A 60,948-nucleotide genomic window follows, 5' to 3' on the forward strand; every position below is an offset into this window, starting at 1 on the left:
AACTGTCCTCTTATATGATTCATGCCAAGGGTATTTCCCAGGAGGCTCAGAATTAGCCTACAGGCCTACTGATAGCCAGCATCCTCAGAAGCATCAAATATACATAAGCAATTATCTTGATATGTCTCCCTTAAGTCTCAATAAAGAAAACCTAACACTAGTTACATCTCTTCTGTTTTATCTCTGTAGTAGTGGTTGGTTTATGGATAAACTAGAGCACATCTTGCTGGCAGACCTGCCCAGAAAGTCTGGTCAACCCCAGCTATTTCTTAGATGTCTTTATTGATTTCTGCATTGCTTCTGGCTTGTTTTTAGCACATCGCTTTAGTGTCTTAACTTGACAGCCCTCTGACCTATTCACTATTGAATTGTTCAGAAATGTACTCACTTGCCCTGCCTACACAATACAGCTGAATTTCTATAGTGTTCTGATCAGCCAACATGTCACAGGGGGTGATCATAGACATGTGGTGAAAGTTGCCATGGTCTTGATTTTGTAATGCTTAGCAAAATGGGTCTCTGAATAATGACTGTAGTATTTATTTTACCTTTAATAAATTTAGTGCAACTATATTAAGTGACTTATTTAGTTCATTTACTAGGTATTGAGCATTTGCACTATCAGGCTGCTGCTGCTGCTGCTAAGTCGCTTCAGTCGTGTCCGACTCTGTGCGACCCCATAGACGGCAGCCCACCAGGCTCCCCCATCCCTGGGATTCTCCAGGCAAGAGTACTGGAGTGGGGTGCCATTGCCTTCTCCAGGCTAGTATAATACAAAAATAAAATGGTATGATACAAAAAATACTGGGGCTTCCCTGGTGTACATATTCTCTTAAAGACTATGTAATCTAATAGGGAAAAATTTTCCCTTAATAAACACCTTAGATAATCATCAATGATAACATAAGGTCAAGTGCTGGAATGAATGTTGCAAACAATGCAATTGGAATGAAAAGAAAGCATATGGCTATGAACAGGAATTGATGGTTATGGCTTTATGGACATGTAAAGATACTTGATTTACCATAGGGAGCAGTGTGGCATAGTGGCTAAGAGTATGGCAGGTGGTGTCAGAGGACCTAGATTCAAATTTGGATTTCTCCATTCACTAACTAAACAGCCTTGGACAAATTACTGGATGTCTATGGCACCAATTTAATTATTTGTCAATTGAGAACAGTAATAGTATTTATCTTACAGAGCTGTGATCAGGATTAACATGAATAATATGTACACACACAAATTTACTTTAGTGGTGGGACACAGTTAACTACCATTAACTACCACAGTGTAACTACCATTGGCTCATAGTATGAAGTATGGATGGTAGCTGCATGAAATGATGGTCTGGGCAAGAATTTTATGAAAGGAAACAGCACCAGCAATGGCCAGGGGCTGGGGATGAGCATGGCATGTGCCCGGGAAGAAAGGAAGACCAGCCTTAGAGGAATCCACAATAGTCTAGTACCGTCTATCAGATTTTGGACAAAAAACAAAACTAATGCAATAGCAATCTACTAAGAATTTTACCCTGTCTCCAAAGAGAATTCAATACCAGTCTCCCTTTGAAGTGTTGATTTTCATCTGCACGGCACACTGCTCCATTACCATTCCTGCCAGTCTCCCAAGAGATGCTCTCACTTTCTTAATGCAGGTTGTTATCTCCTTGTCAAATGATGCCTCAATGCAAGGAACATTCCCAAGTTACCACGAATACAGATACAATTTTTAGCTTTGGACTTCTGATAGGCTAGCAATTCAAAGGCAGGACAAAGAATAATATATGCCTCTGCCTTTCACCTGGTCTATGATACAAAGAATAATTTTTTTTTTTTCATGAGATGTCCTTGTCTCCTTTGTGGATTTTATCAGCAGCTACAGTGAGATGTTCAATAGAAAAGTTAGACTCTAGCTGAGCCCCTCCATAGATACAAGGATGACAGACCTCAGGCTTGCTGCATAAAATGGCAGGGCATGGGAAGCTGAGCTGCAAGCTAATCTCTTTACACTAGAAAACTGACTCCTTATTTCTTTGTGCAGACAATGGGAAAATTCTCCCATCATTTCCACGCAGTCTGTAACATGGAAATATAGTTAAATGGCCTACGAGACAGTGTTCTCAGAGAGACACTGTGACCGCCTTACCTTTTTATCTGAGAAACTCTTAACACCTTCAGAGGGTCACATGGCTAGCAAATCTTTCCAGCCAGGCTTTGCTTTAATCCCTCCTAATCCTCACAGCATCCCTGTTCTGTCAATGTTCTTCTTCCCTTTTGGTCCAAAGCACATAGAGCGTGTAGAACCCTCTGAACAGTTTGTGTCTCCAGTCTTCCATGCTCACTGCCCTTTGCCATTAAGATACCTAATCATCCCACACTCAAGATATTGTGACTAGGGAAAAAGAGGGAATGCTATAGCTGTGCTATTTTGATACACACAGGCTTAACAGAGAAAGAGGGAAGAGGGGTTAGTGGCTTCTGCTCATACAACCTTGGCTTTGTAGAGAAGCAACAGATGATCTGGTACAGGCAGAGGGCATTCTGTTACTTCTGGTTTAATATTCAAATAGAACCCTGACACATTTGGCCACATTAGACTTTGTCCATTTGATGGAAAAACATTGAGAGCAGAAGGTAAATAAATCATCTCAGGCTCTAGGATTCTGGAGTTATACTGACAAACTTTCATGAGATTGGGTGAAATGTTGACTTTCCTTTGGGACATGCTGGCCTCCCACATAGGGATGGGAACTCCTCAGATGGCTGAGCAGAGTGAAATCCAAAGAGCATCCCCATTCCCCTTCAGCTTCTTATGGGCAAATGTCCACCTGCAATGCTTTCAGACTCAGAAGGCCTCAAGCAGCCATGGTGGGACACAGTGGGCCTCCTTTCATCTCAGGGACCGACAGCCCTCAGCCCACCTAGGCTGTGATGATGCCACAGCAGTGCCCACAGACCAGGATGGGCTCTCCCTCCACAAGCAGGGAGGCAATGGACCACCCCATCCTGGTGCCACACTTGGGCACTGAAATCCTATTTTTTAATGTAATTCCATTTTTAATAAAGCCAGATAGCCTTTTGATGATTTTTCCTTTTTCCTTTAAAATAACTTGTTTATTGGCTTTCTCATGTCCCCTTCCTGAGAGAATAGGAAGGACATCTGAACATCTGGGACATCTAAATACTGCCTCGGCATTTGTGTTTATCCAAACCTAGTCTCTGCCAAGCCCCCAAACTTCAAAACTCTGCAGCCAAAGAAGACTGGAAAATGTATAAATCATGATTTTGCTCTTGGGTACTTAGCCACAGTGATGAGGTGCTTAGCATCCTATCCCACCTGCATCCTAATGGGCCATAGCTATTCTGGTTTTTCTGAGGCTTCGCTGGAAGTAGAGAGGATACGCAGCAGGCTCCATCTTTAGTATTCAGCACCGAGAAGTACTGCACTGTAAGCCATCTCTTATGCTTTGCTGTCAGCACAGACTTGCAGGGGGAGCCTGTTATATTGGATTGCTTTAGAATAGCATCCAAAGTGATGTTGAAGGAAGAGGCCACAGACTGGTTAATGCCTATAGTGCTCTTGACGGTTGTCTCAGAGTTCCTCATTGTTAGGAGTCCTGAGGTGATTGTAACTCTGATGGCCATCGGTAACACATGGAGAAGGTAGAACTCACACGCACCTTAACAAAGTCGACAGCCATGCTCTTTGTTTTCAGTCACTTTTCCCCTGTGCCTCGAGGTGGCCTACCAGTAGTCAGACATCAATTTTCTGATGTTGTGTAAGCTCTAAAAGTATGATGGGGAAGAGCTGACATCTGACAGCACAGATCCTGTGGGATTTATAAAACTGACAGATGTCACATGTAAAAAGCATGCTTTGCATGTGATACCCAATGGTGTTACAAAAAAGTCACTTTTAATGCAAGATGAGAGCCAAATTTTAGCATCCTTTAAGAAAAGAAGTTGACAGTCTAAGGCATATCTCTTACAACTTCCTTAAGAATTTCTGCTACATTCATGTCACAAATGACATTGAAACACTACTTAGATACACATTTCAGAGAGAAGTTCATAGAAAGCAGACTTTGGCTATGATCTAGAGCTAATCGTCTTAAAATTGACCTTGGAGTATCATGTGCTGTTTTAAATAGGAACTGGGGAACAGTTAGTTTGGAAAGAAAAATAGTTTCTTAATAAGCATTAGTGTGTGTGTGTGTGCGTGCTCAATTGGCCATGTCCAACTCTTTTCAACCCTCCGGACTGTGGCCAGCCAAGCTCCTCTGTCCGTGGGGTTTTCCAGGCAAGATTACTGGAGTGGGTTGCCATTTCCTCCTCTAGGGGATCTTCCTGGCCCGTGTCTCCTGTGTCTCCTGCATTGCAGGCAGATTCTTTACCACTGAGACATTGGAGAAGCCCCTTAATAAGCAATATGACAGTCTTATTGTTCTCATCAGCCCCAAGTTTCTTCTTCTTGACTCTCATGGGATAGCAGTGTTGTCTGATGGATTCACTCCTGGGTACAAACAAGCTTCCATGAGTCTAGAGAACCATCTCTCGTTTAGGCTTTCTGCTCAGCTCATGTGGGAAAGCCCAGAGCATAATTAACACTAATTAAAGAAGGTCTCTTGCTGTTCTGGAAGCCCTCACTCTCTGAAAAAAGAGGCAGATCCCATAGAAAGTCTTTCCTTCTTCTACTGTTAACTGTGTCATGTAGTAACTTGACACTGGGGACTAACTGTATAAAAGCAGTAAGTATATACTCACAATTCTCATTCAAATCTACTATCATTCCTTAAAATATATATTGAATGCTTATTATATGCTATGCATTAATTTTCAATACCACAGCTAGAGGAATAAATGAAAAAGACAAAAATCTTAGCCCTCATGGATTTTTATTCCAGCAAGAGAGACTGATGATGGGCAAGAGAAATAGGTAAAATATGTACCTTGCTAAGTAATGGTAAGTATTAAGGAGGCAAAAAAGACAGATGTGATGGAGTAGGAAAGGATTATGGAAATTTCAGGCAGGATATCCAGGAAGAATTGCTAAGAAGATGATTTCTGAGTAAATGGTTAAAGGGGGTGAGGTAACAAGCCATACAAAGATCAGGAGATGAGTACTCCAGACACACAAAAGAACAAGTTTTAAATCCCCGAGATATGGCGTGTTCAGGGAAAAGCAAAAATGCCAGTGTGCCCAGAGCAGATCATGTGATGGAAGAGTAGGAGGAACAGTCAGGGGTCAGAGCATACAGGCCCCTGGAGGCTGTTGTAAGGACTTCTGCTTTTATACTGAGAGAGATGGGAAGTCAGGAGAGGCTTGTAAGCAAAGTAGTTAGATCATCTTGCATTGTAATTTTCACAGGCTGATGCACTGGGAGCAATGTTAGAAGCAAGGATGGGAAGAAAAAGGTAGGAAAAGAGGTTACTGCAATAATCCAGTCAAGAGGTGATGGGTTTTGTCTCAGACTGTTGATGGTGTGTACCTGCAAGACATGGCTGGATTCTGGACATATGCATATAGGCTGCTTTAGTCAAACTTAATATGAGATCAGGCCAACAACTATCAGAAAGTCTTTCAGACACACATAGGGTACAGAGAACATATCATGTCCTCTGCAAACACATGTAGTAAAAAGATCAAATTCATATACATTCTCCATACTTATATTCTCTACCCAGGTTGCATATTCATTCTGTTACTTCATTACTAGAAACATTTGAATAAAACAAATATAATGACTTCAACTTTGAACTCCTTTAGGAAAGCATATTTTATATACAAATAATTATACATTTGCAAACTTCAAAGTTTCAATCTTCAAACATGAAAAATACATTTTCAAACTTCAGTGTAATTCCTAAGTGAAAATCCACCATTGACATTAATACTCACAGTCTCTATAAAATTTCTCATGTGTCTGTCATAATTTGTGGAAAACACTATAAAACTCTGGTCCTCCTATTCCATACCTGTCTCATAAGGTTAGTTTTTAGTCCCAGACAAAATACCCCCAGCTCTTCATTTGGAAGTTATGTTTTGCAGAAATGAGCTCCCTGGTGTAAGGTTGTATTCCCTCGCAGGGGTAGCACAAAACCAATGGCTGGTCCATGTTTGGTATGAAGTCACAGCCCCTCTGCCTTGATTCACAACTCTGGAGGACCCTGCCAGCTCTGGAGCTCCCTGTGGCCTTGACCATGACCTCTGCTGTAGCTGCATTATGGTTCAACTTCTTCCTCTGCCCATCCTGCCTTTCTCACTCCCTCACAGTTATTGTTCCTGAGAGCACTTACCGTATAAACTTACTGCATGCAAATTTCAGTCTCAGAGCCTGTTTTCCTGGAACCGACTTAAGATATCATGACCTTATTTATACAGCTATTATTTAATGAAATTGAATACTGCAGCCAAAGATACAGCCAAAGTATCAACCACCTAAGTAAAATAATGAATACTCAAAGGGAATGAATGTTAACTACTACTATTTTAAGCTTTAATTGTGATCTACTCCCCAAATTTCTTACTGTTTCAATTCATTATTTACCTTCTGGAAAAGACTTTTAAAATGAAAGACTAACTTTCAAGAGAAAATTATTTGCCTTTATACAAAATGTATTTCCTATTCTGTAAGCTATAGAAAACATACATGAAGAATTAAAAAGACAGGTGTCCTTAGAAGTCAGAAGCATATGACAATTACCTGAGCATGCATATATCTTGGAAGGAGATTAAGACAGCTGCATCTGAAATTGTTGTTGAAGTTCATCAGATACTCTGCCACTAATGAAATGAGCATTATGTGTGTGTATGTGTGTGTGCGTGTGTGTGTAAAGGTGCACCTATTGTAGGTAAATATGCTTAGACTGGGAGTTCTTTCATAATGTACTTTTTACACAAAAAATCATTGCCTGCCACTGGAGACATCTGTACGCAACTGTCAGTTCATCTCCCTGGAAACAGAAGAAAGGTTTATGATATAATGTATTCTGGTAACAGCAGTAACTCTGATAATATATGACACAGATGTAGCAATTTTAACTATGCAGCACAAAACACTTTATCTATGCATTAATAAATTCCACTAAAATTGAAATACAGAGTTGGGATTATTTTTTTCTCATTTGTTTGACTAACGGCATCTCGAGATCAGGGACTCTCTATCTGTTATTTTGGTTTTGACTTGGGAGTGATTTTTGTTCTTCCTAATGTTTTTATAAAAACCAGATAAACAAATTGTTCTCTGGGGGACTGAGAATTATTGCATGATCACAATAAATCTCTGTAATGAGACACATAAATATTCCGAGAATAATGATGTAGGAATAGTTCATTGTAAGACTTCACTTGTCACACGTGGGTGGAGCTATATCATTCGACTTTATAATGTTAGAACTAGAAATAATTTTAAAAATCTCCTATTTCATGTTTTTTTCAGAAGAAAAAAAAAAACCAGGCACAGTAAGATAAAGTTATTTATTTCAAGGTTACAGCACTATTTTGTTTTTGTGGAATTAAAGTCAGAAATCCAGGTCTCGTTCCTTTCAGGATGGTGAACTGAATACAAATCTAACTTTGCCCCTCCCAACAAATCACAAAGTAAAGGGAAACATATAAGAATTATAATTTTATAATTATGCTAGGATTCTAGAGAGAGTATCACCAACAGGACAGAAATGCTGAGAAATTTCTACAGATATAAATGAGCTTCTCTGCCTCTTCAATCTGTGTTCATGTTGAGTATATTTGCCTCTCTCCTGATCCCATTCAGTGAACCCACCAGAGTATGTATCTGCTACCTGGTAAATAAATTCACACAAGGGTGAGAAATAGATCACTCTGCTCGTTTACTCTAACAGTGAACCCAGGTGTACTGGGAGAATTCAATGTACCTGCCTGGAGTTACTCTGCCTGGGTATATAATTGGGACACATAATTATACCAGTTCATAATTGAACATACTATTTACATTCTTGGAGACTGAGTTCACTTATGAATTAATAATAACAGCACCTATGTTTGCAGCTATTATTTTTTGTTGTCTTTAATTATCATTTTTTCTCCAAGTCTCAAATATAAACAAATCTATTTTTAAAATACCAAATGGACTCAGACATGCTGAAAACAAAAGCACTACACATTCTAATGCGTGTACAAGAAGACTGACAAAGGTGTGAGCTATTCCTCCAAATGAAGCTGGTAAGAAATTCTGAAATTAGAGGGAACAACTATAAAGAACAGAGCTTAAAAAATAGAGTGTTAAGAATAAACTAATTAGAAAGTCAGCTTACGGAAAGCTTGGGCAGTCAGGCCACTCCCCATCCTCACAAGTTAAAAGAGCTGACAGTGGACTTGGTCTTTAGAATAAAGCCAAGGAAGCATTATCTAAATTAGAAGGTAATTTAACTGCTCTAGGGGAGGACTTAGACATCCAAATCTTTTAACTCTAGTCACCTAGCTCTCTAGGTGACTCTGAAGTCAAAGGCCATTTTTCTAAGTCAATGCTTCTCAAAGTGTGGTCTCTGGAACAGCAGCAGCAGCAGCATTTGAGAACTTATTAGAAATGCAAATTGTTTGACCTGAAACAATGATGTTAAACCTGCTAAATCAGAAATTGTGTATGGAGCCCAATAATTTGTGTTTTAATAAACATTTTAGATAATTCTGATGCATTTTAGTTTGAGAACCACTGCTCTTAGTGAAGTGGCTGATTTAATTTAGAGGACCCTTATTGGCTTGGAAATTTGATGAGGCAGTCAATTATAATAGCATCATTTATTTCTTATGAATAAGAAAGCTGACTTTGACTACAACATTTGGTGCTATCAAAAAGTAAATTATTATTTCACCTGAATAGACTTAAATTTTCATCCATTTTCCTCCTTCCCTCACCTTTTTTCCCACCCATGTAAGTTCTAGAGCTACATCATACTGTTCCCTAATTTTAGCAAGTGAAAGTCATCAAGTCATGTTGAACTCTTTGCGATCCCATGGACTATAGCCTTCCAGGCTCCTCTGTCCATAGAATTCTCCAGGCCAGAATACTGGAGCGGGTAGTCATTCCCTTCTCTATGGGATCTTCCCAACCCAGGGATCAAACCCGGGTCTCCTGAACTGCAGGTGGATTCTTTACTGTCTGAGCCACTATAGAAACCCAAGAATATTTAGGCGTGTACCCTATCTTTCTCCAGGGGATCTTCCTGGTCCAGAAATCAAACAGGGATCTCCTGCCATGTAGACGGATTTTTTACCAGCTGAGCTACCAGGGAAGTGCCGAAAAAGACCCTTAACAACATATATACATAAATATATATGCATATATACACACATATATATTTAAAGACATAGGAATCAAATGATATAAACATATATGAATAACCAGTGTTAGAAATAATTTCTTTAATAAGAAATATGATTTAATAAAATAAAAACACATTTTTGACCACATTAGGTTTCCCAGGTGGCTCAGTGGTAAAGAATCTGCCTGCCAATGCAGGAGACACAGGCTCAGTTCCTGGGTCGGTAAAATTCCCTGGAGTAGGGCATAGAAACCCACACTAGTATTCTTGCCTGGAGATTGGTGGGCTAAAGTCCGTGGGGTTGCAAAGAGTCTGACATGACTAAACATGCACATTTGTCCACATGAACATGCTCAGCATCATTTCACAAAGAGTGACTGGTTTATTTTTAAAAAATGATCAAGGCAAAAAGGATAAATTTTCCTTTATTGGGAAGACAAATTGTAGAAAAAGAAATCCAAATGACTTCTATGGAATGATGCCCAATCCTAAAGGTAGTCAGGTAAATGCCAACTGAAACTATATTCCACTTATCAGACTGACAAAAATTGATACCTGCAATAATACCCAGATTTGAAAAGACATAGAGAAATTAACAGAATCAAATATTGTTGAGAGCGATGTAAATTTTACATAAAAAATAAAACTGGAAAATGCACATATCTATTTCAAATCCTAAAATATGATGCTATTAAAGTGCTATACTCAATATGCCAGCAAATTTGGAAAACTCAACAGTGGCAACAGGACTGGAAAAGGTCAATTTTCTTTCCAATCCCAAAGAAAGGCAATGCCAAAGAATGTTCAAACTACTGCACAACTGAACTCATTTTACATGCTAGCAATGTCATGCTCAAAATCCTCCATGCTAGGCTTCAAAAGTGCATGAACCAAGAACTACAGATGTACAAGCTGGATTTAGAAAATGCAGGGGAACCAGACATCAAATTGCCAACATCCGTTAGATCATCAAAAAACCAAGAGAATTTCAGAAAAACATCTAATTCTGCTTTATTGACTATGTCAAAACCTTTGACTATGTGTATCACCATAAACTGTGGAAAATTCTTAAAGAGATAGGAATACCAGACCACCTGACCTGCCTCTTGAGAAATCTGTATGCAGGTCAGGAAGCAACAGTTAGAACTGGACATGGAACAACAGACTGGTTCCAAATCAGGAAAGGAGGACGTCAAGGCTGTATACTGTCTTCCTGCTGATTTAACTTATATGCAGAGTACATCATAAGAAAAGCTGGGTTGGATGAAGCAGAGGCTGGAATCAAGATTGCCAGGAGAAATATCGATAACCTCAGATATGCAGATGGCACCAGCCTTAGGGCAGAAAGCGAAGAACTAAAGAGCCTCTTGATAAAAGTGAAAGAGGAGAGCGAAAAAGTTGGCTTAAAGCTCAACATTCAGAAAACTAAGATCATGGCATATGGTCCCATCACTTCATGGAAAATAGACAGGGAAACAGTGGAAACAGTGGCAGACTTTATTTTGGGGGGTTTCAAAATCACTGCAGATGGTGATTGCAGCCATGAAATTAAAAGACTCTTGTTCCTTGGAAGAAAAGTCATGACCAACCTAGACAGCATGTTCAAAAGCAGAGACATTACTTTGCTGAAAAAGGTCCATCTTGTCAAGGCTATGGTTTTTCCAGTGGTCATGTATGGATGTGAGAGTTGGACTATAAAGAAAACTGAGCACTGAAGAATTGATGCTTTTGACTGTGGTGTTGGAGAAGACTCTTAAGAGTCCCTTGGACTGCAAGGAGATCCAACCAGTCCATCCTAAAGGAAATCAGTCCTGAATATTCATTGGAAGGACTGATGTTGAAGCTGAAACTCCAATAGTTTGGCCACCTGATGCAAAGAACTGACTCATTGGAAAAGACCTTAATGCTGAGAAAGATTGAAGGTGGAAGGAGAAGGGGACAACAGAGGATGAGATGGTTGGATGGCATCACTGACTCAATGGACATGAGTTTGCGTAAACTCTGGGAGTTGGTGATGGACAGGGAGGCCTGACATGCTGCAGTCCATAGGGTTGCAAAGAGTCGGACAGGTCTGAGTGACTGAACTGAACTGAAAGAGCCTTTTGATGAAGGTGAAAGAGAAGAGGGAAAAAGCTATGGCTTATTCATGTTTATATTTGACATAAAACAACACAATTCTGTAAAGCAATTACCTTTCAATTAAAAAATAAATTAATTTTAAAAAGAAAACCTCAACATTCAAAAAACTAAGATCATAGCATCTGTTCCCATCACTTCATGACAAATAGATGGGGACACAATGAAAACTGACAGACTTTATTTCCTTGGGCTCCAAAATCACTGCAGATGGTGACTACAGCCATGAAATTAAAAGATGCTTGTCCTTTGGAAGAAAAGCTGTGATAAACCTAGACAGCATATTAAAAAGCAGAGACATTAATTTACCAACAAAAGTCTGTATAGTTCGTATAGTCAAATGCTTGGTTTTTCCAGTAGTCATGTATGAATGTGAGAATTGGACTATAAAGAAGGTTGAGCACCGAAGAATTGATGCCTTTGAACTGTGGTATTGGAGAAGACTCTTGAGTTCTTGAACTCTTGGAGTTCAAGACCCTTGAACTCCAAGGAGATAAAACCAGTCAATCCTAAAGGAAATCAACCCTGAATATTCATTGGAATGACTGATGCTGAAGCTGAAGCTCCAATATTTTGGCCACCTGTTGTGAAGAGTAGACTCGTTAGAAAAGACCCTGATGCTGGGAAAGATTGAAGGTAGGAGGAGACAGGGATGGCAGAGGACTAGATGGTTGGATGGCATCACAACTCAACGGACATGAGTTTGAGCAAGCTCCAGGAGATGGTGAAGGACAGGGAGCCTGGCGTGCTCCAGTCCATGCAGTCACAATCGTCAGACACGACTGAGTGACTGAACAGCAGTAACGACATACGTACCAAAATAGAGTAAAATAAAATATATGCATTTAAATCAAGAAATGCTATTTTTGGTTATCTTTCCTAGATTAAAAGTACAAATATGGAATACCAAGTAAAGTTATTTTTACTATATCATTGCATGTAATACAATAAAATCTAGTAAACCTCTAATAGAGCAATGGTAGATGTATTTTTTATCTCCACCATGCATTACTATATGACTATTCAAAACACATACTTTAGATTGTATGTATTTTGAACCAATGATCAGAAGAATCATTAATGGTTGAATGATATCTTTTTCATTAAAATTAAAGGCGAAAAAATGCTCGTATGTATTTGTATTTATGTTCGATCCCTGGGTTGGAAAGATTCCCTGGAGAAGGACATGGCAACCCTCTCCAGTATTCTTCCCTGGAGAATCCCATGGACAGAGGAGCCGGGTGGGCTACAGTCCATGCGGTCACAAAGATTCATACATGACTGAAGCTTAGCAGTTGATTTAAGGGATTAACTCCCTTGGAATTATCATCTATTCTCCCCCATGCACACATGCATGCACACACACATACACAAACGCACATAGACTTTCAAGATGAAATATAATAAAGTTACCTTTAAAAACTGAAAATGCATAGCTGAACTTAAAACTGAAAAGAGTTCCTTAAAAACTTGGGAACTGAACGTAAGATAAATACACAGAGTGGTGATCAAAGGGTGCAGATAAATGGTTTGCAGCTATTACAAGTGCATAGAAACCCTAATGTTGAGGGTTGTGGAAAAGGACCTTTAACAGCCCAAATCACTCCCAGTGCTAGAGCAGGTCTAGCAGCAAAATACTGAGAAACACAAAAGGCTAGTAAGAGGGACTTGATGTGGGAAATGAGAAAGTCCACCAACTGATTCTGAGCATAAACTAACTGCTTATGATTCACACAGGGCTGTGGATGAAAAGTAGAACCAACCATAAGAAACTGGAATTGCACACTAAAGTAATTAACTAAGAACAAAATCCAAGAAGTTAACAAGAAAATAAATCAGAAATCATGGAATCCATGGGATCAGATAGAGGGAAATGGAAAACCACCATCTAGGATTGACTTCATATCCAGACAACTTGCAAAGCAAAACAAAATAACAACAAAAATTCACTGAAGATAAGCACCCAATGTACAATAATGAAGAAAGTAATGTGCAGTGGAGATACAGAAATCCCAATTCCTATGCAACTAATGTCACTGTGCAAAACATATAAGGAAAAAACTGATGGAATTATAGGGAGCAATTTAGTAATCTGACATTCAAGCAGAATATTTTAAATCATCTGTTGGAAACTGATAGCTCAAATACTAGTAAAGCTACTATAGCTACAGAAGATTTTAACAACACAAATTAACATGCTGTATTTACTAGATATGTTTTTAATTCCACACAACTAATTTTCAAGTGCATATGAAAATGTTCCAAAGCTAACCACTCAGTAGTCCATAAAGTCTCAGCAAATCCCCCCAAAGAGCTCCTGTACAGCCATATTGTATTGCTCCATAACTGTTAAATCAGAAATGGCCAATATCAGAACTATTTTAAAATATGAGTGAAACTAAAAGTCACATTGCTAAAAAGTACCTGGGTTGAATATATGATAATGAAAGTTATTAAAAATTTTATATTTAGAACAAAATAATAACAAATATCAAAATAGACCACCAAAGACATAGAAACCTAGTATATATAATAGAAATGGAACTAAATATCATGGGAAAATGTTAGATATTCAGTGAATGGCATAAGTAATTGGGATATTCATATGGAAACATTGGACCCTTATCTAAAACTGTATTTTGAAATGAGATCCAGATATCTTAGGGACCTTAATTTAAAACAAACAAAAAAAAAAACCTACAAAGAATAAAAACCTTTGAAACCACCAGAAGAAATTATACAAGACTATCTTTGTGACCTTGACATAGAAAAGAACTTAAACAGGGCTCAAATAGCATAATCAATGAAGGAAATAGTTGATAAATTTGACAATAACAACATTTTAAAATTCAGCATTAGACCCCATAAACAAGGCTAAAAGGCCTGTAAGAACATTTGGAAATACATATATTTATATTTATATATATATATATATATATATATATATGAGGAAGGAAATGGCAACCCACTCCAGTATTCTTGCCTGTGAAATCCCCAAAGCAGAGGAGCCTGGCAGGTCCATGGGGTCGCAAGAGTTGGACACAACTTAGCAAATAAACCACTATATATATCAGATCAGATCAGTCGCTCAGTCGTGCCCGACTCTTTGTGACCCCATGAATCGCAGCACGCCAGGCCTCCCTGTCCATCACCAACTCCCAGAGTTCACTCAGACTCACGTCCATCGAGTCAGTGATGCCATCCAGCCATCTCATCCTCTGCCGTCCCCTTCTCCTCCTGCCCCCAATCCCTCCCAACATGAGAGTCTTTTCCAATGAGTCAACGCTTTGCATGAGGTGGCCAAAGTACTGGAGTTTCAGCTTTAGCATCATTCCTTCCAAAGAAATCCCAGGGCTGATCTCCTTCAGAATGGACTGGTTGGATCTCCTTGCAGTCCAAGGGACTCTCAAGAGTCTTTCACTCAGAATATCAATGAACTACAAATCAATAAGAAAAGGTCAAATCAATGGGGAAAGTATATGAAGCTATAATTCACAGAAGAGTTTTCCAGCAGCCAATAAACTTCTAAGATGCTACACTTCATTAGTAATGAGGGAAAGGCAAATAAAACAATGAAGAAATACCTCTGGTTGCCACAATTTAAAAGTCTGAATATGTCAAATGCTAAGGAAGTAGTAGCCAACAGGAGCTCTCATACTCCAGGGGCAAGAGTGTAAAACTGGACCACTATTTTGCATAGCAGCCCACCAGAGCTGAGGATGGAGATTAGGGTTTGCTGGAATAGATGGTTAGTTACAGCTACATGTATACTTCACAGACCCATGCTCTTTCCTTTACAAAACAAATTAACACATTTCTTTCTGTGGACCCCACAAACCTAATACCATCCTCACAGGGGGCTCAATAAGGTGCTGGTAAGGAGCCCACCTGAGAGCACCAGCTGAGAATCATTCCAGTGCTGCAGGCTCCCTCTTCAGCATTTTCAGGTTAAATTCTCAGTCACCAGCTTCAACAATGTACATAAAACAAGACGGTTTTGTCAAATGTAATTGAACAGGACAGACAACTGGCAATTTATTTGTAACTCCAAAGTGAATTTTCACATAGGCAATATGAAGGCCAGAGTCTATACCCACTTTACAAAGTCCCAGCATATTTTGGTTTCCAGTCCAGAACTGGTTTGGTTGACTACAAATTTCTTTTAAAATTTTCACTCAATCTATTAATCAGTTAGAATATGACTACCTACTGTGTGAAGAAGCAATGCTTTATTACTATTTTCAGAGTACAAAGGAAATAAACATATGATGTAATGGAAAACGACCAACCATTCTCAAAATATTTTTTTGAATTTCACTTAGGCAAAGAAAAATAGTCTAGAAAATAGAGCAATCTAGGAGAATGAGGTTGTTAATATTAGCCTTAGAACTTTAGAATTTCATGCTTTACTACTGTATGTTTGGGCATCCCAGGTGGCTCAGAGGTAAAGAATCAACCTGCCAATGCAGGAGACGTGGGTTGAATCCCTAGGTCTGAAAGATCTCCTGGAGAAGGAAGTAGCAATCCACTCCACTATTCTTGCCGGGGAAATTCCATGGACAGAGGAGCCTGGGGAGCTACAGTCTATGTGGTCTCAAAAGAGTTAGACACAACTGAGCAACTAAACAACAACAACTATATGTTTAATATTAATATTAATATTTAATATTTAATAAATAGGCATGAAATCTAGGTGCTGTTGGGTTAAGGTACTCTTAACAGGCTAAGAACCAAGAGGCCTGGATTTCTTTCTTTGAAAAAAATGCAAAAATGTATGAGAAAAAAATCAATATTTATAATGTATACTACACAGAATTGGTTAATGTTATTTTGTTAATGACTAATAACATCATGTAATAATAAAAGAAACAAAACATAATAAAGTAGAATCTTTGTTTTCACTCCCTCCAATCCTTCTCTTCCCACCCTAAACTCTATTTCTCTGCTATCATTAATTGGGTGAATACATCTCCAGTAAATTTTTTTAACCATTTAGTAATATATATATCTATAAATAACACATGGTGTGCTGCTTTCTGAAACATGATTTTGTATTTCCATGTGTTTTTGAATTCAGTTTGTGTTAGTTGTCCTGGTGCACTCATCTTAACTTTTATATAACGTGTCATTTGAATGTATTATAGTCTACCCATCACTAGTGGTGGACATTTGATTTATAGCCAATTTTTCACATTATAAACATTTTACACTTCAAGAACTGAAGTGAATCTCTTAGTATGACTTCTGGTTAACATAAGGAATAATTCTTCTCTTAAAGATCTCAAAAATTAAACATGAGTTCTGGGTTATGAGCATTTTCAGCTTTCCTAGATATTGCCAAAAAGACTAAGGGTATGGGAAGGTAGACCTTCTCATATTCTATTGTGAACAGTGAAAATTGAGGCTTTCTTCTTCATGATAAAGAATTGGTAAAGTATATCAAAATTGAAAATGCATATAAGCTTTAGCTGAAAAATTCTATATCTGAAAATATATCTTCACAACATACTTGTTTATGTATACATACATGCATGTTTAGGACATTATTAAACATAGCTTTTTCTGTAATAGTGAATAGACAGAAGAATAAAATTCAATGTTTTTTTATAGCATTTTTTACAAGAAGGACTAAAAATAAATTTGAAGTCTAAAATTCAAACCTCCCTATACACACACACACTGAGCAGTAGAAAAAATATTAGGTTTTGTGTCTGGTATTCTCTAATTTCAACTGTCTCTTTAATTAGCTCAAGTCTTTAGCTAAATGTTAGGAATTTAAACCGCCTTCCTTTACCCATTCTTGCTCATGATGATCTGTGTGGTATCTATGGGACTTGTGTGTCCTCCTGGTGGCTCGGGAGAGGGAGTTCTGGGTATGTGTACACCTTTGGTGCTACCATCTACCACAGTGATGGTCTCTACTGTGTATCCTGCAAGCAGAATTCAAGGTTTTGTCCCTGTTTATTTGACTGATCTTAATGAAGATCACACATCAATCTTCATGGCCCTGGATAAAGAGTAGAGGCCTCTGTTCTCTACTCTTCCCACTCTGTCTCCTCTGTCCTATACTGTATGTGTCATAGAAGCTATTCCAAATCAACTTGCCTCTATCTATGGCAGCTTCAAAGAAGCTCCACCATCTCTCAGTACAGCTACTCTCAGACATTGTTAGAGGACTGTGGGAAAGTATGGCTCCCAAACCTGACCTGCAAGAACTGGGAACATCCCAGAAAGTCGTGCCTTTCTCCTGCCTAACTAGACTGCACTATTTTTTGTTTTGTTTTGTTTTTTGTTTTTTTTTTTTTTGTTTTTTTTTTTTTTTTAATTTTATTTATTTATTTATTTTTTTAATTTTATTTTTAAACTTAACATAACTGTATTAGACTGCACTATTGAATTTACCTGATGTGGTCACTTCCAGGCTATCTCTGGAGGTCCCATCTGTGACAATCTTTTTCTAAACAGGAATTGGGACAAAAACTCCAGACATATCTCAATTTATCTGAATTTCTTCTGACTTTCTAAGTCACAGAAGAAAAGAGTTTGGGAACCACATACTTTATCCCCTTCTGCTTTTCTCCCCATCTATATGATGCATACTTTGGATTCTGCTAGGGCTAGATTTTCTCTTAGATTTCCTACTCTGCCTATGTCATTTTCTCTCATGCTCTGGCCATGACAGGCAGAAGGGGGATTATCTCTATACTGTGCCAGACATCCCATAATCTGAGTCCTTATAACTTGATTCTTAATATAATGATTTTCTAGCATTCTCTCTGTATTAATGCCTGGGTTTCAAGCTTGGGGTTTTGTTGTAGAATTCTATCTTGGAAGTTAGAAGCTGAAAAGTTTCTCACTGAATGCTTGCTGTACCACTTTGTCCCACCCCTTCCTCACCCCACCAAATACACACTTCACCATCAAGAATGGCAGAATGATGCCTTAAGCTGACTGGCAAAGAACATGTATGAACACAGGCAAATGAGAAAAGTACAGCAACATGTTTTAATGCACTACATTCGCTCCTTATATATACATGGTTTTCCTGGTGGCTCAATGGTCAAGAATCCACCTGCCAATGCAGGAGATTTGGACCCAATCCCTGGGTCATGAAAATCCCCTGGAGAAGAAAATGACAACCCACTCCAGTATTCTTGCCTGGGAAATCCCATGTACAGAGGAGCCTGGTGGGCTACAGCCATTGGGTCGCAGAGTCAGACATGACTTAGCAACTAAACAACAAAATATTACATGTAACAGGATGTTAAGTAGGATTTTTTCTGTAATCCTATAATTGCCTGCTAGGATCAAAAACTGTGGGAAGTGTTTTCAAATACCAAAATTTTCCAAGACAGATGCCAGTGAGTGGTGTCAGAAACCTCCCTCAGTTTATTAAGAGATAGGTGAGTAAGCTCCACTACTCCAACCACTTCACTAGTTCCCCTCCTCAACTGTCCCTACACCTCATCCAGAGAAGAGGAAGAACAAGGAAGTGGGAGCAAAATAAATACTTAACTGTTGGAGTTGAAAGAGTCAGCAGGAGTGCAGTTTCCATGATACCTTGGAGCATTCATCCCTTAAGTGAGGTTAGTCCGTTTCATTTCACTCCTCCTGGCCCAGAGGTAAATGTACTTCAGACAAACTCCCGAGTGCAGGAATGAAAAGGAGCGCTATTTGAGCAGATCACACACACACCTCTCACTGCATAAGGAGGAGTGGGAAGGATGAGAAGAGTGAAGTACACTCTCCCCTCCCCGCAAACTTGGCTGAAAATGCTTTAACTGGGAAAGGAGATGGGAGTCTTCAACCAGAGAAGACAATGGTCTACTTTTGTGTTTGCTTCTTGTTGTTTATATGCTTGAAAAAAGGGAAATGATCAAAAAGTTTTGGAATCTATGCAACTTTTTGTTAAGTGGTTCAGTCACGTAGTCTAGAAGATAGGGACTAATAGAAGAAAGACAAACATTTTCACATTCATGTTCTACTAAGTTTGGGCTACTTAGTAGAATGGTTACATGTGCAAAGAACTTAAAAGGCTTGATGTATATATACACCAAAATATCAACAGATATGTATTGCTGATAAAATTATGATTTTTTTCATTCTATTTAATGTATTTGTGAATCTTTCATAAATTCCACAATAAACTTTAAAAGTCAGAATGAAACTCCACTCTTTCCAAATGAACAAATGAGTAGAATGTCACAAGTGTATCAACCATCAACCAAGTGTATGAACTCTGATGTTGGAGAAAACTCTTGAGACTCTCTTGGACTGCAAGGAGATCCAACCAATCAATCCTAAAGGAAATCAGTCCTGAATATTCATTGGAAGGACTGATGTTGAAGCTGAAACTCCAATACTTTGGCCACCTGATGGGAAGAATTGACTCATTAGAAAAGACCCTAATGCTGGGAAAGATTGAAGGCAGGATGAGAAGGGGACAACAGAGGATGAGATGGTTGGATGGCATCACCTACTCGATGAACATGAGTTTGAGCAAGCTCCGGGAGTTGGTGATGGACAGGGAAGCCTGGTGTGCTGTAGTCTATGCAGTTGCACAGAGTCAGACGTAACTGAGTGACTGGACTAAACTGACTTTTATAGAAATTAGTCTTCTCCTGAATTCTCAAGATAAAGAACAATGGTAATCCCAGTTGCCACTGTACATTTAAAATTTAGTATTTTCTGAACACCAAAGTAAAATTAAAAATGACAGCACTTACTAGAACCCCAAGAAGAGAAATAAAAAGGTTATAACCCTTTCCATCTACATCCTTGAGACCTGTATTTTAAGCTTTAAAATAATGCATTTGAAGAGATACCTGAGGCTCAACAGAGCTTCCACTACCTCTGGGCACAACTGCACTTTCCTGTCTCTTTCTCACTCTGGTCTCACTCCTATATCTTCAGTCTTCAAAGATTTCTTTATCTTGGGAACACCAGATGCTGAATAAATGAATAAATGACTCATACCATCCACATGGCAGCCAGCAGCCTCTAGTATGCCCTTCAGAAACAAAGTCGTTAATGCAATGTTGTCATGGAATTTGACCATTCCTTCAGATCTAAATGCATTTCTGTTTTGATCACCAAAAAGACTTTCCTTGATAGTCTTTCCTACTATAGACCAGAAAGTATTCAGTGATGCCAAGTAAAATTTTGATCATCTTAATTCCAAGGATACTAAGTTCTTAATTGTTATTTTTTGGAATAAAATCATTTTCTGGGATATTGTGTTTCCAGTTGGATTATTCTTTATCAAATATTTTAATTTAGCAACTTTATCACTTTTAGTAAATCTTATTCCACCTTGCAGAGGGGAAAGGATGGAGAATGAAACTAGATTAATGACTGAATTATTGTTTTATCTTAAGCTGAAAATCCTTCAGGCAAAGCTATGAAAGCACAGGGCCAAATTAACATGTAATTTACTCTTTTCTTCATCATTCGATATTAATGTTTCTTTCTCATAGTTATTCTATAATAGCCAATTTTGGGTCACAAAAGGAAATAGCATTTCTTGCTCCTAATTCTATAGGGCATAATTAAATGCTAGAAAGGAAATCTCTTAATTATTTTTAAAAGATATCAAGAAAGAAAACACAATTTTACTAGCAGTTTTATTGATTGGAAGAAATCTGTTCAATTAACCTCTTCCTTTATTGGCCATGATAATTTTTAGTTGGGTTCTTAGAGGAGTCTTGCTTTATATTAACATCCTGAATCAAAAGGAATCGGAAGGAAAAGTTTCTTGGCACAGCCCAGTATCGACCCGGACTTGGGAGAGCAAGCTAGCAGAAGCTTATTTACCCCTGCTTCCTCTCTCCCTCTGTGAGCAGACACTTGAAGGTGGCATGACTCTGACAGAATCATGTTGACCTCTGACATGGATGTCCAGGCTGCTGCATTTCATGCTGAGCCCAACTTCAAGCATGAGCTACAGATAACAAGCTTACCTCCTTAGCGTTTAAGGAAAGATAAATAGTCAGTTCATCTGTAGTCTCAACAATGTCACAAATGAACACCCTGGCCCAGAAAGCAGAGAAGCCTCTGGAATAGTAGCTTCTCACTGCCTCTTGGTCACTCAAAGTATTATACTTGCTCTGAATTCTCTTGTCTCTGCTTTCAATGAGCAGAAGAAAAACACAGTCCTGTCCCTGGTTCCTGTGAAACATCCCTCTCCCCTCCAGCCAGGTTTAATTGCAAACCTGAAGGAAGTATTGTGACAGGAGCCTCTGCATTTTTCTGATAAGGTACAGTTTTTCATTTCCCCCAGGCTTTATGATCCTCAAGGGTGGGAAAGTGCTGACAATGCACGTCAATGACCAGAGGTGCTGACTTTCCAAGTGCTGATTTTTCTAAAGGAAGGAAGGCAGAGAAAAGCTAAGAATTAAAATTGTGGTGAGGAAGAAAGCGTGGCCATGGCAACCGATTTGGATACTTGAATAAGGAGAAAGGCTTCAAAAGGAACCAGTATATCTCTATCTAAGTCAATGCTAATTAAAGAGAAAGATAAAAATGCTCAGTTACCATGCCTTTATTGTTGGGAAAGGCTTGGTGTTTACCTCCCTTCTAAAGTAGGAGTACTATTATTGCGGTTATGCCTGCTACTACTTCTGCCTGTTGTTGTTTAGTCCCTAAGTCCTGTCTGACTCTTTGTGACCCTGGACACTAACTGACTGGGCTCCTCTGTTCGTGGAATTTTCCCAGCAAGAATACTGGTGTGGGTTGCCATTTCCTTCTTCAAGGGATCTTCCCAATCCAGGGACTGAATCTGATCTCCGCACTGGCAGGCAGATTCTTTACCACTGAGCCACCAGGGAGGATCAGTAAAAATAATAATGGTAGTTACTATCTACAGAGTTGATTCCTATAACCAAGCTTTTTTAAAATTAATTTTATTAGAATATAGTTGACTAACAATGCTGTGTTAGTTTCTGCTGTACAGCAAAGTGGGCCAGCTATACATATACATAAACCCACTCTTTTTTAGATTCATTTCCAATATAGGTTATCATACAGTACTGAGTAGAGTTCCCTGTACTATATAGTAGGTCCTTTTAAGTTAACTACCCTTGCCTGGAGAATCCCCATGGACAGAAGAGCCTGGCGGGCTACAGTCCATGGGGGTGCAAAGAGTCGGACATGACTAAGCACAGCACAGCACGCTGTGTATATGAGAGGCTTCCCAGGTGGTGCCGTGGTAAATAATCTATCTCTCAATGTAAGAGACAAGAGATTCAGGTTTGATCCCTGGGTCGGGAAGATCCCCTGGAGTAGGAAATGGTAACCCATTTCAGTATTCTTACCTGGGAAATCCCATAAATAGAGGAGCCTGGTGAGCTACAGTCCACGCGATGGCAAAGAGTCGGACACAACTGAGCATGCACATGTGCACACACACAGCGTATATTTGTCAATTCCAATCTCCTAATTTATCCCTCACCCCCGTCCCCCTTGGTAACCATAAATTAGTTTTCTATATATGTGGCTCAATTTTTGTTTTGTAAATAGGCTTATTTGTACCGTTTGTTAAAGATTCCACATACAAGCAATGCCATATGATGTTTGTCTTTCTTTGCCTGACTTTACTGCATGTAATTGAGTTTTTACATTTATCATCCAAGTAGTTCTCACACGTTGCTCTGATATAAGCACAATCACCATCCTCATCCTCAAGAAGTTGAGTCTTAGAAAGATTCAGTAACTTCCCAAAGGCCAACAAGCAAATAAGTGGTAGCGCAATATTGTAGTCATCTAAATCCAGTCCTCTAGCTCTGCTGCCCCAGGTTCAGTGTGACCAGAATCACTGAATATGAGGTCGTACTTGGTCCTTCAGGCTTCTGAGGCAAAAGCCAGCTAGCAAATCTACCCTCTATTGAGAACTTGCCACTATGGAATGAGCATCAATGCCTCATATGTTTGTCATAGTCCAACTTCCTCCTCTAAAGCGTGCCCCGCTTGTAACACTGCTTATGACAGCTATAATTACACATTCAGTCAAGATTAGCAAATTTCATTTTTAAAAAAGCCTTTCTGTCTTGCTGTGCCCTTATCATAAAAAACTCTTAGGCTTCTCTGAGATTTCTAACAACTCAGCCAATCCTCTGAAGGATGTAGGAGCCTGAGTACAAAATCTCTGGCTTCCAAGGTTTTCAGTTCAGTCACGCAGACGTGTCTGACTCTTTGCGACCCAATGCACTGTAGCACACCAGGCTTCCCTGTCCATCACCAACTCCTGGAATGTACTCAAACTCATGTCCATCACGTTGGTGATGCCATCCAACCATCTCATTTTCTGCCATCCCTTTCTCTTCCCACCTTCAATCTTTCTCAGCATAAGGGTCTTTTCCAATGAGTCAGTTCTTAGCATCAGGTGGCCAAAGTATTGGAGTTTCAGCTTCAGCATCAGCCCTTCTAATGAATATTTAGGACTGATTTTCTTTAGGATTGACTTGTTGGATCTCCTTGGTCCAAGGGACTCTCAAGAGTCTTCTCCAATACCACACTTCAAAAACAGAAATTCTTTGGTGCTCAGCTTTCTTTATAGTCCAACTCTCACATCTACACATGACTACTGGAAAAACCATAGCTTTGACCAGACTGATCTTTGTTGACAAAGTAATGTCTCTACTTTTTAATATGCTATCTAGGATGATCATAGCTTTTCTTCCAAGGAGCAAGCATGTTTTAATTTCGTGGTTGTAGTCACCATCTACAGTGATTTTGGAGCCCCCCAAAATAAAGTCTCTCACTGTTTCCATTGTTTCCCCATCTTTTTGGTATGAAGTGATGGGACTGGATGCCATGATCTTAGTTTTCTGAATATTGAGTTTTAAGCCAACTTTTCCACTCTTCTCTTTCACTTTCATCCAGAGGCTCTTTAGTTTTTCTTTGCTTTCTGCCCTATGGGTGGTGTCATCTGCATATCTAAGGTTATTCATATTTCTCTTGGCAATCTTGATTCCAGCTTGTGCTTCCTCTAGCTCAGCATTTCTCATGATGTACTCTGCTGCTGCTGCTGCTGCTAAGTCGCTTCAGTCATGTCCGACTCTGTGCGACCCCATAGATGGCAGCCCACCAGGCTCCCCCATCCCTGGGATTCTCCAGGCAAGAACACTGGAGTGGGTTGCCATTTCCTTTTCCAATGCATGAGAGTGAAAAGTGAAAGTGAAATCTCTCAGTTGAGTCCGATTCTTAGCGACCCCATGGACTGTGGCCTACCAGGCTCCTCCATCCATGGGATTTTCCAGGCAAGAGTACTGGAGTGGGGTGCCATTGCCTTCTACAGATGTACTCTGCATATAAAGTTAAATCAGCAGGGAGACAGTATACAGCTTTGACGTACTTCTTTCTCTGTTTGTAACTAGTCTGTGGTTCTGTGTCCAGTTCTAACTATTGCTTCTTGACCTGAATACAGATTTCTCAGGAGGCAGGTCAGGAGTTCTGGTATTCCCATCTCTTTCAGAATTTTCCATAGTTTATTGTGATCCACACAGTCTAAGGCTTTGGCATAGTCAATAAAGCAGAAATAGATGTTTTTCTGGAACTCTCTCGCTTTTTCAATGATCCAGCAGATGTTGGCAATTTGATCTATGGTTCCTCTGCCTTTTCTAAATCCACTTTGAACATCTGGAAGTTCACAGTTAACGTATTGTTGAAGCCTAGCCTGGAGAATTTTGAGCATTACTTTGCTAACGTGTGAGATGAGTGCAATTGTGCGGTAGTTTGAGCATTCTTTGGCATTGCCTTTCCTTGGGATTGGAATAAAAATATACCTTTTCCAGTCCTTTGGCCACTGCTGAGTTTTCCAAACTTGCTGCATATTGAGTGTAGCACTTTCACAGCATCATCTTTAGGACTTGAAATAGCTCAACTGGAATTCCATCACCTCCACTAGCTTTGTTCATAGTGATACTTCCTAAGTCCCATTTGACTTTGCATTCCAGGATGTCTGGCTCTAGGTGAGTGATCACACCATCATGGTTATCTGGGTCATGAAGATCTTTTTTTGTATAGTTCCTCTGTATATTCTTGCCACCTCTTCTGAATATCTCCTGCTTCTATTAGGTCCATACAATTTGTCTTTTATTGAGCTCATCATTGCATGAAATGTTCCCTTGATATCTCCAATTTTCTTGAAGAGATCTTAGTCTTTTCCATTCTAATGTTTTCCTCTATTTCTTTGCATTGATCGCTGAGGAAGGCTTTCTTATCTCTCCTTGCTATTCTTTGGAACTCCTCATTCAAATGGGTATATCCTGCCTTTTCTGCTTTGCCTTTCACTTCTCTTCTTTTCACAGCTGTTCGTAAGGGCTCCTCAGACAACCATGTTGTTTTAGGCATTTCTTTTTCTCGGGGATGGTCTTGATCACTGTCTCCTGTGCAACGTCACAAACTTCCATCCATATTTCTTCAGGTACTCTGTCTATCAGATCTAATCCCTTGAATCTATTTGTCATTTCCACTGTATAATCATAAAGGATTTGATTTAGGTCATACCTGAATGGTCTAGTGGTTTTCCCTACTTTCTTCAATTTACCTCTGAATTTGGCAATAAGGAGTTCATGATCTGAGCCACAGTCAGCTTCTGGTCTTGTTTTTGTTGATTGTATGGAGCTTCTCCATCTTTGGCTCCAAGGAATATAATCTGATTTCAGTATTGACCATCTGGTGATGTCCATGTGTAGAGTCTTCTCTTGTGTCGTTGGAAGAGGGTGTTTGCTATGACCAGTGTGTTCTCTTGGCAAAACTCTGTTAGCCTTTGACCTGCTCCGTTTTGTACTGCAAGGCCAAATTTGCCTGTTACTCCAGGTATTTCTTTACTTTCTACTTTTGCATTCCAGTTCCCTATAATGAAAAGGACATCTTTTTTGGGTGTTCGTTCTAGAAGGTCTTGTAGGTCTTCATAGAACCGTTCAACTTCAGCTTCTTCAGCATTACTGGTCAGGGCATAGACTTGGATTATGTAATACTGAATGGTTTGCCTTGGAAATGAACAGAGATCATTCTGTCATTTTTGAGATTGCATCCAAGCATTGTATTCGGACTCTCTTGTTAACTATGATGGCTACTCCATTTCTTCTAAGGGATTCTTGCCCACAGTAGTAGATATAATGGTCATCTGAGTTAAATTCACCCATTCCAGTCCATTTTGTTCGCTGATTCCTAAAATGTCAATGCTCGCTCTTGCCATCTCCTGTTTGACCACTTCCAATTTGCCTTGATTCATGGACCTAACATTCCAGGTTCCTATGCAATATTACTCTTTACAGCATCGGACTTTATTTCCATCACCAGTTGCATCCACAACTGGGTGTTGTTTTTGCTTTGGCTCCGTCTCTTCATTCTTTCTGGAGTTTTTTCTCCACTGATCTCCAGTAGCATATTGGGCACCTACCGACCTGGGGAGTTAATCTTTCAGTGTTCTATCTTTTTGTCTTTTCATACTGTTCATGGGGTTCTCAAGGCAAGAATACTGAAGTGATTTGTCATTCCCTTGTCCAGTGGACAACATTTTGTCAGAACTCTCCGCCAATACCCGTCCGTCTTGGATGGTCCTACATGGTATGGCTCATAGTTTTATTGAGCTAGACAAGGCTGTGGTCCGTGTGATCAGTTTGGTTAGTTTTCTGTGATTGTGGTTTTAATAGCATTGAAATTATGACCCCGGGCACAGTCTACTCCAGGACATAAAAAGCTGCTTCTCTCTACCTTGTGCTCTCTTCGACAAAAGTGATAACTAAAAACAAAAAGAAAAAACAAACAAACAAAAAAATCTGTCAAACTGTGGGAGAGCAAGCCAATCAAATTCTTTGTTTTGTGGAGAGAAGAGTATGGTAAATGGTACAATATTGATATGAAGCATTTTTCAAAGTTTCAAGTGCTGGGTTATGCCTATCTTTTTAGGAGTGTCAATTTCAAATTACAAGTGTTACTGGCCAAAACCTTTGCCTTCTCTGCCCACTGAAGCTGAATGAGACATAGTTTGGAGGAAATATAAAGGTGGCTTTAATTCTTAGTCGGTGGAGAGGAGAACACAGTAGACTCATGCCTCAACGACTGTCCCCCAGCTCCATGTGGAGTCCAGGGATTTATATAAGGCAAGGAGTCAGCAGTCAGTGATGAGGAACAAAGGTGATATGATCTTGATTTCTTCCTCTTGCATTGTTTCAAAGACAGTCATAAACCAGGTCAGTAACCCAGTAATTGAGTCTTGCATTTCGGTGGCTCTTTGACTTTTTTCTGATAACTACAAGGGGAAGAGTGTTGTAAGGGTAAACACCAGATAAGGGGTGTATTTAGCATAGAGTCAAAGGGGAAAATGTGAATTGTAGCTCTTGCAGAGTTAGGGGGAAGAAAAGCAAGCTTATAGACATGCAGAGTTAGGAGCAGTTAAAGTAAAAGAGAAAACAAAAACTAGGAACGTTCAGGTGGGCTCACTGTTTTCTTTATCTTCCTTGTTCTCAGTAAAGGGAAAGAGAAAGACTCATTCCTCTTTTTTTCCTTTTCAGTGCAAAACGAGTAAGTAGCAAATATTTTGAGCACTCATGCACAACACCCTACACTAGTTTCAGGGAGAAATACAACACATAAAACGTTGTTCTTTCAAACATCTGTTATCTAGTTTCAAACTCCCACAGTTCAATAAACAATATAAATAGCTCCCTAAGAAATGGGTAAAATATTTGAACAGACACTCCACAGAAGATTATACAAATAGGCAATATGCATCTGAATAGGTGCTGGACTCTGTTAATCATCAGGGAAACACAAATGAATATCTCAAGATACAACTACAGCTTCCACTAAGATGGAAAAGTCTGACAAGGTAAAGAAGAACATAGACAGGCTGAACTCCCCTGTATTTCCAGTGGGAATGTAAAGTGGTAAAATAACTACTTTAATTTTTAATTGTAGTTACATTTACACTTAAAATGTAAAATAACTACTTCAGAGAAGGGAGTTCTGGAGTTTTATTTTTTAAAAAAGTAAACATACATATGCTTTATGATCCAGCAATCTCACTTCCAGGTATTTACCGAAGAGACATTAAAATATATGCCCACCAAAAAACATGCACAGGAATATTCAGAGCAGTTTAATCATTTCAGCCTGGCACTGAAAACAGCCACAGCACCTTCCATAGGAGAATGGATCAACAAACTATTCATACATACCAGGAAATTCTATTCAGCAATAAAATAGAATGAAACACTGATAATTTAACATAAATCTCAGAATGTGCTCAGTGAAAGAATCCCTATATAAAAGAATATGTGCATTCCTGTTTAGAGAAAGGTCTAGAATAGATGAAACTAATCTGTAGTAGAAACAAATCAGAACAGCACTTGCCTCAGAAACAGTGGCAGAGGGGCTTGCTGGAAAAGGAGCTGGGACACCTTTCTGGACTGATGGCGCTGTTCTACTTTTTGATAGAAGTTTGGGTTACACAGTTGTATACTTGTACAAAAGCAGCAAGTGTACGCTAATGTGGTTTTCATTGTATGTAGATTTTATCTTAAAAAGACTATTACATGTTTACAATTCTAGTTAAAAGATACTTCTGCTGAACTGTTTAATAGAAGGTGAACTGATATCTTCAATTTATTTTAAGTGTATCAAGAAATGAGATGAACTAAGTAAGGATTAACAAAAGGGTAGATAAGTGGATAGGTATATGATAAACAAATGTAATAAAACAATGATAAGATAGTAAAAACCAATTTAATGGTGGACACATGTGTGGTAACAGTAAAATTCTTTGATCTTCACCATATGTTTGAAAACACACAAAATAAAATGTTGGAAACAACATGTTTCAATTTTTCAGTCTTTATATGAAATGGTTAAGGAGAATGCATGTAAGAAGGAAGGAAAGAGAAAAAGTGATCAAGAAACAATAGCCTGGTAGACATTATTTTCTGTACATATTTAAATTCCATTTAATATGTCCATGCATGCTCAGTCTCTTCAGTTCTGTCTGCCTCTTTGTGACCCTATGGCCTGCAGCCCTCCAGGCTCCTCAGTCCATGGGATTTTCCAGGCAAGAATACTGAAGTGGGTTGCCATGCCCTCTCTCCAAGGGGTTTTTCTGACCCAGGGATGGAACCTACATCTCCTGCATTGCTGGCAGATTCTTTACCACTGTACCACCAGGGAAGCCTAGTCTTATTCAGTTGCTACACAGTCTTTGTCACACATTTAACAGCTATTTATTGAGTTTCTACTATGTACCTACCCTTATGCTAGACAGATTCAGACCCATTGACTGATTGATTTCAAAAAGCTTAGGATACAGTTGGCATCCAAAGTTTGATATATAAGTCCTTAATCAGACACTATCATCCTACAATATTTCCTCAGTTTCTAAATTTGGAATCTTTTTAATACTTGAAAAGTGAAAGTAGGGGAATGATCAAATTAACCAACTGTACTGTGATGCTGAAAGCAATTATATATTTATTTTATATAATAATTATATATATAATTAAAAACATTATATATAATATATATATAATATATGTTTATTATAAGGCAAATAGGCATGACATTTGCCAAATTATTTTAATAGAGCACTCTGTCCATTTAGGGAGTTAAATTTAAAATATCATGATAAAATCATAATAATTATGACGTTTAGTTTACTTCATATAAACCTGTAACTTCAAATGCTATTAATGACTCCCAAATAGATATTTTTGCCCAAAGATTTATTTCTGAGTTTCAGAAACTTGAAAACACCCTGCTAGACATTTCTACTAGATAGTCCTCAAGCATTTCAAATTCAAAAGGTTCAAATATAAACATAATATTTTCTCCCATAGAGCTGCTTTACCCTCAGTACATTTTAGACTAGTTATCCATCCTAGTCCCAAATTAAGAATGAAAGAGTTAACCTAGTCCCCTGATCCATACTTATTCACTACTATCAATCAGTATCTAATACTATTTATTCTATGTTCTAAAAATCTTAAAAAATTTGTTTTTATTATTACAGAAATACAAATTAAAACTACAATAAGGAATCACCTCACACTGGTCAGAATGGCTGTCAGCAAAAAATCTACAAATAATAAGTGCTGGAAAGGATGTGGAGAAAAGGGAACCCTCTTCACTGTTGGTGGGGATATAAATTGATACAGCCACTACAGAGAACAGTGTGGAGATTCATTAAAAAACTAGGACTAGAACTCCCATATGACCTCACAATCCCACTACTGGGCATATACCCTGAGAAAACCATAAATGAAAAGACTCATGTACTCCAGCGTTCACTGCAGCACTATTACAATAACTAGGACATAAAAGCAACCTAGATGTCCATTGACAGATGAATGGATAAAGAAGTCATGGTACATATATATGATGAAATATTACTCAATCATAACAATGAACATATTTATAAATGAACACATTTGAATAAGTCCTAATGAGGTGGATGAAACTAGAGCCTATTAAACACAGTGAAGTAAGTCAAAAAGAGAGAAACAAATATCATGTATTAATGTGTATATATGGAATCTAGAAAGATGATACTGATGAACCTATTCACAGGGCAGCAATGGAGAGACAGATATAGAGAACAAATTTGTGGACATAGTGCGGGAAGTTGAGGGTGAGACAAATTGAGAAAGTAGCATTGAAACATATACATTTCCATATGTAAAATATATAGCCAGTGAAAATTTGCCATACGACACAAGGAGCTCAAATCAGGTGCTCTGTGACAACCAAGAGGGATGGGATGGAATGGGAGGTGGGAGGGAGGGGACATATGAATACTCACAGCTGATTCATGTTGATGTATGGCAGAGATCAACAATATTGTAAAGCAATTATCCTCCAATTAAAAATAACTTTTTAAAAAGTTTGTTTTCTTATAATAAAAGTAATGCTATCAAATAAAATTTGGAAAATATAGGAAAACAATAAGAAATATAATTGCTTATGATTTTACTCTATAATAGATAAAATGCCATGTTTTACTGCTAGTCATATTCTTTCCTAAATATAGACCTCTATGGAAGGCTTCTTTTTTCCTCTTAGTAAATATATAAATGATTTAGTACCTTGCTTTAAAAATTTTAATGCTATATCATAACTTGTTTTCAATCATGCCATTTGGTCATTGTAAACTATTTTTAAATGGCTATAAAATTCTTAATTATCTAATGTTCCAACTGCCACACTCTGCCATCAGGTCCATTTACTTTTTCTGCATTATTATGAAAAAAAATTTTTTTTTAATCCCGTGTCCTCTAAAATCTGTAATCTACATTGAGCTATGGCTTCCCCAGTGGCTCAACAGTAAAGAATCTGTCTGCAATGCAGGGGACGCCAGAGACAAGGGTTTAGTCCCTGGGTTGGGAAGATCCCCTGGAGGAATGCATGGCAACCCACTCCAATATTCTTACCTGGAGAATCCCATGGACAGAGGAGCCTGGCAGGCTACAGTTCATGGGGAAGCAGAGTCGGACACAACTGAAGTGACTTAGCAGGCTCACACATTGAGCTATAGTCAGCATTCAAATTCAAAAATGATTCACTTCCATTCTTAAAAAAACCTTTGTATCCAACCAAGATAGAAGGAAGGTAACTAATTAACTCTTCTGCTTGAAAAAGTGAAAACACTCAATAGAATATGTAAAGCATATTTTAAAACATTGGACATCATATCACACAAAACAGTTATGCCTATGATAGGGAAACAGAAGGATTAATCCCCATGACTGCCCAATTCTATTGTTTGGGAAGTGTTTCCAGGCTGTGACCCAAGATGGGGAAACCCAAGCAAACTCGGGAGATCTTACAGAATGAAGTAGATGGAGTTGAGAGTTCAGGGAGGTCAGTGTGACTGAAGTTTACAGAATAGAGTACTAAAGAAAAGACAGCTGAAAAGAAGACTCTGGATATCTTTAGAGGAAACCCCTTGAGTATTCATCAATGTTCTAATTAGCACACACGTAGAAAGACACTATCTGAGGCTAAGGAAAGAGTTGCTTGAAAAGATTAGTGGATTTTTTTTTTTTTTTTTGGCAGCACAAATAGATCTGGGAATAGTACTGTTTCCATGGGCCAGAATAGAACACCCCATAATTCTCAGAGTATCAGGTAAAGTAGAATTTAGTAGAAAAATCCAACAAAATCTTACCCAAAAAAAGTAGGAAAGAAAAAATTTTCCCTCATTGAAGTGATAGTCTCAGTCATGTCTAACTCTTTGCGACCCCATGTACTGTAGCCTGCCAGGCTTCTTTGACCATCGGAATTCTCCAGGCAATAATACTGGAATGGGTAGCCATTCCATTCTCCAGGGGATCTTCCCAACCCAAGGATCAAACCTGGGTCTCCTGCATTGCAGGCAGATTCTTTACCATCTGAGTCACTAGGGAAGCCCTTTGTCTCATTAGTGGGCCAAAAAAAAAAAAAAGTTTGAGTAAACATTAATCTGACCCTGCCTAACAAAGATTTAAATCAAATTCCAAAAAGATTACATGATTTCCCTGGAACTTCACTATGACCCAGAATAAAGTTCAAGAAAACTTCTTAAGAATGAAAAAAATGTTTTCTCACCAATAAAGTAAAATTAAAATTTCTATCATCTAATAAAAATTACTGGACATACAAGTAAACAGGAATATATAACTCAAACTGAAGAGAAGGCAATGTCAAAGAATGCTCAAACTGCCGCACAATTGCTCTCATCTCACATGCTAGTAAAGTAATGCTCAAAATTCTCCAAGCTAGGCTTCAACAGTACGTGAACCATGAACTTCCAGATATTCAAGCTATTGAATATCCAGATATTTAGAAAAGGCAGAGGAACCAGAGATCAAATTGCCAACATCCACTAGATCATTGAAAAAGCAAGAGAGTTCCAGAAAAACATCTATTTCTGCTTTATTGACTATGACAAAAATCTTTGACTGTGGATCACAACAAACTCTGAAAAATTCTGAAAGAGATGGGAATACCAGACCACCTGACCTGCCTCTTGAGAAATCTGTATGCAGGTCAGGAAGCAACAGTTAGAACTGGACATGGAACAACAGACTGGTTCCAAATAGGAAAAGGAGTCTGTCAAAGCTGTATATTGTCACCCTGCTTATTTAACTTAGATGCAGAGTACATCATGAGAAATGCTGGGCTGGATGAAGCACAAGATGGAATCAAGATTGCCAGGAGAAATATCAATAACCTCAGATATGCAGATGACACCACCCTTATAGCAGAAAGTGAAGAAGAACTAAAGAGCCTTTTGATGAAAGTGAAAAAGGAGAGTGGAAAAGTTGGCTTAAAGCTCAATATTCAGAAAACTAAGATCATGGCATCTGGTCCCATCACTTCATGGCAAATAGATGGGCTGACTCTATTTTTGGGGGCTCCAAAATCACTATAGATGGTGATTGCAGCCATGAAATTAAAAGACGCTTACTCCTTGGAAGGAAAGTTATGACCAACCTACACAGCATATTAAAAAGCAGAGACATTACTTTGTCAACAAAGGTCTGTCTAGTCAAATCTATGGTTTTTCCAGTAGTCATGTATGGACATGAGAGTTAGACTATAAAGAAAGCTGAGTGTCGAAGAATTGATGCTTTTGAACTGTGGTGTTGGAGAAGACTCTTGAGAGTCCCTTGGACTGCAAGGAGATCCAACGAGTCCATCCTAAAGGGGATCAGTCCTGGGTGTTCATTGGAAGGACTGATGTTGAAGCTGAAATTCCAATACTTTGGCCACCTGATGCGAAGAGCTGACTCATTAGAAAAGACCCTGATATGGGAAAGATTGAAGGCAGGAGGAGAAGGGGACAACGGAGGATGAGATGGTGGATGACATCACCAACTCAATGGACATGAGTTTGGGTAAACTCTGGGAGCTGGTGATGGACAGGGAAGCCTGGCATGCTGAGGTTCCAAAGAGTCGGACATGACTGAGCAACTGAACTGAAGAGAAAAATTAATAAATTAAAAACTGTATTATACAGATGACAGAAATCTTAGGCAAGAACATTAAGACAGCTATTATAACTTCATTTATAATGGCAACAAACCAAGACAACACAAATTGGTATCAGTAGGTAAACAGATAAACAAATTGTGGCATATTCATATAATAGAATATTACACAATATTGATGAATATAAAAATATTCTGAATGAAAATCTATACTTAAAACATACATAACTGTGTCATTTCTTATAAACTTCTAGAAAATGCAAACTAATCTATAGCAAGGAAACAGATTACAAACTTTCAGCAGGAAATTTTGGGGGTGATGAATATGTCCATTATTGTGACTGTATTGAATGGTTTTATGAGTATGTGGATTCTTGAAAAAGTTTTTCAGATTGTACCTTCTAATGATGCATGGTTTTTATAATATAAGAGAAACAGAAAGAAAGAGGAGAAAATACAGTAGACCAGATTAGACTAGATTGAGGGAGAAAGGGAAAGAGGAATAGAGAGAAGGGGGAAGAGACTGTCCTTTGTGCCTCCTTAGAGCTTTCAGACTAACACACAAAGTCTTTAAAACAAATTGGTGTCCTTCCATGAATGCTCTTGTTTCTTTCTACAGTCTCATCTATCACCTATATATCACCTCATCTAACTCCTATATATTTCCAATTTCTTTCACTGCATCTAGATTCTAGTTTACATCCTCTAAAGCTTGTTATCCACAATGGTCCCTAAAAGTTGTATTTGTCTTTCGATGATCAGTGTTAGCTGTCCTTCCACTGAGATGCTACTTCCAGGCTGAGTTAGTTACTCCTGCAGTGCTCCTGGAGCAAAAATTCATAGCTCTGACAAAACATCCTTCACTTCATTTGATCACTGTTGACTCACTTGTTGGTCTCCTTTTACTGAGAAAACCCTGAAGAAAAAAATCTTCTTATGCACCCCTAGTCTCTCCATATCTCGTATAGTGTCTAGTACATAGTATGCACCTAACATAATCTGACATAATTTAATGCAACATGAAGGAATGGGCCTAATTATGTTAATGTATACTCCTTTCCACTGGTGTCCTTTCATTACCATAGCATATTAGCATAAAGTCCTAAAGAGAGTCATAGTTATTTATCTCAACATTTATATTGGGATAAAAGGGAACAGATTAGTATAAGGATAAAAGAGAAAACATTAAAATATGCATGAGTATATTAAAAATGTCATCACATGATAGAAAAACATCTTACCTTCAAGGTTTGTAAGAGGCTACACAGGCTCATTGTAGAATGATTTGCCAAACAAATAGAATGTCTACGTAGATTTTTATAAGGATGTCCTGATTGACTTTTATCTATGTTTTCAACAAACACAGCATCAACAATAAGACTTAATGGAACGTGCTGCATGAGAAAGAGCTAACAAACTGCTTCTTTGAGTGCAGGTACTTACTTATGAACCCTTGAAACCTAAAATTAAGTCTGGCTCAAAATTTTGCTGTGTGAAAGTGTCTGACAAACATGAAGTAAATGAATTTAGTTCTCAGAACAATCCCCAGTGGGAATTATAAAGAAGTGAAGAGAATTCTCTGGGATAAAAAGATTTTTCATCAGCCTGTTTTTCTGTTTTTGACAGTGTTTATATGCCTTTACTGTAAACAGGTATTTTGTTGCCCACTTATGCTTAGGAGACACATTTCCTGGAACAGGCTAGAATGAACCCAGTTGTACCGTTTCTGCATGATCCCAAATGGAAGATCAATATGAAAAGAAGTTTTGAAATGTCATTGGACTGGATGCTAAATGTACTCCATTGTGAAATGAACCCGAGAGCACAGCCACTTAAGATATTGTTCTGTGTCATTTAGGTCAGACAGCAGATGCAGAAGAGAAAATGCAAGTAAAGAATATTTTAAGCCAAGCTTTAAAAATATAGCTAAGAACACTTGGGTGAGGATGTGTGAATTTCAGGCACTATGGGAAGAGGTGCAAATTAAAATCTAGCTGGTAAATCCCTCCAGAACAGGTTGTTTCTTCCTCTTGAAAAAACAAAGAAGAAATCATGTATCAAGGAAAGCCAAATCCTTTTAAAGCTTCTGTTAGTAGTAGGTTCATTTATTTTTCCCCTGAGCAAGCATCATCGGATTCAAATAAAAGGCTTGAGGCATGTTCGGTAGATGATAATAAATGATGAAGAATCTATCTAGCAAAGCTACAGTGGAAAATCAGAATGGTAAGGTTACTTTTACAAACATTTATTTAATAAAGGCATGCATAGAAACCTGAAGGCAAAAAAAAAAAAAGGTTGACAGGAAATGATTATGATATACCTAGGGGCATCTTTCAATATCTATTTCAAATGGATGGGAACTAAGAAAAAAAAAAAAAACAGAAAATGAAATCCTCATTAGTCAATCATAAGAAACATGAAAAGTAGCAACATGGAAATATCACTCATCTTCTGCATACACAGAGATAAGGGGAAGTCTATTTCACAGAGTTTTATTTCCAGTCATGCAAATAAATTTAGAATAACTGAAAAGAAAACAACAACTGTTTCAGTCTGAAACACAGCCCAAGACTTCCACCTGTTACCTATCTCTAAATAGGTTCTTTAAAAAGAGAAGCTGATAGTAATTCAACTATTTTATCTCTTTCAGACACGATTAAAATATATAAAGAATTTAAACTGCACTGTAATGGAAGATGCACGTGTTCATATTAAGCAACAATGGCATGCGTGTGTTTTTATGTGTGTGTCAATTAGTATCTCATTTCATTGTGGATCACTTTTGCTCCTGAATTTATGTGCCACTTAAATTATAGAAGAAAACATTGCAGAAATGACTCATGACATCAGGCATCTTCTCATACAACCAAGCTTAGAGGATAGGTAAAAGAATCTAAATGTTAAAAAGCTTTTATGCAGTGTCAGTAGCAATTCCAGAAGCCTGTACTCTTTGAAGCATTTATTCTTCAACCCAAAAGGGCAAGAAGTGGCAAATTTTGAAACAGTAATACCTTAAAATATTTTTTACAAACCACAGTCTCCTCTTTAGTGGCACTATGCATAGAAACTAGCTTTTCTCTCATCAACATCACATGCTTTAGGCAGGAGAAGGGTAGAAGACAGATTTTTCAGTAGCTACCATGCTCTGGGCATGAGACCCAGCATTCTGAAGACATAATTTGGAGCACCCTGAGTCAAGTATGATCATCATTTTATGGCTGAGTACTGAGATTAAGGGACTCTAGCCCAAGTTGACCAACTTGGTAAACAGCAGCCTGGGAGTAAAGCCCAGTCAGTCTGACCTCCAAAACCAAGATTCTAAACTGTACACCAATCAGTTAAATTATAGGTCCTGTTTATGTTTCCAATGTGGTTTTATTCCAACAAGTTAACCATCCAGATCAACTTTCACAGAAAGTCCTTCCTTACAGTTCCTAGACTGTGCTTTTCTGCAGTCCCAAATACCAAGCAAACATTAATGAAAACATCTTTCTTGTTTTTGTTCAGTTGCTAAGTCATGTCCAGCTCTTTGTGATCTCATGGACTGTGGCATGCCAGGCTTCCCTGCCCTTCACTATCTCCCAGAGTTCACTCAAATTCATGTCCATTGAGTTGGTGATGCTGTCTAACCATCTCATCCTCTGCTGCCCCCTTTTCCTTTGGCCTTCAATTTTTCCCAGCATCAGGGTCCTTTCCAACAAGTTAATCAAAACGTTGAGCATATTAAATTATGCAATAAATTCTCTCTAGAATGTAAGGGCTGTGAAGGTTGGGACCACAGTTTTTTTTTTTTTTTCTGTATTCTAAGAACTCAGTGGAAATGGCACCCACTCCAGGGCTCTTGCCTGGAGAATTCCATGGATGAAGGAACCTGGCAGGCTACGGTCAATGGGTCACAAAGAGATGGACACAATTGAGCAACTAACACACATACAAGCACTTAGTGGAGTATCAGTAATGTAGATGTTCAACAACTATTCAGTGATTTATAAGTGAACAGAGGGTTGATTAGATCAAGAATTTCTAAACTGTGCTCCACAGAACTCTTTAGAACTCACTAATGGGCGAGCTACTCCACACCCGAGGTCAGGGCGGTGGCCAAGAGGAGCTACTCCACATTCAAGGTCAGGAGGGGTGGCCGTGAGGAGATACCCCTCATCCAAGGTAAGGAGCAGAGGCTGCGCTTTGCTGGAGCAGCTGTGAAGAGATACCCCACGTCCAAGAAAACCCAAGTAAGATGGTAGGTGTTGTGAGAGGGCATCAGAAGGCAGACACAATAAACCATAATCACAGGAAACTAGCCAATCTGATCACACGGACCACAGCCTTGTCTAACTCAATGAAACTAAGCCATGCCATGTGAGGCCACCTAAGTTGGATGGGTCATGGTGGAGAGGTCTGACAGAATGTGGTTCACTGGAGAAGGGAATGGCAAACCGCTTCAGTATTCTTGTCTTGAGAACCCCATGAACAGTATGAAAAGGCAAAATGATAGGATACTAAAAGAGGAACTCCCCAGGTCAGTAGGTGCCCAATATGCTACTGGAGATCAGTGGAGAAATAACTCCAGAAAAAATGAAGGGATGGAGCCAAAGCAAAAACAATACCCGGTTGTGGATGTGACCGGTGATAGAAGCAAGGTCCGATGCTATAAAGAGCAATATTGCATAGGAACCTGGAATGTCAGGTCGATGAATCAAGGCAAATTGGAAGTGGTCAAACAGGAGATGGCAAGAGTGAACGTCGACATTCTAGGAATCAGAGAACTAAAATGGACTGGGATGGGTGAATTTAACTCAGATGACCATTATATCTACTACTGCGGGCAGGAATCCCTTAGAAGAAATGGAGTAGCCATCATGGTCAACAAAAGAGTCCGAAATGCAGTACTTGGATGCAGACTTAAAAACGACAGAATGGTATCTGTTCGTTTCCAAGGCAAACCATTCAATATCATGGTAATCTAAGCTTATGCCCCAACCAGTAATGCTGAAGAAGCTGAAGTTGAATGGTTCTATGAAGACTTACAAGACCTTTTAGAACTAACACCCACAAAAGATGTCCTTTTCATTATAGGGGACAGGAATGCAAAAGTAGGAAGTCAAGAAACACCTGGGGTAACAGGCAAATTTGGCCTTGGAGTACGGGATGAAGCAGGGCAAAGGCTAACAGAGTTTTGCCAAGAAAACGCACTGGTCATAGCAAACACCCTCTTCCAACAACACAAGAGAAGACTCTATACATGGACATCACCAGATGGTCAATGTCGAAATCAGATTGATTATATTCTTTGCAGACAAAGATGGAGAAGCTGTACACAGTCAGCAAAAACAAGACTGGGAGCTGACTGTGACTCAGATCATGAACTCCTTATTGCCAAATTCAGACCTAAATTGAAGAAAGTGGGGAAAACCACTAGACCATTCAGGTATGACCTAAATCAAATCCCTTATGATTATACAGTAGAAGTGAGAAATAGATTTAAGGGATTAGATCTGATAGGCAGAGTGCCTGATGAACTATGGACAGAGGTTCGTGACATTATACAGGAGACAGGGATTAAGACCATCCCCATGGAAAAGAAATGCAAAAAAGCAAAACGGCTGTCTGGGGAGGCCTTACAAATAGCTGTGAAAAGATGAGAAGGGAAAAGCAAAGGAGAAAAGGAAAGATATAAACATTTGAATGCAGAGTTCCAAAGAATAGCAAGGAGAGATAAGAAAGCCTTCCTCAGCTATCAATGCAAAGAAATAGAGGAAAACAACAGAATGGGAAAGAATAGAGATCTCTTCAAGAAAATTAGAGATACCAAGGGAACATTTCATGCAAAGATGGGCTCGATAAAGGACAGAAATGGTATGGACCTAACAGAAGCAGAAGATATTAAGAAGAGGTGGCAAGAATACACAGAAGAACTGTACAAAAAAGATGTTCATGACCAAGATAATCACAAAGGTGTGATCACTCACGTAGAGCCAGACATCCTGGAATGTGAAGTCAAGTGAGCCTTAGAAAGCATCACTACGAACAAAGCTAGTGGAGGTGATGGAATTCCAGTTGAGCTATTTCAAATCCTGAAAGATGATGCTGTGAAAGTGCTGTACTCAATATGCAGCAAATTTGGACAATTCAGCAGTGGGCACAGGACTGGAAAAGGTCAGTTTTCATTCCAATCCCAAAGAAAGGCAATGCCAAAGAATGCTCAAATACCACACAATTGCACTCATCTCACACGCTAGTAAAGTAATGCTCAAAATTCTCCAAGCCAGGCTTCAGCAATACGTGAACCATGAACTTTCAGATATTCTAGCTGGTTTTAGAAAAGGCAGAGGAACCAGAGATCAAATTGCCAACATTTGCTGGATCATGGAAAAAGCAAGAGAGTTTCAGAGAAACATACTATTTCTGCTTTATTGACTATGCCAAAGCCTTTGACTGTGTGGATCACAATAAACTGTGGAAAATTCTGAAAGAGATGGGAATACCAGACCACCTGACCTGCCTCTTGAGAAACCTATATGCAAGTCAGGAAGTAACAATTAGAACTGGGCATGGAACAACAGACTGGTTCCAAATAGGAAAAGGAGTCCATCAAGGCTGTATATTGTCACCCTGCTTATTTAACTTATATGCATAGTAAATCATGAGAAACGCTGGGCTGGAAGAAGCACAAGCTGGAATCAAGATTCCTGGGAGAAATATCAATAACGTCAGATATGCAGATGACACCACCCTTATGGCAGAAAGTGAAGAGGGGCTAAAAAGCCTTTTGATGAAAGTGAAAGAGGAGAGTGAAAAGGTTGGCTTAAAGCTCAACATTCAGAAAAATAAGATCATGGCATCTGGTCCCATCACTTCATGGCAAATAGATGGGGAAACAGTGTCGGACTTTATTTTTCTGGGCTCCAAAATCACTGCAGATGGTGACTGCAGCCATGAAATTAAAAGATGCTTACTCCTTGGAAGGAAAGTTATGACCAACCTAGATAGCATATTCAAAAGCAGAGTATTACTTTGCCAACAAAGGTCCATCTAGTCAAGGCTATGGTTTTTCCAGTAGTCATGTATGGATGTGAGATTTGGACTATGAAGAAGGCTGAGCACTGAAGAATTGATGCTTTTGAACTGTGGTGTTGGAGAAGACTCTTGAGAGTCCCTTGGACTGCAAGGAGATCCAACGAGTCCATTCTGAAGGAGATCAGCCCTGGGATTTCTTTGGAAGGAATGTTGCTAAAGCTGAAACTCCAGTACTCTGGCCACCTCATGCGAAGAGTTGACTCATTGGAAAAGACTCTGATGCTGGGAGGGATTGGGGGCAGGAGGAGAAGGGACGACAGAGCATGAAATGGCTAGATGGCATCACCGACTCAATGGACATGAGTTTAAGTGAACTCCGGGAGTTGGTGATGGACAGGGAGGCCTGGAGTGCTGTCTTTCATGGGGTCGCAAAGAGTCAGAGACAACTGAGCAACTGAACTGAACTGAACTGAATGGGAGAGTGCTGACAGGGCAAGCGTCCTCGTCTCAACCATCACCAGAACCACAGTCACCCTGTCTCCGCTGGAGCATTTCTTCCTCAATTTTTTTTTCTATTGACTTTCCACATAATTTATTTGAATAAAGGGAAGTATGGTCTAATAAATGTTTAGCTCCAGTATTAGATGGTCACACTTTCACTTGTAAATTTACAGCACTACTTTTACTTTTCTCTTAAAAGTCCATACCTGGAATTCAAGTCATTGAATGGATGCCAAGCATGTATGTAACTGAAGTTGCTGTGGGGAATTAGTGTTGGGGGGTATGGTATATTTCATGTGTTCTTGAATTTCATAGAAGAAAATTGTGGAACTTATGATGACATTTCCCTATGTGGTTCTTGTGGAAGGATTTCCTCATCTGATTTTCAGGAATGGCGAGAGGCCAGCATGACTGAGAGAAGGCATGAGTCACCCCAATTTTGGCATTAATCATGAACTTTTTTAGCAATCATGGAAAACAATGAACTCTATTAGGGACTCTTCTCTGAGGAGGCACTTCCTAGGACCCTTAGTTGTAGAAGATTGAAATTACCCCTAAGGGAAGTCTCCAGAAGCAGCTATCCCTGAATATTAGGAGTGGGTGGGGGAATCTAGCAGTAGCTAGATAATGTGGATATTTTTACCTTCCTCTAAATGTCAGTAATTTGTAAGTAGATAAAAGTGGCCAACTACAAAGACAAGGAAAGCCCAGAACATGGTTGGAGTCAGATGGCTCAGATTGGAGTTCTACTGCCCATATGCTAATAGCAGTGGGAGCGCCCACTCCTCCCTGCCCTGTGCTCCCAGGTCTTAAGGCTGTGGTATTAGGAGCCAAGGTGGAGGCAAATGAAGTGAGCAGTAATTAGAAGCTAAGTCAATTGTGGCTGCATCCACTCCACAGGATCAGACGCTGGGGAGTGCATTAAAATGTATTTAACACAGAAAAAGAATAAAGTCATGAAAGAGAAATGCTTGAGTTGATGTTCTCAGGAATGTTTCTGAGCACTGGGCACCGGTGACACTGGACACCCAGATTCAGGGCAGTTCAGCCAATAAACAATGCTGTTTCCCATCTGTGGTTTTTACCTATTATCAGTGCTGCTGGAAGGGAGCAAATGAGATGCTCTGCCTCTAAGGCCTCATACATACTCATCTGTCTTGAGATAGAGTAAGCTGCACCCCTGATGCTGGGTTGTTCTTGCTGTTTTTACTCTCCCTTCACAAAGCTGGGGTCGGGGGCTCCCCAGAGGGAGGTGCTAAGTGAAGAATCATCCATGACAAGTTTTTATCTTTGACTTTGTTCTAGGACTGAAGTGGCACCATCATCCACATCTTACAGAAGAGTCACCATGCAGAGGTTAGGTGACCTGCCCAGCTCCCACAAAGTAAGTGATCAGTGGGGATTTGAATAGGTTAAGTTTCACTCTGGGCCTCAGGTCTCTGATGACCCTGAAATAGTCCCTTCTGATACTGCATTGCCTCTCTCTTGTTAAAGTCTTGAATATGATGATGCTTCTAGGATGGTGTGGGAAGCTACCAAAGTCAACAGATATACAGGCCCATGTTCAAGGGTGGATAGCTTTGTGGAAATGATTTGTGCTAATGGAGCACAAGCCAGTGCACACTGGCAAAATGACACCAATGGAGGGGGAGTGGTATGATGGCATAATGGTTGAGGGCGAGGGCTGTAGAATTATCTAGACCTGAACCCAGGTCTTGGTTCTGCTGTTTACTCATTGACCTTGAGAAACTTACTTTAATTTCTTATTTGTGAAAACTTCATGGGATTGCTAACAAAAATGAGTAAAATAAATGATGTAAAGTCTTGGCACAGGGCCCAATGCATAATAAGAGCTTTATCAAATGCCAGCTATTATTTCTGATGCTGGGAGGGATTGGGGACAGGAGGAGAAGGGGATGACAGAGGATGCGATGGCTGGATGGCATCACTGACTCGATGGGCATGAGTCTCAGTGAACTCCAGGAGTTGGTGATGGGCAGGGAGGCCTGGCATGCTGCGATTCATGGGATCGCAAAGAGTCGGACATGACTAAGCGACTGATCTGATCTGATCTGATCTGATTATTGATGTTGCTATTATTGTATTTGCAACCATGTTTCATTATTTAATTTTATTTATTTTCTAGCAAAAACAAATTTTGCCTATTCAGTTCTTTCTCATGATGCCATAGGACACAGTAGAGATCTTAAATGTGTTGATAAATGATTGCTTCTAGAGAATTCTAAATAAAATACTTGTGAATTAACACCATTACATATACTTACATGTGCCAAAGAGTCTAGAAAAAGAGGAAATTAAACAAGAAATTTTTTTTTAATTTTATTTTATTTTTAAACTTTACATAATTGTATTAGTTTTGCCAAATATCAAAATGAATCCACCACAGGTATACATGTGTTCCCCATCCTGAACCCTCCTCCCTCCTCCCTTCCCATTCCATCCCTCTGGGTCGTCCCAGTGCACCAGCCCCAAGCATCCAGTATTGTGCATCGAACCTGGACTGGCAACTCGTTTCATACATGCTATTTTACATGTTTCAATGCCATTCTCCCAAATTTTCCCACCCTCTCCCTCTCTCACAGAGTCCATAAGACTGTTCTATACATCAGTGTCTCTTTTGCTGTCTCGTACACAGGGTTATTGTTACCATCTTTCTAAATTCCATATATATGCATTAGTATACTGTATTGGTGTTTTTCTTTCTGGCTTACTTCACTCTGTATAATAGGCTCCAGTTTCATCCACCTCATTAGAACTGATTCAAATGTATTCTTTTTAATGGCTGAGTAATACTCCATTAACAAGAAATTTTTTAAAAGTTGATAACTAATGGTAATTTTTTTAGAAGTGATAATGGCAATATGGCCATGAAGGAGAATGTCCTCAATCTTAGGATATGCGCACTGAAGTATTTAGAGATGAAGGGGGCCTGTAACCTCTCACAACATAGTTCTCAATGAGGCCTCCATTTCTAAACATCCTGAGAGCCTGGACACGAACAGATTTTTTTCTGCACTATCTTTTCAAGGATGTTTGTATAGTGAACAGCCTTGAAAGACAGACAATGTTTCCCTTTGGGACTAAAGTTAACCAGATTCGCTTGAAGTCCTCTTATTAAAGTTTGATGCCCTTCAACTGCAACACAAGCCTATTGTGCACCCAGCCTCCACCTGGACCTGCACTGAATCACTCCTCTAGGACTTGGGGACAAGGAGTTGAGGACCAATGTGAGCAAAAAACTTATGGTGCCTGCTGTGCTGTGAGTTGTAACATTTTAGTTTCTGACCCAGAAGTCATAGGTCTTGCACCAACAAAATGTCTATGAAACTCGAGCAGACTACCTTGGGTTTTCAAATACGGTACAAATCTCTTCTCAGCCTTTGACTTCTATTTTCACTTGGTTAAGCAAGTAAGATAAAATATGTGTCTATGTGTGTATATTGAGATTGTAAAAGTCAAGGGATGAATTACCTGTCTTACGGACATAGGTGTATTACCCTCAGCTACAAATCACTGAGCTCTATACTTGAGCACGTGGTCCTGTGAAAGTTCAAAGAAACCAGGTGTTGCCTGGATCTGTGTGGGTGGTCATGCAGGCACACATCCCTTAAATTTTTCTTCAGGGATATCCAGCTGTTGCTTCAGAAATGAAATTAAGTGAAAATGTACTCAAAAAGGGCCACAGGGGATCTGAAGCAGCATATATGTCTGGCTTGATACTTAGAAAATAGATAAACATTTAGGTGGATAGATACATGATTTGCATACTATTTTCACTTACTCCTTGGAAGGAAAGTTACGACAAATCTAGATAGCATATTAAAAAGCAGAGACATTACTTTGCCAACAAAGGTCCGTCTAGTCAAGGCTATGGTTTTTCTAGTAGTCATGTATGGATGTGAGAGTTGAAGAATTGATGCTTTTGAACTGTGGTATTGGAGAAGACTCTTGAGAGTCCCTTGGACTGCAAGGAGATCCAACCAGTCCATCCTAAAGGAGATTAGTCCTGGGTGTTCACTGGAAGGACTGATGCTGAAGCTGAAATTCCAATACTTTGGCCACTTGGTATGAAGAGCTGACTCATTTGAAAAAACCCTGATGCTGGGAGGGATTGGGGGCAGGAGGAGAAGGGGACAACAGAGGATGAGATGGCTGGATGGCATCACCAACTCGATGGACATGAGTCTGGGTAAACTCCGGGAGTTGGTGATGGACAGGGAGGCCTGGCGTGCTGCGATTCATGGGGTCGCAAAGAGTCAGACACGACTGAGCAACTGAACTGAACTTACTCCTTTATACACATGTTCTCCAGAGTTTCTCAGATTTTTGTTAAGGACCTACGTTGTGTCAGGTGTCATAATAAGTCTTGTAATAACAATGTAATAGGTGGGTGAGAATTATTATGAAATCTTTTCTGCAGAAGAGGAAAATGAAGCATCCTGAAATTTATGGAATTTTGCCTAACGCTCCAAGTGACAGAACTTGAATATGAATTATAATAAAATCTTCAAGTCTTTCAGTAGGCCTTGGATTTTATTTTCTAACCCATATATCACCAAGGTTACTAGGGTTAACTTTAAAACATTTAATGCAGCAAAGATGTTACTGATGTAAAAACTACAATCTGCTATCACTTTGTTGCATATACATATATTCAAAGGCTAGTTTAATAATGATTTCCCACCTGGTTTGGGCAATCTATATACATTTTCATTACTTAATATTTACTTTAAAATCTGAATTTAAATAAAAATTTCAGTCATAGCTGAAAAACTTCAGCTATTTTAATAATCTTTCAGTCAGTTGATTAGAGAAATTTCAAAGACAGACAAATTGAAAACAGAGCCAGATCATTTTGTTGGCAGTATGCCATTTTACCAGGATACATATGTAAACATTTAGTCAATACAATCTTTGTGTCCATTCAAGTAATACCTTTTACGGAATGCTATTTTTTGTAATTGGATTTTCATCTGTCTGTGAAATGTAGCTACTGGCTTATGAAGTAAGTTCAAGCTGACCCCAGCCTAGATGTAGTCACTGACTGCCTTGGATCTGAAAAATATACCATCAACTACTGAGCCATTTGAATACTTTGGGCTGATTAATAGGGCAAACTACCTTAAAAAGATAGATTTTGCTGTATGATTTCTGATATTTTTTTCCATCAAAAGGCAAGAGAAAAATCTTAATAGCTTTTCCTTATGATATTTCATCAAATCTAAAGCAGTTAAAAGTGTAAACTGCCCAAAATGAATATAAAGTAAGAAAGAAGCCAACAAGTAGCTCTGAAATATATACAATCGCATTTGTACAGAAAGAAAGGAGACAGAAGGAGAGAGGAAAGGAAGGAAGGAGAGAGAGGGAGAGAGAGTGAGAGTAAGGGAGTAGGAAAGAGGGAGGGAGAATCTCTTACATTAATCTAATTCAACCTAACTCAATCTTAACACAACCTAATTCAATCCAATTCAACCTAATAGTAGGACTGAAGGATCAAAAAACAGTACTGTTATACTGGGAAGAGTTTTAAAAGAGTTCTCTGAATTTTATACCAAAATGTATAATACTCAATAGATAAGTACAGACATATGTAAAAAGTAGCCAAAAAAAGAAAAAAAAAATGTTTATCCTCTTACAAGACTAATGGACAGAAAATAGATTATTATATTCAACCTTATCACAGATGGGCATGTGTAGTCTTCTTCATGACTATTCTGGGATTTTTAGGAGGTAAACACACAGCAAGTCTCTAAACCACTCCAGACTTCAGACGTTTTATCTGAGGAATTAAACTAGATGACTTTTGCTTCACATTCCTTCTTGTTCTGATACTACTCTTAGCTCCATGAAGGCACCCAGAAATTCAATCTCTTCATATGCCAGGAATCTTAGAACTGTTAGGAAAGATGTCCTCTAAACATTATCATAGTCCTCCAGTTTGGCCCAACTTGACTTGAAATGTCAACTTAACTTTTTACAAGTGCTCCTTTCATTTTGTAAATTAGCTTGAGCCTATAGATGTGACTGGGCTTCTCAGGTGGCTCAGTGGTAAAGAATCCACTTGCCAAGCAGGAGACTCAGGTCTGATCCCTAGGTTGGAAAGATCCCCTGGAGTTGGAAATGGCAACGCACTCCAGTATTTTTGCCTGGAGAATCCCATGAAGAGAGGAGCCTGGCAGGCTACAGTCCATGGGGTCGCAAAGAGTCAGACATGCCTTACTGACTGAACAGCAGCAGCATAGATGTGATTAAAAATTCTTTTTTGCTTTTGTTTTGATCTGGGAAGTGTGTCATTTGCTACCACTCTTACTTGGGTTATTCTACAAAGTTAAATACACTTGGTACTTACTCAAATGATGGTTTTAAAATGAAAACTCCACCATGTTGAACAGTTTTCTTTGTGTTTGCCTGTGAGTTATGGTCTGCTCTATCCTTCTTATTCAAATATCTATGGGAATGAAAAGTAAATGGAGAGAAAGATCTGTTTGAAATGGTCTGGTTAAATAAAACAACAGTAGGACATTATAGTTTAGGAAATGTTTTTCTCATATATACAAAACATTACAGAATGTCAGGAGAGGAAATGATACAAAAATTTAACAAAAATACAGATAGCACTTAACGCCAATCAACGTATCTGTCTTTTCTATTCTACCCGTTAAGGGGACTATTCTCAGCACCTGATCCATATTAAAGCTCAACAAATGTTTGCTGAGTAAGTCATGCTCTCTCTCATTTTATAGATAGCTACGGAAGTAAAGAGATTGCACCATTTGCTCATTTATGGCAAATCCAAACTTAGAATCTAGGCCTTCTGACTCATAGTCCAGTGGTACTTTTTATATTACACAGATACAAGAATTTTGATATAGGTAACATACATAATAAAGATGAATTTAGCTATACAAGAATTTCCATTTAGAAACTGATGACTTTTAAACGTTATTAGCTCAACTGGCAATGCAACCCAGAACACCTGCTGTGCCTTCACAGCGTGCAGCAAAGTGGTCAGGGATTAAAGGAGTGACTAGTTCTCAGCTGCGCTGCTGCTCTACTTCCTGTGTTCTGTGGGGATGGAGGCAGCCTGAGCGTTTTGGTTGGGAGCCTGGGTTTTAGCAAGCGCTCTACAATCCAGTGGTATTCTAGAACCTTGAGGGATCTGGTGGACCTCTTCTAGGACCTCAGAATTGGAAAAGAATGAGAAGTTAGCTTACTTAACTTCTTACTTAACTTACTTAACTAACTTACTTAACAAATCCACAAATCCTTTGTACACTAACTCCTGCAGAGAAAGGTGTCCAGACGGAGCTGAAACTCCTGCTGATAGTTTGTACCACTTCACAAAGCTGCTTGAGGTAAGGGAAAGAGCTCAAGGCTTGAGTGAAAAGATATGAGTAACTATGGCAAATGTTCTGAACTTTTTCGAGCCTCTTTAGTTTGTTTGTTTGTTTGTTTTTAACTTTTTATTTTGTATTAGGGTATAGCCAGTGATGGACAGGGAGGCCTGGTGTGCTGCAATTCATGGGGTCGCAAAGAGTCGGACACGACTGAGCTACTGAACTGAACTGAATTGAACTGATAGGCAGTTAACAATGTTGTGATAGTTTCAGGTGAACAGCAAAGGGACCCAGCCAAACACATACATGTAGCCCCTCTCCCCCAAACTCCCTTCCTATCCAGAGTCTGCCTTGTAGATTATTATGAAAATAAGACACAATAAATTATATAAAATTATCTTACAAATTAGGCAGTCAGAAATACTCATTTCCTCCATAGATGCTTTACTAATCTATTTGGATAATTTTTTTTCCAGATATATTAGTTTCTTAGGTCTGCTATAACAAATTACCACAAACTGGTAGGTTTAAACAATGCAAGTTTATTTTCTCATAGTTCTGAAGCCTAGAAGTTCCAAATCTAGACGTTGGAAGGGTCATGCCCTCTCTAAAGGTCCTAGGGGAGAATTACTCCTAGCTGCCTTCCTGGCTTCTGGTGGTTGCTGCTTGGCATTTCTTAATGTGGAAGCAGATGCGTCACTATAGTCTCTGCCTCCATCATCATATGGCATCATCCCTGTGTGTCTCTGTATGGAAATTTCCCTTTTCTTTTTTAAACTACTTATTAATTTTTCACTGTCCTGGGTCTTCATTGCTGCATGAAGGCTTTCTACAGTTGTGACAAGTGAGGGCTACTCTCTAGTTGCAGTGCTCGGACTTCTCATTAAGGTGGCTTCTTTTGTTGTAGCTCATGGGCTCAGTAGTTGTGTAAGTAGTCTTAATTTCCTCAGAGCATGTGGAATTTTCCTGGATCAGAGATCGAGCTCATGTGCCCTGCAATGGCAGGCTGATCGCCAACCACTCGACCACCAGTGAAAGTGAAGTGAAAGTTGCTCAATCATGTCCGACCCTTGGGGACCCCACGGACTGTACAATCCATGGAATTCTCCAGGCCAGATTACTGGAGAGGGTTGCCTTTCTCTTCTCCAGGGGATCTTCCCAACCCAGGGGTTGAACCCAGGTCTCCCACATTGTAGGCAGATTCTTTACCAGCTGAGCCACAATTGAAGTCCACAATTTCCCTTTTCTTATAAAGCCATTTGTTATATTGGATTTAGGGCTCACCTGAACCCAGTCTAAACTTAACTTGATTACATCTGCATATCCCTGTTTCCAAATAGGGTGTCATTTATAGGTTCTAGGTTGATAATGAATTTTAGAAGAACACTGTACAATCTAGTACACTTGTTATGACAAGTAAATGAAATATTATATAAGCTACAAAATACAACTTGACTCCATTTCTCCAATTTCCAATTGTTAATTCTCATGTATATCTATGAAAAGAAATTATTAAAGAATTATTTTCAAGCATAGTAAAAAAAAAATCATTTACCAATTAGGTAGAGGAGAAATGAGATAACTTCTACTCCCAAATAAAAAAGTTATAAAAGAAAAAGAGTTTTTCTGTAGAGTATGATATTTCATCATATAAAATTCATTCATTTTAGAAAATCTATAGTCATGGGATATATGAGGAAGGAATTGTAATGTATTGAGCATCAGATTTAATTTTCCATTAGCTTGCATTGATGATTAATTTTTGTTGAAGTAAGGGTTATTGTAGCCTTGAGCCAAAGCTTAACAGTTCACTTCCAGTCTTTTAACAGGAACTTCTAAGGAATTATGATTATGTCACATTGTAATAGCAGGAATAGATTTAGTTCAATGATTATCCATATACAAATATTTAAATGGAAACATAGGGCATCAGTCATCTTTTATATTTCTTTGATTGTGTTACATAATGAAACTTGGGGATGTTTCACTTAGGCTTAAATTGTGAATGTTGTAAGTATCAGCATTTAAGTTAATATTAGCAGAACAATTGAGTTGGCTGAAGTATTTTCTTCATAGTAACCTGTATCAAATCAATCAATGTCACTTGAATTGCTGCACTTGGACTCCCAATAACATATGATTTTCACTGAGTGGTACTGTGTAAAAAACACCTCAGATACTATGATCAGCCCTAGAAGAGACAAAAAAGAGACCTTCTTTACAAAGACAAGATGTGATCATAAGAGTACTTCACACTTTCTGCATTGAAGTAGAAAAAAAATCCATAAAAACAGTAAAAGGCCTACATTTTATCAGAGCTCGGATACTAATGTTTTGAATACTTGAAGACATTTTGGGCTGTATTTTTTATATAAATAGCCAATTGGAAAAAAATGAGATTTTTTCTTTTAATTATCTGTAGGAGAGAGGGGATGGCAAGTAAAGAACTTTTCATCTTTAAAACTTTTTACCCTCTAGAATTAAAAACAGAATCTCTCAAGGTTCACAAGTCCATTTCTAGAATCAAGTTGTCAGCCCATACACTGTATTTATATCTAATCATTCTCCCTGCTATAGTCTTTTCTTTTCCTTAATCCACCCTACTGTGCATTTCAGACTAATCTGCCTAAACATATCTTTGCTCATGCCATTTCTCTGAGGAAATTTGCATGTACTATCATGGCAGGCTGCAGTCTATGGAGTCACAAAGAGTCGGACATAACTGAGTGACTAGACACATACACACATCATTGCAGTCACAACACCATTGATTCATTCCACTCTGAGCTCTTACCTCAGCCAGTTTCTGCAGTTTTATTCCCCAAATCTTCCTCTCAAATTCTATACTTCAGACCATATAGATTCTTCTCTATTGGGTGAACTAGTCAACACTTTTTTTTATACAGTTCTGTGTATTCTTGCCACTCTTCTTAATATCTTCTGCTTCTGTTAGGTCCATCCCATTTCTGTCCTTTATCGAGCCCATCTTTGCATGAAATGTTCCCTTGGTATCTCTAATTTTCTTGAAGAGATCTCTAGTCTTTCCCATCCTGTTGTTTTCCTCTATTTCTTTGCATTGATCACTGAGGAAAGCATTCTTATATCTCCTTGCTATTCTTTGGAATTCTGTATTCAGATGCTTATATCTTTCCTTTTCTCCTTTGCTTTTCACTTCTCTTCTTTTCACAGCTACTTATAAGGCCTCCCCAGACAGACATTTTGCTTTTCTGCATTTCTTTTCCATAAGGATGGTCTTGATCCCTGTCTCCTGTACAATGTTTTGAATCTCTGTCCATGGTGCATCAGGCACTCTATCTATCAGATCTAGTCCCTTAAATCTATTTCTCACTCCTACTGTATAATCATAAGGGATTTGATTTAGGTCATACCTGAATGGTCTAGTGGTTTTCCCTACTTTTAACTTAAGTCTGAATTTGGCAATAAGGAGTTCATGATCTGAGCCACAGTCAGCTCCTGATCTTGTTTTTGCTGACTGTATAGAGCTTCTCCATCTTTGGCTGCAATGAATATAATCAATATGATTTCAATGTTGACCATCTGGTGATGTCCATGTGTAGAGTCTTCTCTTGTGTTGTTGGAAGAGTGTGTTTGCTATGACCAGTGCATTGTCTTGGCAAAACTCTATTAGCCTTTCCCCTGCTTCATTCCATATTTCAAGGCCAATTTTCCCTGTTACCCCAGGTGTTTCTTGACTTCCTACTTTTGCATTACAGTATCCTATAATGAAAAGGACATCTGTTTTGGGTGTTAATTCTAAAAGGTCTGGTAGGTCTTCATAGAACTGTTCAACTTCACCTTCTTCAGCACTACTGATTGGGGCACAGGCTTGGATTACAGTGATATTGAATGGTTTGCCTTGGAAACGAACAGAGATCATTCTGTCGTTTCTGAGATTGCATCCAAGTACTGCATTTCAGACTCTTTTGTTGACCGTGATGGCTACTCCATTTCTTCTAAGGGATTCCTGCCCACAGTAGTAGATATAATGGTCATCTGAGTTAAATTCACCCATTCCAGTCCATTTTAGTTCACTGATTCCTAGAATGTCAGAATTCACTCTTGCCATCTCCTGTTTGACCACTTCCAATTTGCCTTGATTCATCGACCTGACATTCCAGGTTCCTATGCAATATTGCCCTTTACAGCATCGGATCTTGCTTCTATCACCAGGCACATCCACAACTGGATATTGTTTTTGCTTTGGCTCCATCCCTTCATTCTTTCTGGAGTTATTTCTCCACTGATCTCCAGTAGCATATTCGGCACCTATAGACCTGGGGAGTTCCTCTTTCAGTATCCTATCATTTTGCCTTTTCATACTGTTCATGGGGTTCTCAAGACAAGAATACTGAAGCGGTTTGCCATTCCCTTCTCCAGTGGACCACATTCTGTCAGACCTCTCCACCATGACCTGCCCGTCTTGGGTGGCCCCATACGGCATGGCTTAGTTTCATTGAGTTAGACAAGGCTGTGGTCTGTGTGATCAGATTGACTAGTTTTCTATCATTATGGTTTCAGTGTGTCTGCCCTCTGATGCCCTCTTGCAACACCTACCATCTTGGACAGAAGCAGAAGATATTAAGAAGAGGTGGCAAGAATACACAGAAGAACTGTACAAAAAAGATCTTCATGACCAAGATAATCACGATGGTGTGATCACTCACCTAGAACCAGACATCCTGGAATGTGAAGTCAAGTGGGCCTTAGAAAGCATCACTACGAACAAAGCTAGTGGAGGTGAGGGAATTCCAGTTGAGCTATTTCAAATCCTGAAAGATGATGCTGTGAAAGTGCTGCACTCAATATGCCAGCAAATTTGGACAACTCAGCAGTGGCCACAGGACTGGAAAAGGTCAGTTTTCATTCCAATCCCAAAGAAAGGCAATGCCAAAGAATGCTCAAACTACCGCACAATTGTACTCATCTCACACGCTAGTAAAGTAATGCTCAAAATTCTCCAAGCCAAGCTTCAGCAATACATGAACCATGAACTTCCAGATGTTCAAGCTGGTTTTAGAAAAGGCAGAGGAACCAGAGATCAAATTGCCAACATTCGCTGGATCATGGAAAAAGTAAGAGAGTTCTAGAAAAACATCTATTTCTGCTTTATTGACTATGCCAAAGCCTTTGACTGCGTGGATCACAATAAACTGTGGAAAATTCTGAAAGAGATGGGAATACCAGACTAGCTGACCTGCCTCTTGAGAAATCTGTATGCAGGTCAGGAAGCAACAATTAGAACTGGACAGACTGGTTCCAAATAGGAACAACAGACTGGTTCCAAATAGGAAAAGGGTACGTCAAGGCTGTATATTGTCACCCTGCTTATTTAACTTATCTGCAGAGTACATCATGAGAAACACTAGGCTGGAAGAAGCACAAGCTGGAATCGAGATTGCTGAGAGAAATATCAATAACCTCAGATATGCAGATGACACCACCCTTATGGCAGAAAGTGAAGAGGGGCTAAAAAGCCTTTTGATGAAAGTGAAAGAGGAGAGTGAAAAGGTTGGCTTAAAGCTCAACATTCAGAAAAATAAGATCATGGCATCTGGTGCCATCACTTCATGGGAAATAGATGGGGAAACAGTGGAAACAGTGTCAGACTTCATGTTTTTGGGCTCCAAAATCACTGCAGATGGTGATTGCAGCCATGAAATTAAAAGACACTTACTCTTTGGAAGGAAAGTTATGACCAACCTAGATAGCATATTCAAAAGCAGAGACATTACTTTGCCAATAAAGGTCCATCTAGTCAAGGCTATGGTTTTCCATTGGTCATGTATGGATGTAAGAGTTGGACTGTAAAGAGAGCTGAGCCCCGAAGAATTGATGCTTTTGAACTGTGGTGTTGGAGAAGACTCTTGAGAGTCCCTTGGACTGCAAGGAGATCCAACCAGTCCAATCTTAAGGAGATCGGTCCTCGGTGTTCATTGGAAGGAATGATGCTGAAGCTGAAACTCCAATACTTTGGCCACCTCATGCGAAGAGTTGACTCACTGAAAAGACTCTGATGCTGGGAGGGATTGGGGGCAGGTGGAGAAGAGGACGACAGAGGATAGATGGCTGGATGGCATCACCATCTTGATGGCATGAGTTATAGTGAACTCCGGGAGTTGGTGATGGTCAGGGAAGCCCGGGGTGCTGCTATTCATGGGTCACAAAGAGTCCGACACGACTGAGCGACTGAACCGAACTGAGTCAACACTTTTCAATCTCTCTGCCTCTGCTGAGATCCTTTCATTAGAGTCAGGCTTTCTCCCTCCAAACCTTTTCTGACCCACTCAAATGTCCTTCCCTTCATGAAGATTCTCTGATTCAACTCCCCTTCCTCACAATCCCCTTCCAACTACTAGGTGTAGCTGTATAGTTCATGAGAAGAGGAATCGTGTTTTCATCACATATGAATCATCCCCAGCAACTAGCATCACACCTTTTTGAATTAAGTCAAATGAGTTTTTAATGTGATTTTTTCTGAAAATTTCATGGGAGAGTATCATCTTAGACAGAAAACTAATTTAAGACTCCTTCACAGATTACCAGATGAAGTTGACAGAACTAAGAGAAGAAGAATTTGGAATTGTTACAAACTTAGTTCTCAGCAGATAGATGAAGGGAAATTATATATAGTAGCTTCTTCACTAAATACTGTAGGGACTGTCCCTAAAATAAAGTCTGTACGATTCTACTCCCACTGAGTAATCACAGCCCATATTTCTTTATCTTCTTTATATTCAGGATTTTCTTTGGCAGATGTTGCTATAATTCTAAATACAAAATGAAGGTGAGATTTGGAAATTTTTAGTATTTTTAAGTCTATTTGATTGATTTTGTCACAGACTGACTTTCAGGGGGGAAAGAAAAGGATTGTATTTTAAATACCATTCATAAGAAATTGGTATAAAAGAAATAAGGGTAACCAATCTTTCTCCTACTTATTTGTGAGGCAAACAGAAGCCTCTCAAATAAAACCAGAGTAACTGAAATACCTTTAAATGGTGTTGGAGTATTTGAAGACAGTCCCTATGAAAGAGAAGTTGCATTTCTCTTCACCTGGCCTTCATTCAACCTCTTCTCATTTTGTTGGGCTCCCTTTTCAGCAGAGCCTCCTGATGATAGAAAACACAACTTCACATTCTGCCAGTGGAATTGCTTGGCACTAGAGTTCTGGCTGGATGCTCCCTGATGAGAAATTCACTTTTAGTATGCATTGTTGAGTGTCGTCCTGTGTATTTAGATAAAGCTTTTATTTCATGATTTCTTAGTTCCTCTTCTTTATGAAATCCAGGTAGTGTAAATCAACTCCTTTGACTTGTACATATTAATTAGAGTAGTTAAGAAAGGGTATTAATGAAATCCTTCCTTCCATTGAAATGGAGGTCAAAAGTGGCATATCACTACTCCACAGGGAGTTTTACCAAATTTAGAGGAGTAGTGAGCTGGTTGGCAGATATTAGGCTCTGAAGAATAAACTCCTATAAACGTTCTTGAAAAAATCTTACTATCAATTAGGAAATGTTTAATGAAATTCTTAGATTTTAAACTACTGGGTTATGTCTTAATGTTAGCCACCATTATTCATAAAAATGGTTATTCATAAAAAATAAATTGCTCTCCTATTGCATCTTATACTATTTATTAGAAGATTTTTTAAAATTTTGTTTCCCTTTGTTTTGATATTTAGATACATTGATTTCCTCCATGAAATATTAATGTCTGCCTGTTTTAATTTCATTATTTGTTCGATCATAGTACATAGGACTGTGCAATGTAATATTTTCTGTCATTTAGATTTCTCCCCCGGGGCAAAAATACGAAAGAAGTTTCATGCCCTGTGTTTATCAATATCTTATATGGAGATATTCATGGCATTTGATGAGATTTTCACATATATATAATGAAATTAAGAGGGACAACAATTCATAGACAGTCAGGATCCAAAAGACCACAAAGCCCTCAGTGAATGTCCCAGTTCTAACAACATAAAGCTTCGTTAGGTTAAAAGTACTTTACTCAAGTATTTTAAAATACTGTACAAATATAGAAGAGGAACTACACATGAAAAGTAACTCATGTAGGGACTCCCCAGGTGGCTCAGTGGTAAAGAATCCACCTGCCAATGCAGAAGACACGGGTTTGATCCCTGGTACAAGAAGATACCACCTGTCGTGGAGCATCTAAGCCTGTGCGTCACGACAACTGAGCCTGCGTTCTAGAGCCCAGGAGCCACAACCACTGAAGCCCATGCACCCTAGAGGCCATATGCTCTACAACAAGAGGGGCCACTGCAACAAGAAGCCCTAGAAATGCCACCGGAGAGAAGCCTGCACAGCAATGAAGACCCAAGCACAGCCAAAAATACATACATATATTAAAAAAAAATAATTTATATACATGTGCTGCATGCTCAGTCACTTCGGTCATGTCTGACTCCTTGCAACTCAGTGGACTGTAGCCCACCAGGCTCCTCAGTCCATGGGGTTCTCCAGGCAAGAATATAAACATGTAAGTTCTAAATGAATAAAAGCAATCTAAGAGTTGTTCCAAGGCCTTTAAGTTTAAACAGGAATGAGATGCTCCAAGTCAAAGAATGACTTTTGCATAGTGACTCGGTTACTGGTAGTTGCCTGGGATATTCTCTCAGCACCTCCAGCTTCACATCTGTGGCAGCCACATGACCATGGACAATGACTGCGCAGTTTTAATTGTCTCTAAGCTGAAAATGTGAAGTGACTCCAAAAATGATGTTATTTTAAGTCAAATAATTAACCAAGAATAATGCTGAGCATTAAAGAAATAACATGCTCCGTCGGTCATACCCCAGCGGGGTTTTTCACTGTTTTTTGACTATCAATTCAACATAGCTTCTTAGGCTTAAAATTTCTTCTTACCTTTCCCAGTGCTTCACTCCAGTTCCTTGGGCTCACTTGTCTAAAAAACAATCAGCAGCTACATCCTTGACCTAGGTTTTCTTTTAAGAAGAACCATCTAAGAGACATACCAAGTCTGCCCCAGGAAGACACAGCAGGCTGGACCTTAAAATATACTGGATTTTTTTTTTTTTAATTCGTTTCTTATCTAGGGTATTCCATAGAATGTTCTCAGGGAAACACAGAACTCGATTTATTCTCTCTCAACATAGAATAAAATCTGAGTGGCCTATCTTGATTTCCTACAAGAAAATGTGTTGCAGAGATGTGACCTATATAATCTGGACCCCAGCTATCTATTCATGCATGTGTGCATGCTAAGTCACTTCAGTCGTGTCTAATTCTTTGTGAACCTGTGGACTGTAGCCCGCCAGGTCCCTCTGTCCATTGGATTCTCCAGGCAAGAATACTGGAGTGGCTTTCCATGCCCTCCTCCAGGGGATCTTCTGACCCAGGGCTTGGACCTGCATCTCTCACATCTCCTGCATTGGCAGGTGGGTACTGTACCAGTAGCACTGCCTGGGAAGCCCAATCTATTCATACTCCTATGTTATCCCTCTCCTTCTTGCTCCCTTTACTCCAGTTCACCTCTTCTTCATATTGTTCTTTAAACATGCCAGGTATGTTCCTGCCTCTGAGCACCTGTCCTTACTGTTCCCTCTATCAAGAACAGTTATTTGTCCAGATAATGGCAGGGCTCACTCTCCCACTTCATGCCTGTCTCTGTCTAACTGTCACCTCAGCAGAAATGCCTATCACAGTATCTAAAATACTTGCCCCAGTCACTTTCTTTCATACAGTTTTACTTTTCTTCAAAGCACTTCTATCTAAAACACTTTTCACTTATGTATTTATTGGCTGTCTCTCCAGTAGAACATATGCTTCATAAAGGCAGACTTTGTCCATTGTTGTATTCCCAGTACCTGGGAAATCTGTGTCTTTGAAAACGTGTGTGTGTTCTTTATCATCCCTATTTTCCTCATTTTGTGATGGACTCATGACAATGAAATCCCAAACCAGCTTCTGGAGGAATGCACTGCTCTTTAGCACTGAGAAACTTCCTTAGCATAACATAATGCCTTCGCTCATTCTGTCCCTTTTTGACGTTTTTGTTTTCCCTTCTCAGGTTCACCTCAAGAATTTTCCCTCCTAGGCACTCAGACTTAGCTTCCAACCTGCATTAAACCTGGCTGATGGCTCATACCATCAGGGCAGACACTCTGTTCTGTGTGCTCATTTGTCTTAGAATATGTCCAAGTGTGCCGTAAGGGGCTTGATCACACGTCTGCACCACCAGCCTCTCAGTTCCTCGAGGGCAGTGATTCTGTACCTTTAGCATCTAGAGCAATGCCTCTCTTAAGTCTTTGTCACCACCAGCATCCTCATCTGACACACTGTGTTATTGAATGGAACATTTCTGAAATTGCTTTGTCTTTTCCTTACTAGAACTTAGAAGCTATTTCTCTATCAAATGCGGTCTGTTCTATAAAGCCTTTAGTCATGCAATGTTTTGTGGTGTTTTGTTTTTTTTTTTTTTTGCATTTTATTTTCAATCTTTGAGTAAAATGAATTGTGAATAATACAGTGTACTACTGTATGGCTTAATAATATTTTTGTATGATTAATCTGTGCCATCCTATGGCTGATTTATAGCAGTGATTTCACCACCAAACCAGAGATCACAGCTTTAGGACCTAGAGACCCATCAATTTAGATCACTGTAGCCTGTGTGATCTTTTGTAAATGTGAATCTGTTCAGGTCACATACACTCTTATGTGCTTGCTATACTGCTTCTCCTCACAGTCTTTGAAAGTGTGGTTCCCTTTTCTGAAATTTTCTTTCTTCCCCTGTCCCTTCCCTATGGCATATACCTTGTCAACTTTCAATCTCATTGAAACTGCCTACTCTCCAGATGACCATCCTCTACTATGAACATTTATATTAATAGCACCAATTATGTCTCCTTTCAGTGTCTTTCACATTTGTTGTTTCACTTTGGTCGTATGATTAATGTCTGTTTCTCCCCCAAAGAATAGGCTGCAAGAGGGTGTAGACAGTAGACAAATATTAGGTAGTCAATTAGTCAATAAATCCTCTTCAGGTAAATGAATGACTGCAGGTGCAATAGCACTTATAAACTAACCAAGTCTGCAACATGCAATAAAAGGGTTGCTATGGAAAATGAGAACACTTTCCAGGCATCTCAAGAGGATTTGGTTTCTAAAAGAGCCTTAAATTCTTACAGAGTTAAAAAAGGAGTAACTTTTTGAACCCAATCATTTTTACAACGCTAGCCTAGGCTGTAAGTCAAAGGGAGAAAGCTTTATGTTCACCAACCCCAAGGGGTTAAGGGCATGATCCAGGGAACCTGAAGAAAAGTCTGCTACTGAAGCATGAAAAAGCCAGTGTAAAGGAGCTTTCAATTCAGGTCCACTTGTTAGAAATTCTAAGTTTTACAGTCCTTGATCCTCTCTGTATCAGATTACTTTGTAACTCAATTGTTTCCTCAACTCAAAAGAACACGATTTTACTTTTTTCTTGATTTGGGTGTTGAGTGAACTGGGAAAGAGAGAGAAAAAAGAGATTAATTAAAGTAAGATAGCCATGGTCAACTTTGCTCTCTGCTGAGTGGATCACCCTCATCTTAAATCTTCTTAAACCACACACAATTAATTCAAAAGCCTGAGGGCACTTGCGTGGAAAGGATAACGGGGTGAGACTTTA

At 39.1% G+C, this 60,948-nt stretch overlaps 1 long non-coding RNA gene across 1 annotated transcript; it reads left to right on the plus strand.

Moving 5' to 3' along the window:
• The first annotated feature begins 48,403 nt into the window (after positions 1-48,403).
• On the plus strand, positions 48,404-58,516 carry LOC129659202 (uncharacterized). The gene is made up of 2 exons (XR_008717888.1): positions 48,404-49,290; positions 53,812-58,516. It is a non-coding gene; the product is annotated as an uncharacterized LOC129659202 (long non-coding RNA).
• The last annotated feature ends 2,432 nt before the right edge of the window (positions 58,517-60,948 follow it).

This window comes from Bubalus kerabau, chromosome 8 (genome assembly GCF_029407905.1).
Source record: "Bubalus kerabau isolate K-KA32 ecotype Philippines breed swamp buffalo chromosome 8, PCC_UOA_SB_1v2, whole genome shotgun sequence".
In the NCBI taxonomy this organism is placed as follows: Eukaryota; Metazoa; Chordata; class Mammalia; order Artiodactyla; family Bovidae; genus Bubalus; species Bubalus kerabau.